General features: G+C 37.8%; 1 protein-coding gene across 5 annotated transcripts; it reads right to left on the bottom strand.

Annotated features, from left to right (window-relative positions):
- Positions 1-36,983: 36,983 nt before the first annotated feature.
- Positions 36,984-71,881, bottom strand: POSTN (periostin). 5 transcript variants are annotated; one of them, XM_065626953.1, is made up of 24 exons: positions 71,689-71,881; positions 70,057-70,155; positions 63,248-63,312; positions 61,984-62,141; positions 61,209-61,373; positions 60,250-60,396; positions 58,841-58,982; positions 57,479-57,691; positions 57,183-57,317; positions 56,436-56,584; positions 55,776-55,912; positions 54,807-54,937; positions 50,817-50,947; positions 50,555-50,657; positions 50,109-50,176; positions 49,496-49,541; positions 47,313-47,360; positions 45,722-45,817; positions 45,023-45,112; positions 43,423-43,500; positions 43,040-43,120; positions 40,911-40,997; positions 38,763-38,804; positions 36,984-38,219 (listed from the first exon to the last, which is right to left on the bottom strand). In XM_065626953.1, the coding sequence occupies exons 1-24, from the start codon at positions 71,808-71,810 to the stop codon at positions 38,179-38,181; spliced, it is 2,574 nt and encodes an 857-aa protein (XP_065483025.1). In that variant the 5' UTR covers positions 71,811-71,881; the 3' UTR covers positions 36,984-38,178. The 5 variants fall into 5 exon arrangements, with proteins under 5 accessions (XP_065483025.1, XP_065483026.1, XP_065483027.1 ...); XM_065626954.1 differs by lacking the exon at positions 40,911-40,997; XM_065626955.1 differs by lacking the exon at positions 45,722-45,817.
- Between the last annotated feature and the right edge of the window lie 208 nt (positions 71,882-72,089).

Below are 72,089 nucleotides of genomic sequence, written 5' to 3'. Positions count from 1 at the left end.
GGATTTGCTGAAGGTGCTCACCACCAAATATAGGGCCTTCGTGGCAGCATTTTTATTCCATTTTACATAAAGCTATCACTGCAATAATAGTGCTGTGCCAATTTCTATTGTTGTATTGGTAATGAGCCCAACATTTTTCAGTTTAGCATATGTGTTCTCACTTGCTCATTTCTTTCCCAAAATGTTACAGCATCAGCTGTACTTTTATGTTCAGATATCTGCCTAACAATTACTTAAGTTCTTTAATGTAAAACAAAATGTTTGTGCTAATACTAAGTTTGAGATTTTCTAATATGACACTGCTGCTCCTATCTTTTTAATGTGTAATTCATATGTTTAATATCATAATTTAAAATAATGATTACATACCAAGTGTTCATTCTTCTTCAGCTTTGCACTTGAAAGCAAGGTTGCTCTTGCCACAAAAATTTGAAGTCAAGGTCCATAGTCTGGAGTTTTGGTAAAAACTTAAGTACTTTAGGTAGGCCTAAATTAGTTTATCCTGCTATCTAAAAGTTATGCATCTAGTTCAAACAAACCAAGCTGGATATCGATATGGTTTATGAGGAGAGGTAGATTACTTTTTGATGACAATGTATCTTCTCTTAAAGTGTTCCTCTGGATTTTGATGTGTTGAATTATGAGACTGACTGATGATTGAAGGAGCTAATGTGACAAGCTTAGCTCAGACAGCTAATTTGCTAACTTTCGGGTACTTAAAATTAGCTGAGTCTTTCCCAATATTATTTAGTTCCAAACCACATTAAGTTTAGGGGGTTGTATTCATTGACATTAGTAGATTTTTTTTTCAATGCGTTTATGCATCTTTATCCTCTCTTCAGCAAGAACAAAAAGCCCTTCCTCACAGAGATCTGAAATCCAAGTCCATAACCAATAAGCACAAATGGAAGATGCTGTACTGCTATCCATACTGGGTATATCTTTGTCCTGCTTCTAATATGAATGTTTATTTTATTTTATTTTATTTTCATATTTTTATCTAATTTTTATTTTATTTCTATTTTATTTCCTCAGTAAAACATTAAAACAAAACACAGATTAGTCGAAAAGACAGTTTACTTGTGAGTTGTGCAGGTGGAGACTCTCAAAATAATGGAGGAACTTTTACCAACAAAATTTCTTTAAAAAGAATTTTTCTTTCACATACCCATTTTGTAACCTGCTGTACAACAGAACAATAGGTGAATTTTGCAAATGTGAAATTTAGTCTAAGGGCTGCAGGCAAATGATTGGACTGCTGACTAGGTCCTGGCCTGAGGTTAAGCAAACTGAGCAGAATGGGGAGAAGTGAGGGGCATGATGTGAGAAATACAACAAATAACAGTGTGAGAAGTGAACAAAAGTTACGGATAGCACCATGAAGGATAGGTAGATCTCACAGGTGGTTAAAGGGGAATTATGTGAGAAACAACCAAACTCCACAGATAATTGGAAAGGCACATTGGGGACCTTCTGCCGAGTAGAGTCTTGCAAGGCCAGCAACACCTAGGTAGTACTTTCCACAACAACATGGAAGGCTGAAATAAGTAGTATCAGAAACATTGAATTTGGGTACAGTTGTAGAAAAAACTGCAGCTGACAAAGTAATTAAAGGCAGGGTTGGTTTTTTTTTCATTTGGGATAAGACTGGGATGGACAAAGAGAGGTAGAGGAATGGCAAAAAGGAAGATTACAAAATGGACAAAAGGGTTGATAAGGTGTACCAACTGAGTGGCCCAGGATGTGGAGGGTACCTGTTGGGAAGCCACACACTTGGTCACCTCCCCGGGGAGGACCTCAAGCCAAACCCACTCTTCTGCCCATTGCCTACAGGTAGGAAGAAATTATGGGTATAGAAAGTATGGGCGGGGGAAGAAATTACACATTCAATAGTTTTTATATCCTTGATTGGGCATGGGAGATATCATTTTGTCTGTATTTCCTGTGTTTCCAGACAAGTTAGATTTTTCTTTCATAATTTAGTGTTAATATGAACTTATTTCTTCTATCGTTTGGAACACTATAAAGGCTCGTCACTACAGTTTTACATCCAAGACTGACTAAAAACCTCTCACTTTCATAAAAAAAATGCTTACTTTAACAGCAATTGCTGATCTTGATGTCTCCAAATACCTTTCAATTCAATTTTCCTTTCAAATGTCCATTCAGTTCACACATTTTCTTAGCTCTAATCTCACTGTCTTAAACTGACAGGCATGAAAAATTACAAATACAAAAATGCTTCAGCAACTCCACAAGCTGGGCGCCATCATCTGATTAAATATTTCTCAGCTGATTATTTGCTAGTTTACTCATCAAGTAAAAATGTCTTCCCTTTTGATTCAAAATTTATTAACATCTGCTGAAAATTCTGTTCTTCGCAAATTTTGTGTGCACAAACAGTGCAATGGTGTATTCATTTTAAAACTACGTTATGGAGAAGACAATAAGTAACTTAAACCATTTTGACTTGTCCAGTGATAAACATAACCTATTAAACTGAACCTGCGTCCTTCCTCTCAAAAAAACAATCTTAAATTTTACAGACCAATGCTCTTGCATTTATGATGGCTTTTATCTACTGAGACTTTCTGAAATTGATTTTTTATGGGTGTTGTCTGTAAATTGATACTAATTATGAAAAATATGTATTTTTTTTTCCCTGTACAGTGAAGGAAAATTTTTCTCCTGAGGGAATGTGTTTGTGCTAAACTTGCCTGTTCTTTCTCCCTTGAAATGTGCTGTTCGATGTCACTGTTTCACAAGGCTTTCTTGATTACATTCTCAGGGCATATCTACTACCCTCTTCAGGAAAAAAAATTGCCCACTGCTAACAGGGCTGTTGCTGGGTAAGTAATACATTGAAAGGCTGTTATTTTGGGGTTTTTTTGTTTTTGTTTTTGTTTTAGGGGGGGAGGGGTTGTTTTGTTTTATTTTCTCATTCGATTAGTTATTCATATGAAACAGGAAAGAAGAATTCCAAGGCTTTCAGTAACATCTTTGAACATAAGTTCACATTTTCCCATAGGGCTGAAATTAAATCAAGGGATAATCCATCTTCCCGAGAACAAAACAATACACTCCAAAGACTGAGAATGCTAGGATTTTAAGACACTTGAACTTGCAGATAAACATGTACTGGAATTTTCCAGAGTGCCTTTCACCTGATCTCTATCCATCAGCGGTGGGGTATCGGCATTCTCCAAATCCCTGTGCACACCTGGCTGCATCTGTGGGTGCTTAGAGAGGACTGCCTGCAAATGCAAACAAAAGCAGGATACTCCGAATTGGCAAAATGAAAGCCAGCCCTCCTCTGAAACCTGTGTGGCGTGCAGGGCTGTGGCTGAGCAAGCACACCCTGCCTCTGATGGGAGAGGTGTCCCAGCCTGGCGGGGCAGATAGGGTGCAGAAAGACACCAGAACAGTTCAGCTTAATCCACACCGAGTCTGCCTTGTATCTAAACAGGCACAACTGTGGATCCTGCAGGCCATTTTTTAATCCCAGTAGACACAGTTTGAAATACTTCTATAAATGGGATTTGGAAATGAAACACGCTGCTGTTAGAAATAAAACCAATCAAAATATGACACCTGAATATGATTCAATATGCAAGGTCATGAGCCATTCCATGCTTCTGCTTAATATAAGCTATCTCTTTAGGTGGTCCTGCTGGTTCCACTCACTTGCTGTAGTCACAGCGAAATCATTCTTCATGATTTCTTCATTTGCTCTTAATAATCTTACGAAGAATATTCTTCTGGAATGTAATTCCTCCCAGAAACTTGCACAGTTTGAGTCTTCTATAAGTTCCATCTTTTATAAAATGGGGTTTTTTTAATTACTGCTGTAGGGCTACTAGGAACACTTTTCTAGTAACAATTAAGTTGAACATTTCTTAGCTTGCCTATATTATATACAAATTTAAATTCTAGATGCCCTCTGATTTCCTACTGGTATGTTGTCCCCAAAGCAATACAGGTCTTCTAATAGAAAACAAAAAAATCCACAGCTTAACCCAAGTACAGCCTGCAATCAGGTTTTGCTTTACACAGCAAATATCATGTTTCATTGCATTTTTATGTCCTTTAGTTCATATATTCCAGTAGTTTATTTGCCTTTAACTGTAACCACATATTAGAATGATGTGTCATGTCATTTTATACAAAAATAGCTATCAGCAAATATACCATTAAATCTACAGAACATTTTTTTTTTCTACAACTGTTTTTCACTTTTTAGAATCAAGTTCTCCAACATGTATTAAAAATGTTCCATAGTATTTCATTACTCTACTTCTTCTTAAGTCCAACATGGTTACCAAGTTATAGGCATTGTTTCAGATGCACTCATCTTTCTCCTCCAGGAGGCCTAAGATGTTAATATTTCAGAGCCTAAACCCAACTGTATGCAGAGATTTACCCTTTTTATATGCACTCTGACAAGTAATAACTTCAAACCTCTAAATATCCATGTACTACATTAACAGATCAGAATTCTAGCAGAAGTGAATTGTGATTCTATTTCATGTTCAAATCAAGCTGGATTTTGTATCAGAGTTCTGCTTATCTCTCATTCTGCTGTGGTGTTGCTGTAGCTAAGAAATGGCAGTGCAGTCTATTTTCTTGTTTGTGATACCTAATTATCTAATTTTATTATTTATTGAATATTGTTAAGGATATTCATAGACCAGATTAGTCAACGAATTGTGACATACGTCTAAAATGCAACATATTTCCTTTTATTTTCTGGAAATCATTGAAGATTCCACAGATTTGTAAAACCAATAACCTTCTAGGGTGTTGTGACATGACCTGGTATCTCTTAGAGGTTGGATAACATAGTAAAAGAAGCAAGGTGACAAAATGTTGACAAGGACATGGAGGATAATTGTCCCTGGCACCTCTGCCTTACAAAGTCATAATGCTGAGGAAAACTACCTACACTGAGTATAGCAACTACTTTTGGTGGCATGGGCTCAGGGGAAGACGACATACCTTTCTGCTTTAATGTATATGGAACAGGTGCTGCTTAACTTCTCAGTAATCTAAGCATGTCTGCTGTAATGGAGCCAGGTGGGCTGCTGAAGAATGGGAAAGCAGCAAGGGCACATTCCTACCACTGAATTTAACACCAATAAAAGGGAAATCCCTGTGGCTGGGTATGAGAAAACCACATGGGATTAATGAAACTATCACGCTATCTGAATTTTGTGTGTGAAATTAACTGATTTTCATGTACTTAATGTTCAAAGTTCATTATGTATGTAACTTACATATGCATATTCTACTACTAGCTTGGGATTTATGCAGCAGATTCCCTTTTCAGTTCATAAACTAACACACTGGACTGAGTCCAAGCAAGGACTTCTGCTGAGCTCAAGCCCAGTGCCTCAGAGAGCACTCATTAGCTTTCTGGCAGGCAGATGCCTGGCCTTGTGCTAACAGCGTTTCCAGGGGTCACCGCTGCAGGGCAGATCACACAAATACACAAACCCATGCTTACTTTTCTAAACAGAGGTCTTAAGACCAGGGTACAGATTATTCTGTGTAATGACTCATGATTCGCCCCCCTCACCCCCTCTTAATATTTGGCAGCAAAATCTTGAGGAACTGCTGTGCTAGATGATTCCGAGGAGGAACAAGGCTGTGCAGATCAGCACCACATTCAGCTGGGAAGGAAAGACCTTTTAGAATCACCCCTTTATTTTTTCCAAGCTTTTCTGAATGTGTATTAAATATGTATAAAATGGTCTTCATAGCAGGGACCCATTTACAGGACTCCTGTCTCCCAGTAGGGTGTTCCTCCCATTGACTGACCCAAAGTATTTTCTCTTGCTTGTTTTTTCTAGTACCCCATGTGCTTTACTCTGCAGTGGTAAAGCATCAAATGGAGAGGTGCTGAGTACCTCACTCTAGTATGGCAAGTCTCGTAGTAGGTAGATACTGATATAACATTCTTCAGACTGAGGCAAAATCCAGGTCTTCTTTCCTTGATGAGGGCAGGTTGCTAGGTAACAGACAGCTGCCACTGCCACAGACTTCCTTCCCTCCTTCTACCATTTTTAAAAGAAAAAAATGTAACTATTCTGCTTTAATATGTTCTAGCCAAAACACATTCAGACTTATCAGACCTAATAGATCAGATCTGTCAGGCAGCTTCGGCAGATGAACATGTGGATTTCAAAAGAATGGTAAGGAAGGTGTCAGTTTACCCAGCGCTGAAGTGTTTCTGTGTATATGAGCCCAGATACCTGAAGAACTTCAAAGTAAAAGAGTAAATTACCTAGAGAAGATGCATGCTTTTAGCTTTAGGTGATCTGACTGTTGAAACGAGGTTTTCTCAGCCAGAGTTTAGTATTTACAAAACTAAATTCCGTTTAAATATCATGTCAGATGCGTAAGCCTTTTCCTGGATTTCAGCCAGCCTCCAGGCTAGGAAGCTGTTTGTCCCAGTGGTTTAATGGGTGTCTTCCTGTGTGAAAGTTATCAGCACCCTGTAAAGCAGAGTAAGTAAGCCAAGTTCTCTCAGTTCCACAGAAAACTTCCATGAACCTCCTGAAGCCCTTTTACATTTACACTGATGTATCTAGGATGAGATTTCTTCCCACAGTTAAGTAATTTCCTTTGACTAGCTTATTTATAACATTTATTTGGTAAATGGTAAGAGAAGAGCTAATTGCTGTGTGTTAATGATGCATACTCATGTTCCAAAAAAATGTTGATAGATCCTGTCTTGTGACTATAAGAAAGCCATAACAGGGAGGGAAAAGGTAGCTTGTTAATATCTAAAGCCAGTTCCAGCATGCTGTGTTTGCACGACTGATGCATGTGTATGTCAGTGATCTGCCAGATACAAACTGTTACCTCTCCGAGTATGCTTTCAGTGATGCACTCCAAGAAATGGTAGCTCTGTGCACAGCTTTGTAAAGAAACTGTATGTAAGTTATTTGATTCCTGAGAAAGCACAGAGCTCCCTTCTATGCAATGGACTGTCTGGAGATTGTTCTAAAAAAGAATGTCAGCAGAAAAAGCTTCTGACCTCATTCTCGTATAGACTTACGATTAGAATATCTGAGGCTTACTAGAATGTAAGTGAAAGAGACCAAAAGTGAAGATGTAGATTCACAATTGGCGAACTTGTCAAATGTGACTGAGAGAATTATGGTGATACCTAGGAAAAAAGTTAAAAAGCTTCCGGTTTCACTAGCCTGCTACTTTACTAGACTTGTTGAAGATTAGCAGTGTATTTGTCTGATGGAACTGCTTTTGTCATCCATTAAGTTATGCAGCAGTTTGCAGTGGACTGGCAATCCTGGTAAGATCACACAGCTCAGTTTGTGACACCTCGAGATACCTGAACTCACTCCAAATGTTCATGTCTTTGTTTCTGAAGTTGTCAGTGTAAGACACCCAGAGTAAACAGGAGCAACCTTCCTTCACAATAGGGAGCCTTCTCCAGGTTGAAGAGTCCCAGCTGTTTCTGCCTTTCCTCATAGGAGAGATGCTTCAGTCCCTCAATCATCTTCACAGCCCATCTCCAGTATGTCCATCTCTCTTTTGTACTGGGGACCCCAGCGCTGCACCCAGTACTTCGGATTTTTCTGACCAGTGCTGAGTAGAGAAGCATCACTTCCCTTGACCTGCTGGTGATGCCTATTGCTAAGTAAAAGCTGCCATTGTGAGGGTATTTTGGGAGGAATTCAGTCTGATGCGTCACATCGTCTCAGATGTGTTTGGCCTTTTGGGTGTTTAGAAGGAACATGTCGTTCCTGTATTGCAGGCAGAGTCAGCTGTGGGATAGTTACCTTGCCAAGATTGAGGCATGGTTTGACCTACTCAGAATTTCACATGCTGGGGGAATTGTCAATTTGTAAAGTGAAAAATTACTGTGCAGTTTAACAATCTTCAGCAGATAGCAGGAGCTTGGAATGGAGTTAAGAATGATAACTGCACATACTTGCCTAATTTCTGCTCAAGTACCATTTTCTGTAAGTGAACACTTACGTGAAAACCTGGTTGTTGATCAGGAATTCAGTGATACTGGCAAACTGTCAGGTAGCATAGAGCCTTCTGAGTTACATGTTTTAGAAAAGGCTGTCAGGCAATGCCAGTAATGCAAATGTTGTTTATTACAGTATCATTAGTTCATTCTCTTTCAATGGTGTTTGGAAAAGGGTAACTGCTATTTTTACTTCTCTTTAAATGGGAAAGGAATTGATTTGTTCTGCAATAAGACATGGGGAATTGATAGTATTTGTAAAAATATTACCGTATTAAAGGTTAGAATATTTGTCTACCCTTGTAACTCTGAATTTTTCTATCCAGACATATATTTTGAATTACGAATCTTGATTTATTAAGTCTTCTGGAAAATTCAAACATGTGATTTTCTTAATCATTAGTTAGACATTTTTTGCAGATCATTTCAAACGAAAAATTATTACGTCCTTCTTTAGTAAAATGACAATGAAATATCATCTTTGCCAACTTCGTAAACTTTGCGAGATTTTTAAATGACCTCTGAAACCTCTGGTGCTGAGCTGAGGCCAGCTTACTTAAAATGTGTTTAAAGAGTTCTGTGTCCAGAAATTGAAAATGCTGAAATAAACATTCCCTTCATTTGAAATCAAAACTATTATATGAGCTTAATACAAATCTATATACAGCGTTAATCAAAATAAAATAATAATAATTTGTTATATATCTGCATACATTTCCCCCCTTCCATTAAACATAATTTTTGCTTCAATAATTTTGGTCCTTTGAGGTTTTAAGATCAAATCAGTAATTAGCTGATGTGGCTACAAAATCATGAAGACAAGTGATCACAAGGTGTGTGAAAAATCCACAGCAGTAGGACAAATGACTCATGAAGCTTTTTATATCTCAACACACTCTTGTATGGAATTAACAAGACAGAGCTATGGATCTGACCATTGAAATGGATCACCTGAGATTTCTGGTTCTTTTTTTAGAAGGCAACCAACTTTGTCTCAGAGTATTTTTTGCATCTTTATTGCACTCCGTGCTCTCTTTATAATCATTACAGTTTCACTTAAGAAAGTTTAGCTTGTGGGGGCCTCACATGAATTAGAAAATGTCCAAATTAGTAGAAAGGAAATGAAAGTTACATATTTATTTCTTTGCTTTCTTGCTTCCATTTCCCTCAACAGCATGAGTTAGGAGTGTATCAATTAAACTTCCTTCTATAAGTTGGACAATGGCTTTTAAACATTTCCCTCCTTTTCATCGAATGAGTTATCAAGTGATTTGAGAAATACATTGGCAGCCAAAACTGGACAAATTGCTCTTGTTTATTTAACCCATGAGAGACCTTACATGTAACTTGTGTTTTGAGCTGGACTCAGGGTTGCTGGGTGCTGGGCCAGAAAGCTACACACTCTGGAAGACCTTGCTAGTCCAGCCTTTGGGTTTGTACCTCCAAAGTTATATGATCCAGTGGGAGAAAGCCCCTGACCACTGGAGGGTGGAGGGAAGACTTTGCTGAAGGATTCACCTGCTGTCTTATTCACCAGGTCTTCTCTGGCTCTGCAAGTGCTACAGCTGAAATCTCCTCCTTGTATTTGAGAAACTCCAGGCTCTTTGAATGATTTATGGGATTATGTGAAGCTATAAATCTTCTGCAACAGCTAAATGCAACAATGATACTGTTTGCATAATAATTTGCGTCAGCTTTGCTCGACCACATCTGTGTCAATGCTGAATTGTTGAAGGGCTGAGTAACGGCTGCACGGAGAGCATGACTGAAATAACACCGGACTCCCTGGCCTCAGAAGGGGACTATCCCAGTTCAGCTGGTCCCCAGGGAACTACCAGGATTCATGTAAACAGAGCCACCAGAGTTTCACTTAACCTCTAACAAAGTGACCTCCTTTGAAAAAGTTGAAATAAATAGAAATGAGATTCACCAGGCAGAAATGTCCGCCAGCAATGTCCAGCTGACATTGACCTTTACAGTGTGGAATACCTTTTCCTCCTGCCCAATGCCTTCAGCATCTGGGCCAGAATGCAGAAAAACATCAAGAACTCATTCTCCTTTTTCAGTGGCAAACTTAAACTGAAAATTCTTCAGTGTTTATGAGGCTTGGATTTTCTTCTTCATCTCTTAATTTTGGATCAGTGCCAAAAGAGAAAATACTTGACTAGCATGGAGTACTCTATGTAGCTTTTTCCCAGCTTTGAAGTAAAAGTGCCAAAAAATGTGTAAGAAATATTGTACTTTGTGAGATTTACAACCTACTTCTGTAAACGAATAGGCACTTGGGTAAATATAACATTTGGATGAGCTTTTGTTTTAGAATAAAATATTTGGCCTCTACTAGGGATGTGTGTGATCTAATGGGTGCATGCTAAGACTAGCCTTTGATAAAAAAACGTATTTTCAAATGGTCCATGAGCTGCCCATATAATACCTAATTGTGGAAGCAAAACAGTAAATCCGAGACTGAATCAGTACAGATTATTTCAAAGGCATGTCAATAAAATCGTTTCCTGTGTAACACACAATGTCACTTTTTTTTTAACTATATATGTGACATAAGCAAATAGTTGTAGGAACATTGAAAGAGCTTACAAGTTACTAGTATAATGCTATTTTTAATGTGGCCTTTTCCTCATGTCCAGAAAGTCTGTTACCTAGGAGAAAACCACATTTTTTTAGCATTATTTGTATTTGACCGTGCTCTCAGTTACTGTTTTCTTTGTTATTTACTACGTGCTAAAAGATTGCTTCCTCCAGAACTTTTCCAGAATTGAATTCCTTTTCCAGGATCAGACTGAATTCTATCCAATCAATAGGACTGAAAATTTACATTTTCTGTTTTCTCCATTTTTAGAAACACTTCTCCCAGTGTTCCAGTACTTCACCCTTCTCCAAAATTTCTTAAAAAAAAATCTTTTTCTTCTGAGGTTATGTCAGTTTCTTTTATCTCCTAGAATGGAATTCATCAGGTCCAACCAATCTGAAGACTTTCAATTCCCAATGTGTTTTTTCATTCCACTCTAGAGAAAGACGTATGCTCTTTGTGACTGTAGTTAATTTTGATAGAAACTACTCTGACCTATCCAGGGAGCACTATTGCAAAGGACTTCAAAAAGCATCAGTTTGGCTGGCAGTTTTCACTTTCAGTGTGACCACAGACCAACAATTCCATCACTCTGTTTGCTGCTTGGGAACTCAGAAATCACATCCCAGTACTCTCAGAGTGTTAATCTCATTTAGTTTTTTGCCTTGGCTTTTCTGATGTTCACTCCACATGGCTGGATTATTTTCTAGTACTTATTAGCAATTTAATCTTGTTTTCACTGTCTGTGTTCACTTCTCGTGCTCAAGGGGAACGAAGAATTTATATGCTAGTCAAGTTACTGTCTTTCTGCATTTTCTATTTCTTTAAGCTTAGGTACAATTTGTACTGTGTTGTTTCCTTTATTTTTGTCTATGGAAGTGCCAGCTCCTTTAGCTTATTTTTCACACTTTTATATCAATATATATCTATTTCGATTTATCAATAGGGTAACTTGTCACTATCGAAATGATGAGAGCAAAGACACTGCTCTCCCATTATTAAACTTAGCCCTGAAGCTCATATGGTCTATTGAAATAAAGCAGTTTTTGTTACAGCTGTATTTGAGAGGAGAATAGAAACCCAAGGGGAAAATAATAATAATAATTAAAAAAAATGATAAGCACTTTAAGAGTAAAAATTGACTTCCAAAACCAGGAAGAATTTCATTGGTATGAAATAACACATGGCAAGAAACACAGAAAATTAAATGAAATGCAAAAAACGGATATAAAAGCAAAATAACATTTCTGATTAAGCAATTGTTATGACTTAGTGAGCTGTAGAACCCAAAACAGGCAGAAAAATGAATACAACAAAGCATTAAATTACACTATTATTATCTGTTATAACATATTCATGCCCTATCTTTAAGCCATCAAACACACACTGTAAACCAAAAACTGCTGAAAACTGCTAGACTTGACCGCTCAAGAAGCTGAAAGATGGTGATGAAGGTATTTCAAGTAATGAGAGATTTTTAAAGACTTGGATGGTATTTCAGCAGCAGCTGGAGGTACCCATCACATTGCACAGCAGAAGCATGTACTGGCAGACATGTGCAGATGTGGTATATCACTTATCCCAGAAGTCACAAATGTAGAGGTAAGCAAACAGTACTGTGAATATCTGGCTTATGAGTCCTGATGGCTGTGACTTTCTCACATGTTCTTTCTATCTGTATAATGAAATATTTGAATTAATTGCAGAGGAATAACAGCAGTTTAGGCCTGCTTGGAGAAGTAAGCTGGGTATTTTTAATCATAAACCTTTATGGTTAAAATAGTTAAGACATGTTCTTCTGTCTCTTTGCATTCCTAGTGATGAGAAGTCTGTCTGAGGAAGACTTCATGATCAATTTAGGTAAAAGTACTAAATAAGAAGCAATGAAGGAAAGGTTTGAAGCACTAAACATCTTTTAGGGCACTGACAGATTTCAGTGTGTTTCCTGGAACTGCATAATTGAATTTCAGGAACTAAAATCCATGTAAATTCATGCTAATAATTTGGAAAACAAAAAGCACACCAGAACAAAAATACAGCTCATAATGACCTGATGAACCTCAAGTTTTGAGCAGAGAAATATTCAACCAGTTTTTAGTCCTGATGTGTTCTTTGATGATATATAAATAATTCCAGAAAGTCTTCAGTGCAGTTCCATGCAGTGGTTTATAAGCTATATTACTGCTTTCAAGTGTGAAACCATTAACTACAAACCATTGTTTTGAAATTATTTTTTGTGGCATGTAAAATTAGAAAACGAGTTATCTGTTTCACAAAAGTCCCCAGAGATAGGAAGGAAATCATTACACAGAGAAGTTCTATTGAAGTGGAAGAGTAAAATTGCAACCTATGTAGTAACAATCTCTTTGTCTAAAATGTAGGGTAAAAATAAAGCTGCACAAATACATTTTCTCATAAGGAGTTTCAATTTTTTTGAGGGGAAAAATGGATTAATTCTGCACAAGCACACAATATGCTGTCTGAGAAACTCCCATGGTGATCTCTCCTGGAAATGCAGTATATGTAACTCATAGAACTGTCCTCCTGAGCCAGCCAGGAACATAGACTCATACCACCCATGAAGCATTGCAGCAAAACTCAAGTTTCCATCAGCAATGTTTGATCACTGCTTGGTGACTCCTTTACTGCACAGTTCACAAAAATGAGGACACTGTGCATAGTCATCTGTAATTAATGATTCTGCCTGCTGCAGGGTTTACTGTTTTCTGTATGGAAAAGGAAAAATAGCCCTGGAGGAGCACCAATTTTTGCACATCTCAGGGACAAGGTAATGGACAGTTGTGGGAAAGCATGGAAATGAGACACTCCTGGGATCCCAGCTGGCGGTCATATTTTCTAAGGTTTCTAATATTACTGAGTTCTATCTTGTGATTTTGTGAATAAATATTAATTTGGTTGCTAAATATTTATAATTTATGCAAAGAAAAAATGGAATTCAAAAGAACTGATCTCTTAATCATTAAAACAATGTTTAAAGAAGGAGGAAAGAATAGCTTGTTTTGATATAAACATGATAAGAACTTTTTTGGATGACAGTAAATTCACATCCTTTTCTATTACCAAACACTATTCATGCATTGCAAAATCTCAGAGAGGACAATTAAGTTTAAAGTTGTATTTTCTCAGGACAGACAGGATGGGTGACTACAAATGAGAAGTATAAAAGTTAAATGCACAATAAAGGTTAAAGAGCATACTATTAATATTAAAATGTAGACAGACTAGTTGTTCAACACAGCTGTCCCGTGTCTTGGAGAAATGACTTCAATGTCAAGCAGGCAATTAATTCAGTTTGCAACAAAGGTTGCACTTCAAAAAAAAAGATTAGAAATCTCAATACACCAGCTTATCTAATACATTTTATTCAAGTTACTTCATCTTTTCTGACCAAAGGTCGTTTTCTCTTGCTCTACTCAGTCCTAGAGGTGTATCAGCTCCTTTAACCTTGCATCAAATTTTAACAAATTTCCATAGCACTCAAGAGAAACTTTACAGGTGCTAGCTAGGTATGACCTAACACATGTAATTTATGCAGAATACCTGGTTGAAGGTGAAAGTATAAGAAATTATTGCCCTTGATTTAAATGAATAAAACACTTAGTAGTAGTATAATTTAAAATGACTGCCTTTATACCAAACTGGAAACTTTCAGCCTTGTTCTATTGACATATTAGTTTTGATATCTTTATACCCAGTTTTAGTCCAAATAAGTCACTATGACTTATTTTACTAGCTTCCTGTTATAACTACTGAGGTTAAAAGCCTGAACAGCTTGTAAAATATGCTAAACAAAATTAAACAATATGTGAATTGAATTGCATCTTTTATAGCGGTGTTTCTTTACAGAGAGATTGGCAGTAGTGGAAACTATTATGATAAAAACACTGCAGGTGTCTGCATTTTTTTTGAAGTTTGTGGATTGGGTATTATCCAATTAATTAGTGCTGTGTTTAAAATCCTCCCTACTAGAAAAACCCATGATGAGTGAAGTGTACTGTCTCCATTGACTATCATTGCAGCTTTTCTGAGATGAATTGTGCTCAAGAAAAAAATTGAATTTATTTTCTCTCACAAAGGATCTGGGTGCTCAGGCTCCACCAGAGTGTCACGGAGGAGTGTTTTAGGGTCCTGTTTCCCACAGACTAGTGTTTAGATCACTTAAAGAAAAGTGTGACTTAACAGAGTTCGATGTCAAGGTTCACTCTGTTACTTACTGCACGAAGGAAATATGCCAAGCAGAATAGGGTGAGAGTTGTTTTGGAGTGATTTCTATGGGGATAGGAGATGCCAAAAGATAGATGGAGACCCTCCCGTTGAGTCACAAGGTTCAGAACAGACCTCCTTGGTTTCTGAACTATTTCTCAGAGGGGAGTCTGTGTGGCTAGATCCAAACTTAGTCCCAGACTCAGTTGACTGCTCATGCATGAGAAACATAGAGGCTAAGGGAAAACAGCTAAGGGATTATATGTTTTTATGGCCGAAGAGTTATAAATGCGCACCCAATTCTTTATATTGCTTGGCTAGGATTTCAAAGTTTCATCATTCTGCAACTCAACTTACTTGCCTTACCTCTGGGGGCCTGGTGTCAGGTCACTCCAAAGTCTGGGTCCTAGGTCTCTCAAAACAAACTCTCAGGTACCAAAGTTCACAGAAATATCTAATTTATGGAGTAGTACAGCAGCAGGGCCAACTCGAGCTGGGTGTCTTCACAGAGGTGCCCTGCTGAGCATTGAAATCCCTCAGTGATAATACCTTTACAGACTATATACCTGCCCCTTAAACCATGATTAAGTACAATAATAATATCTGAGTCTGGGGTCTTCCTGCTTCTCATTGGATTCTTTCACTGACCTCAGACAGGCCTTCGTTTTGTTTAGCTGTGGGCATTGTTTACAGTCCGTAGGCACTTTGTGCTGGCCTTGAAGGTGCTATTTTGTGTGAATGAATCCTATTTTGTTCAGCAAAGTGCAAACCAGGCCTTATTTCACGGGTGTCCTTGATGGTCTGTAGCTGCTTTTGTTTTCATTAAGTACATACAAGTTTGGTGAATATGAGCTTAACTTTACAACACACAGTTTAATATTTCAGCAAATTTAGCTTGCTAAGTAATGTGAAGCAGACATAATATCAAAAGTCACATGACCTTCTAAGTGATTCATTCTATTTAAAATGCATTTACTTAAACTAAATGACTAAATGACTAATACAAAACTTAATTTGGGCTCATCCAGCGATCTGTAAGCAGTAAAAGATCATTGCTATACAGCCAGTTTGTTTAACAGAGAGAGCTCAAAGTAGACTCACGCGGGCTGTCATATTTATAGAACAAGGTGGTTGGCTCATAGTCAAATTGCATACAGTGGGAAAAGTATGCACTAGACTCCTTACACCCACAACTTATCGATGTTCAGTGTGTTGTTCTTCTTCCTTGTGAGTTTTGGCTTTTACCTGCTTTGGAGCCTGTACCGAACTACTGCTGGTTTAGTTGGGGGTGGGGGGGACAGTGCATCTGTCACATGGAGAAAATGGGACATTGTGGTACTTGGGGTGAAGACCAAAGGATGCGAGGATCTGAGAGAGGGGGGAGATGTTCTGGTGAATAGTCAGACATATCTACAGCACATGAATTGACCAGTTGTCAAATATGGGAAAACCCCATCGGAAGGAGCCACATGCTTTTCCTGTCTGCGGATGGCAGAGCTTAGGACTTCCACTGGAAGAAAATTTAATACTGATATTTTTATCTTAACTAAATTTAAGCTTGTGGTTTACAATATTTTTCTTCCTTTACTTATCCCTAAAAGTACAGACAACTCTTCAAGCTTGACTGTCATTTGAAAGTCAGAGATAGATAAGTGCCTAAATCTTCTGCATTCCTTCAAAACATATATCTTGAAATACCAAATATCAGAATCTTCCTTTTATATTGATTGCAATCCTGTGGTCATGAAGACAATTTAAGAATTTTGCTATGCATAGATTTTCCCTCTTTGGAGAATGCCGGTATCCATAAATAATATTGTGAAAAGTACCAGCATAGCGTGTTTCCTAAACGCTTCCATTACAATAACTGCTTTAGACTAAAGTTTCTAGATACAACTTTTTTTTTTTCAAATCTTTTTAGAAATTAACATTCCTTATGGCACAGCTGCCAATTAAAAAAAGCATAATGGAAACGTCCTGTCCTCCAACAGATTTTTCTTTTTTTTTTTTTTGCTTACTCTTTTGCTTACTCTGTGACATATAGACTCTTAGTCAATACAAAGAGCATATATGTTCTGAATGGTTCAGCATTTTATTTAAATAAAAAGGCAAGCAGTACCTTTTGTAGTTTTCCTTTCTAACAATATAGGATGATGCATGAACCAGACATGGTCATAATTTTTGCACATGTAACATATATATAAAGTAGTTACATCAGTGACCTCTAAGTAGTTTTTGAGGCCATGAGGATTTATTATTATTATTACACTGAGGATAATACTTCTTACCAGATACAACAGAAACAATTTTTAAAATTATTATTGTTCGTTATGTGTCTAGGATTGCTGGGTATCTTTTTCATACAATTTCAAATTATAAACAATCCCTCAAATATTTTTACATTTTTACAGTCAGTTAAAAACTGAGACTGCCTAAATGTTTTAGCAATGAAATCTAAATACTAAAGATTAATTCTGACACTGGATACCTTAAAAGGCTTTAATGAAGATAGCTGAATACTGTGCACTCTGCACATCAGACTTACGTTCATTACAGTGTCTCTTCCTTTTTTGGGTGAAGAACACTCACTCAGGCCAAGTGAGACAAAGTGAATTCCTAATTTAGAAACATGAAATATCCCCTGGATAACTCAAGTGGTTTTGTTACTGACTGAAAAGGAGATTGAATTCACTATAGTGAGCTTTACTCTTGCGTAGATTTACGCAAGCAGAAAGCCTTATTACAAAAGGTTGTTTTGCCAAAGGCTTTCTTGTGGTCCAGGCTGCCTGGATCTGCAGTGAGAGTACACACAGGGTGATCACACCAGCAGCTGCACTTCCACTGGCTTGTGGAAATAGTCAGAAAGCATGGGAGAATGTGTACATGAACACGTTCATGCCAGCCTGCAAATCATGCAAAACTGCCGTTTCAGCTAGCACCACATATGGCACATTTTCAGCTGAGACCAGCTTGTGCATTGAGGGTAACCTAACTACCAATACAATAATATAATGGTATAAGCAATCTAACAATTTAAGACTTTATTGATGGGGACATGCATCACATGATACAACCTGCCATGAGAGGTGGGATCAGGACCAATGGTTCCTGTCTCCTTCTCTTTTGCCTCGGTATTGAGAAAATATCCTGGCAAAAAACCATAGGGTAAAATATTATCCCAGAGTTTTCTGTCAGTATGTTGGCACTATCCCTGCATACGAAGAGTGTACTGGATGGTCTGGGAAGTTTAGTCTCATTACTATGTGTCTGACTGAGCATGTTATGGTGTGCTTGAAAGTACCCCTGTAATCAAGCGAATGTCATGTCTTCATCTCTTCTAGTGCAGCCTCGTAGGATTCAGATAACCTTAGACCAGGCCTCAGCCACCTAACTTTCTCAGCTAGGTTTCACCCCAAGACTATTCCTTCCCTGACTTGGTGGGTAGAAATGGATTATGAGTGTAGGTGGGATCTGTGGTCTTCTCAGAGTCCTGGTCCCCTTCTTGTCCACACCAGCACATCATTGTTCTTGTGCACATATGCCTGGGTTTTCTTCTATTGGAAAACCTGGGCTTGTGAAATTATGGTATATATTCAGGTTTTGTCCCAGTTTCAGTGACAGTGTCACAAATGCGGCGTCAAGTCTGGAATCAGAAAACTCTCCCAGGATCCCCTGTTCAAATACGTGTATGATATTCTTCAAATCAAATCATGGCTTTATTTTAACAGCAGAAGGAAGGTCTAGTGTAAGAAAAAAGTGTAAAGTAATAGCCGCACAAACATCTATTGTGCAGAAAGCTGTAGTAGACAGTAATATTTAACCAGGCAGCTCTCCACAGGAAGCTCTCTGTGGTCTTGTGTGGTTACATGAAGAGCCTTGTGCGGCTTTCTTATCAAGTCTGAGCACCTGTGTTTTCTCAGCCTATAGGCTTTCTAACTATGCTGACTCACAGTGAACTATCAGCTGATGACAGCAAAATTTTGTTTTAGAGGGAGCTCTAGCGACATTCTAGGAGTAGACTAACACTTCTATGCAATCAGTGAATTCAGAGAGAGCTCCTGAGATAAGCTTTTGATTGCATAGACATATAAAACAATCAGACCATAGTGTGCTTACCAGTGGCTCTTGAGTTGTCCTGTGATGATCCTGGTATGTTTGATTGAGGGTGCTTTATCTTAAAGTGAAGTTTGCTTTCTTTCTGTTTTCCGTAACACCATTCAAATTCCCATAACAACATTGCATTTGTAAATTGCTACAGTTCTAGGTCTGTTACCTGACCAAAATCTAATATGTTTGCTTTCACAGAATCACACAATATTAGGGATTGGAAGAGACCTCAAAAGATCATCTACTCCAATCCTCCTACAGGAGAAGGAACACCTAGATGAGGCTATACAGGAATGTGTCCAGGTGGGTTTTGAATGTCTCCAGAGAAGGAGACTCCACAACCTCCCTGGGCAGCCTGTTCCAGCGTTCTGTTACCCTCACTGAGAAGAAGTTTCTTCTCATATTTAAGTGGAACCTCTTGTGTTCCAGTTTGAACCCATTACCCCTTGTCTTATCATTGGTTGTCACCGAGAAGAGCCTGGCTCCATCCTTGTGACACTCACCCTTTATATATTTGTAAACATTAATGAGGTCACCCCTCAGTCTCCTCTTCTCCAAGCTAAAGAGACCCAGCTCCCTCAGCCTTTCCTCATAAGGGAGATGCTCCCCTCCCTTAATCATCTTTGTGGCCCTGCGCTGGACTCTCTCCAGCAGTTCCCTATCCTTCTTGAACTGAGGGGCCCAGAACTGGACACAATATTCCAGATGCGGTCTCACCAGGGCAGAGTAGAGGGGAAGGAGAACCTCTCTCAACTTACTAACCACCCCTCTTCTAACACACCCCAGGATGCCATTGGCCTTCTTGGCCGCAAGGGCACAATGCTGGCTCATGGTCATCCTGCTGTCCATCAGGACCCCCAGGTCCCTTTCCCCTACACTGCTCTCTAGTAGGTCATTCCCCAACCTGTACTGGAACCTGGGGTTGTTCCTACCCAGATGCAAGACTCTACATTTTCCCTTGTTATATTTCATTAATTTCTCCCCACCCAACTCTCCAGTCTGTCCAGGTCTCACTGAATGGCAGCACAGCTCTCTGGCATGTCAGCCACTCCTCCCAGTTTGGTGTCATCAGCAAACTTGCTGATAGTACACTCAATTCCCTCATCCAAGTCATCGATGAATATATTGAACAATACTGGCCCCAGTACTGACCCTTGAGGCACTCCACTAGATACAGGCCTCCAACTAGACTCCGCCCCATTGACCACGACTCTCTGGCTTCTCTCCTTCAGCCAGTTTGCAGTCCACCTCACTACCCGATCATCCAGTCCACACTTCCTCAGTTTAGCTGTGAGGATGCTGTGGGAGACGGTGTCAAATGCTTTACTGAAGTCAAAGTAGGCCACATCCACTGCTCTGCCATCATGTCTCCACCCCGTTATGTCCTCATAAAAGGCTATGAGGTTGGTCAAGCATGACTTCCCCTTGGTGAAGCCATGTTGGCTGCCCCTAATGACCCTCTTATCTTTGACATGCCTTGAGATGGCACCAAGGATAAGTTGTTCCATCACTTTTCCAGGGATGGAGGTGAGGCTGACTGGTCTATAGTTGCCCGGGTCCTCCTTCTTGCCCTTTTTGAAGACTGGAGTGACATTTGCTTTCCTCCAGTCCTCAGGCACCTCTCCCGTTTCCCAAGACTTGGTAAAGATGATGGAGAGTGGCCTAGCAATGACTTCAGTCAGCTCTGCCTTCTCTGTATCTTCTGTCACCAGGGCACCCACCCAATTCATCAGTGGGCCTACATTGCCTCTGGTGTTAGTTTTATCTGCCATATATTTGAAAAAGCTCTTTCTATTGTCCTTGACCCCTCTTGCCAGGTTTAACTCTAAGGAGGCCTTAGCTTTCCTAGTTGCCTCCCTACATTCTTTAACAACAGCCTTATATTCTTCCCAAGTGGCCAGCCCCTCCTTCCATGATTTGTAAACTCTCCTCTTCCACTTGAGTTTGCCCAGCAGTTCCCTGTTTAACTACACAGGTCTCCTGGCTCCCTTCCTTGACTTCCTACGTGTCGGGATGCTCTGATCTTGAGCTTGGTAGAAGCAGTCCCTGAATGTTAACCAACTATCTTGGGCCCCTTTACCTTCAAGCAGCCTTGCCCACGGGATTTCCCCCAGCAATTGTATGAAAAGGCCCAAGTTGGCCCTGCTGAAGTCCAGGGTTGCAATTCTGCTTGATATTCTGCTCCTGCCACACGAGATCCTGAACTCCACCATTTCATGGTCGCTGCAACCAAGGCAGCCCTCCACCTTTACTGCTTCAACCAGACCCTCCTTGTTAGCGAGGACGAGATCCAGCAGCGCACCTCTCCTAGTCGGCCCCTCCACCATTCGCATCAGAAAGTTGTCATCAGTGCACTGGAGGAACCTCCTAGACTGAGGCTGGCTGGCTGAGTAGTCCTTCCAGCAAACATCAGGGTAGTTAAAATCCCCCATAACAACCAGAGCCTGTGACTGTGAGGCCACGCTCAGCTGCCCGTAGAAGGCCTCATCAACTTCCTCACCCTGATCTGGTGGCCTGTAATAGACTCCCACAACAGTGTCACCCCTGCCAGCCTGCCCCTTAATTCTCACCCACAGATTCTCAACTTGCTCCTCAACTGCACCTGGACAGTACTCAATAAATTGTAGTTGCTCTCTCACATAAAGAGCAACTCCACCACCACGCCTGGCTGGCCTGTCTTTCCTGAGAAGGGCATAGCCATCCATGACCGCATTCCAGTCATGTGAGCTGTCCCACCATGTCTCTGTAATTGCCAACAGATCATAATCTCCTGACCGAACACAGATTTCTAACTCTTCCTGCTTATTCCCCATGCTGCGCGCATTGGTGTACAGGCACTTCAAGGAGCGAGCTGAGCACACCGATTTCACCCTAGGGGTATGAGAGGCCTCCCGGTCTTCTTCAATTCTAGAGTGCTGCCCCACTGATGCAAGCCCAGCTACAACACTTTAACCTCTTACAAATATTTTTGAAAACATAGAAGTGACATACTGCCAAGCTGCTAAGGATATCTGATGTGATGAAAAGGATGATTTGGTTAGGAGGAAAAATACCCCTCAGAGGGAATTAGCTGGGCCTTTTTCTAGGAGCTCTGGAAAGCTACTATATAAAACAGAGACTCTTTCTTCATTAAAAGAATCATTAGTAAATCAGATTCCCCAGTTACACCACTCTTTCAGTAAGTCATTCCCTGGAAAAAAGACTTTGAACATAAGTAATTTACATCAAGCTGTATTTTGACTAGCTGCATCTTAGACTATAACCCAAATGTTCTACTTCTCACACTGGTATTTGAATGCCAGTCATGTCTGCAGCTTTGTATAGGTAATAGTCATAAGTACAGACCTTTCTTTTTCTCAGATCCTGTAAAGACCAAGAGTCATAATCTGTTTCTTTACCGTAGAGCAGATGACAGACCTAGCTAGGCATTTACCTGGTTTCTAACTCCAAGAGGAGAGTGATAGAGATCCAAACCACGCATCCTTCAGGACCTTCCACCCACGGCTCTCTTTGTTGTAGCTACTAAGTGCAGGAAGCAAGACTGTCTGATATTTCAACCTACTGACACCATGTGTTTAAAAGTTTTATTCAGATTCAGTCACAGCTAATGAGGATTTCCTCCTCTTTAGGCAACATAATAAATAAAGGTTGGAGATATGGTACAAAAAGAAAGCAAAAGGATTTTGATGTAATCTTGTCTCCACTAAAATTAATGACAAAACTCCCATGGATGTCTTGCAGGGGTAGGATGTCCCCTCCCAGAAAACATCCACCTGCTATCTCTAATCAAACAGCTGGTAAAATCTTTGTTCCAGCCATATCTTTTGCATCTCCTAAATTAAGTTTTTGAAATGAGCTATCCTTCTGGTACTGGGTGGCTCACTTAATGAATGCTTTCACTTCAGCCCTGATGAAGGGTTTCTGTACCTGAAAGCTTGTCTGTTACTTGCAGCTGTAGAGATTGCCCAAAAAACCCTCTTGCTTTCTTGTTGATTGTCAAAAGTACCAAAGAGAATATAAAAGCAATAATGGTATCAAAGAGGGAAAACTAAATAACTAAATTACAGAAATAAAGGTTTACCATATTGAATAGTGCGGAGAAACGAGCATAGGAGAATCTCTGCCATGTATTAGGGAGGAGGATAGTTAACCTGATCATGATGGTTTTTTGTGGCCTGAGAGTATTTCTATGGTGCTGGGCTTCTGTATATCATGCCATCATCCCCATGTTGAGGTGATCCTGGATCACACAGGGATTTCCTCCCCAGAGTCTAGTTTCCCTGAAGGGGACGTGGGAGCAAGGGGGAAAGAAAAGCCAGATCAGCTTCTGATAGTGCTTCATCACCCATGAATGAATAAAATAGAATTCAGGAATAGAAGAGATACAAAAAACCTGGTTTGTGTCTTCAACATTTGTTACGCTTTATGTGATGATTTTCCACTGCAAAAATATTTTTAATAGCATTCACACAGAAACCACAAAGAGTTAGATCATAACCTGACAATTTGACTAGATGGCAGTGTATCAGTAGCACTAGTCAGTCATTAATGTCACCAGCTGAGCCCTGTCATGATCCTTCTTATTGACCTGGAATTTTGGATAGGGAGAAAATGAAGTGTCCAAAAGAACTGTTTACCACCGTGTCCGGAATTTTAGTGCTGAAGGTACCATCACTGTCAATGAAGTGCATTTTAACAGCTAAAACAGAGTCTGCCATCAAACTATCCTTGAACAGAAAGAGGACAGTCCATGATTAATGACTTCGTTGGGATCTTCAATATTTCTAAGCCACAGGCACATTGGTAACATCTGACTTTGACTGCTTATATAAAATCTACAGGGTGTTTTTTGGGGTTTTTGTTTGTTTGTTTGGTTTTTACTTAGCACTTCAGAGTGTCTGGTTGCTGCCCTAAGCTCATTTGGATCACATTATAAAGCTGGGCTGCAAATTTTGACATTTGCATTTGAGTGCACAGTTAGAAAATGCACAAAACTATCTACATGATAAATTCATTGTGAGTGTGTACATGGTCTTTATGGATAGATGAGGCAGACTCAGTTTAAAGATTGAACACACCGGAGATGCATATACTTTACACATATGGCTTATTGTCTCTCTATGATCAACTGTCGTGGTTTTGTTAAAAACAAGTTTCTCTTTTAGTGAATTTCCCTGTCAGCTAAAGTCTTCTTACTAACTGCAGTTTTCCTGAAAGTTAGACACATGTTTTGGTAGACATAGCAATGGAATGCAAGGTCATAGATAATGATGCATCCCGCAAGATGTGCAGGCAGGAGGTGAACTGTAAATTGACCAACTAAAGTATTCCATCCTATTCACGTCATACTTCATATAAAAGTGGGGGATCATAAGGATCTTGTTCCCTTTTTTTTATGGCCGACATTGGGAGAGGACCTTGTGAGTTGTCCCTGCGAACTGAGGCCTAGTGACAGACTGAATCCAGCTCCGGTTGGCTGCAGAGTCCAGTCCAGGACTTCGGGTGCCGGCCCTACATCTGCCGGAGCAGTTGCCAGGACTTTCAAGATTGGTTTTGTATATTTTGTATTATTTTCTCTATTTTTATTAGTAGCATTAGTAAAACATTTTAAATTTTTCTAGCTGTCTTCTCTCTGTCCTTCTTCCCCTCCCAATCACCTGTCCTTAGTGGGAAGTGGGGAGAGGGAGGGACTAAAGGGGAAAGGTGGGGGGAGAGGAGGTTAACAATATATCTGCCATGGTTTTATTGTCACCCTGCAACCAAACCACGACATAAACTAATATGTCCTGATTTTCTCTTGTTATTTCAGCCAGCTGTGCTCCTACTCACAGGCAATTCTGTCTGTGAAACCAGAAGCCTGGATGCTTTCTGAATTTTGAATATCAGGGTCTAGATCCCAAGAGCCAAATGACTTTGAAATGGCTTTTTGCTGCCTGATTCTTGGGGGAAGTCCTGGTATCCTGGCTGCCAGGAGATGAAGACTTTCAGACCAGTAAGGTTTTCAATGATGAAACTGCTGCATTTCTACTGACAGCTCTACTTGATTCATGAGGAGTGCCAACAATTACATGAAATAGTTACTCATTGCACTACTGTTTGAAAACACTGTTGATATCAGGACAAGGAGGGAAATACATAGGGGCATTACCAGCTCATAAGAAATTTTTCACAAATGCAACTGAGCCTTTAAGTATTTTTTAGGATTCTAGTTGATCTTACTGGAGTAAGGGGTTTGGACCAGATGACCTCCAGATGTCCCTTCAAACCTTAAACATTCTGTGATTGTGTGATCATGAATCACACAATCCTGAACTGTTATGGCATTATTAAGAAGGAGAAGAAAAAAAAAAAAAAGTGGCAGACTTATGAGGCCATCTACAAACTAAATAAAAGTCAATAGTTTGTTCAACACTAAAATAGTTCTCCAATTGTACAGATGTTTCAGGAAAATATGAGCAAGTTCATTACTGTCACATTAACAGGGATGTACATCCTTGTTATGGCTAAAACAGCTGTCTTTTCTGCTGGAGAAGTACTTGATAGGATATGTCTGCCCAGATGGCAGCTGGACCAGAAAGGGGAGCAAAGTATGGGAAAGTGGCTCTAAGGAGGGTACAATAGAATCACTGTGGGAAGCCATCACTCACCTGGGCAAAGCATTACAGACTGTAACAGTAGGGAACAGTCCAGCCTTGGCAAGGAGATCCATAACATGATCTAATACGACTTTTCCATCTGTAATATCTCTGATTTGAAGCTGGAGAAATAAGAAATTGATATTTGATGTACATCTGTTTTGTTCCAGACTCACTCCTCTTTGCATTGTAGCATGATGTCTCCCCTGCTCATGTTTTCAGAATCCTTTCTGAGGACTGAAGATGAAGGAGAGTACACATTCAGGTATTGTCCCATTTGGGACACGCATGAAGATCTGCTGTCTTGGAAATCCTCTCGGGGCTTCTGCAGACACATAGAATCATAGAATAGTTTGGGTTGGAAGGAATCTTTCAGGGTCATCTAGGGGACATCTTCAACTAGGTCAGGTTGCTCAGAGCCCTGTCCACCCTGGTCTTTAATGTTTCCAGGGATGGGGCATCTACCACTTCTCTAGGCAACCTGTTCCAGTGTTTTACCACCTTCATTGTAAAAAGTTTCATCCTTATATCTAGTCTGAATCTCCCCTGTTTTAGTTTTAAACCCTTACCCCTTGTCCTCTCACTACAGGCCCCACTAAAAAGTTTGTGCCCATCTTTCTTATAAGCTCCCTTTAAGTACTGGAAGGTTGTAATAAGATCTCCCTGGAGCCTTCTCTTCTTCAGGTTGAACAATCCCAATTCTCTCAGCCTTTCCTCACACGAGAGCTGTTCCATCCCTCTGATCATTTTTGTGGACTCCTCTGGATCCTCTCCAACAGGTCTGTGTCTTTCCTGTACTGAGGGCTCCAGAGCTGGACGCAGGACTCCAGGTGGGGTATCACCAGAGCAGAGTAGAGGGGCAGAATCACCTCCCTTGACCAGCTGGCCATGCTCCTTTTGATGCAACCCAAGATATGGACTGCAAGTGCACATTGCCAATTCATGTCCTCTCCATCGCGCTGCTCTCAATTCTTTCATCCCACGCCCTGTATTGATATGGGGGGTCGCCCTGACCCAGGTGCAGGACCTTGCACTTGACCTTGTTGAACTACATGAGGTGCACATGGGCCCACTTCTCAAACTTGTATAGGTCCTTCTGAATGGCATCCCACTCCTCAGGTGTGCAACCCCACCACTCAGCTTGGTGTCGTCTGCAAACCTGCTGAGGCTGCATGCAGTCCTATAGTCTGTATCTTTAATGAAGATCTTAAACAGTATTGGTCCCACTACGGACCCCTGAGGGTCACCACTTGTCACCAGTCTCCAACTGGACATCAAGCCTTTGATCACTACCCTCTGGATGTGACCCTCCAACCAGGACTCGCACAGGAGGTGTGTGCCTTGCAGTGGTCCCATGCACTTTTCCCAATGTCTTGGCACTGCAGAAAAAGCCTTAACCATATAACCTCATCCATACCCAATTTCTTATGAAAATACAAAAGAAAAAAAGTACAGCCATATGCATCTTATTTTAGAAAGCTCTTAGCCAGGATTCCTCTTTAAAAATTGTACTTACTGTATTTCCTATCTCTGACCAGCCTGGATTCAGAAATGAGTTATCCTACTGTCCTCCCTGGAAAGAACAATCCTTCCCAATTAAATCATAGCTGTTTTTTTCTAGAAATGAAACAAGAAGGCTCAGCAGTCTCACTCACTACTCCATCTATATCTTCCACTACCATATGGGCACTTCGTAATGAAGGTCTTCATAAAAGACAGAAACAACTCCTACTAAGTCCTCCAGACAAATGGATCTAAGTGCCTTCAGACAGGTGGATCTGTACTTGTCATTGAGAACTACATGGTCTGGATTTGCTAGAAATCATGGTGCCAGACTGACAGTGACAGGTAAGCACTTGAGCTCTGGGGGATTGCAGGGATACTAATGACATTAAGAGGTTCCTTAGATCTTGTTTGCATTAAAGTCAACAGTCTGAAGAGCCTGGGGTAAACTTCTGTAAATCATATGTCAAGTCACTCCTGCATGTACCCCTGAAAATGTCCCTGTCTCTTGCCAGTAGTTTTTGCATTGATGTGTTTTTCTCAACTAATAAACATGCTGTTTTAATTCTGTTTAGTGTCACATTCACATCACATGGCTTCAATGTGGTCCTGATTTAGGCCACATGTTCCAGTGTGGGAAATACAGCTGTTGAAAAAGCCTGTTAAACATTTTTGATGAGAAAAAAAATAATTGGACTAGCAATTAGAGGACTAAATTCCTGCGGTTCAATCCAGACACTATTAAAACAACACTAAAATGTATCAGCAGGAGTTATCATGAAATGCATATTTATAAAGCAGGCACGCAGTAAGCAGAATTCCTCATAACTTAAACATCCAACGCACCATGACCAGCAGCATCTTTCAGTTCGTAGTGGTATTAATACATACCTGGAGTCAGAACTGGGCTCTATTTTTGTTTAACATCTACGTTAATGACTTTGACAATTGGACAGAGCATACTCTTAGTAAGTTTGCAGAGGCTAAAAAACAAGGAATGATTGATGTACCAGATGGCTGTTCTGCCATTCAGAAGACAGGCTGGAGAAATTGGCCAAAAGGGATCTCATGAAGCACAACAAAGGAAAAAGACAAGTCCTGGCCCTGGGGAGGAATAACCCCAGTTACCAGTACAGTTTTCAGGCTAACTGACTGGAAGGCATTTCTGCAGAGTAAGACATTAGGTCCTGTTGGACAACACATCGACCATGGGTCAGTAATATGCTGTCATGGAGAAGCAGGCAAACAGCCTCCTGAACTGCATTAAAAAAAGCACGGTCAGCATGTGAGGGGAGCTGATTCTTCCCCTCTAATCAGCACTGATAATGCCATACCTGGAGTACTGTGTCCAGTTTTGTAGTCCCCAGTACAGAAGTGAGTACAGCAAATGGCCACTAAGATGATGAAGAGGCTTGACCATCTCATATATGAGAAGCTAAGAGAGCCTGGACTGCTCAGCTTGGAGAAGAGAGGGCTCAGAGGGATCTCAGCAACGTTCATAAACACATGGGAAGTGAAGGGAGGGTGTAACAAAGACAGAGCCAGGCTCTTCTTAGAGGTTAGCAATGACAGGACAAAAGGCAATGGGCCAAAATCAAAATACAAGAAATTATATTTAAGCATAAGAAAAAATACTTCTATTGTGAAAGTGGTCAGTCATTGGCAGAGGTTGGCCATTAGAATAGAATAGAATAAACCAGACCAGACCAGACCAGACTATGTCAGTTATATGGGACCTACAACAATCATCTAGTTCAACTGCCTAACAAACTCAGGGCTGACCAAAAGATAACACGTTATCAACGGCATTGTTCAAATGTCTCTTAAGCACTGACAAGGTTGGGGCATCAACTACCTCTCTAGGAAGGTTGTTCCAGTGTTTGACCACTCTCTTGGTAAAGAAATGTTTCCTAATGGAACCTTTTAAAGTTTGGGGCTCCAAACCTTCATATAGCATAGCATAGCATAGAATAGCATAGCATAGCATAGAATAGCATAGAATAGCATAGAATAGCATAGCATAAAATAGAATAGAATAGAATAGAATAGAATAGAATAGAATAGAATAGAAATAGAATAGAATATTTCACTTGTAAAGGACCTACACAATCATCTAGTTCAACTGGTTGACCAATTCAAGACTGACCAAAAGTCAAAGCATGTTGTTAAGGGCATTGTCCAAATGCCTCTTAAACACTGACAGACTTGAGGCACCAACCACCTCTCTGAGGAAGCCTGTTCCAGTGTTTGACCACTGTCTTGGTGAAGAAATGCTTCCTAATGTCCCATCTAAACCTCCCCTGGAGCAGCTTTGAACCATTCCCACGCATCCTGTCACTCAGTCCCAGGGAGAAGAGATCAGCATCTCCCTCTCCACTTCCCCTCCTCAGAAAGCTGTAGAGAGCAATGAGGTCACCCCTCAGCCTCCTTTTCTCCAAATTAGACAAGCCCAAAGTCCTTAGCTGTTCCTCGGAGGACATGCCTTCCAGCCCTTTCACCAGCTTGGTTGCCCTCCTCTGGATGCATTCAAGGACATTCACAACCTTCTTAAATTGTGGGGCCCAGAACGGCACCCAGTACTCAAGGTGAGGCTGCACCAATGCTGAACACAGTGGGACAATCACCTGTGTTGACCAGCTGGTTGTGCTGTGTGCGATGCTCCCCAGGATGCAGTTTGTCTTCCTGGCTTCCAGGGCACACACCGCTGACTCATGTTGAGCTGCTGTCGACCAACATCCCCAGATTTCTTTCTGCAGGGCTGCTCTCCAGCTACTACTCTCCCAGTTTGTACTTCTGCCCAGCATTACTCTGCCTTACGTGCAGAATCTGGTATTTGGAGTTTTTAAATTTCATCCCATTAACCATTGCCCAATGCTCCAATCTATCTAGAATCCCTCTGCAAGGCCTCTTATCCCTCAAGAGAGTCAACAGTACCTCCCAGTTTAGTATGGTCAACAAACTTGCTAATGATGTATTCAGCTTTTGCATCCATATCATTGATAAATATATCAAACAGAACTGGCCCTAGAATTAAATCCTGAGGAATACTTCTGGTGACCAGTCACCAGCCAGATGTAGTCCCATTCACTACAACCCTTTGAGCCTTGCTGTCCAGCTCGTTCACATAGTGCAGTATGAACCTGTTTATCCCTCAGTTGGTCAACTTTTCCAGAACAATACTGTGAGGCACAGTATCAAATGCCTTACTGAAATCCAGAAAAACTACATCTACCACCTTCCCTTCATCCACTATGTGGGTGATGTTATCATAGAAGGATATTAAATTAGTTAAACAGGACTTTTCTTTTGTAAGGGAAAGGGAACTCCAGAGAAATTGTGGAGTCTCCATCCTTGATACTCAACACTTGACAGGACACAAGCCCAAACAACTTGCTCTACCTGCACTTGATTAGGCAGGGAGGTTGAATCAGATGATCTCCAGGGATTCCTCCCAGCTTCAACCAATCTGGGATTCTGTGATGTCCAGAGGAAATGCAAAATTAACGTATTTTCAACAAATAACCTAGACAATGTTGTTTGTAGATAAAAGTGATCACCTCTTACACAGGTTAATCTCACATATATGTTACCAGAAATTAGTTAATTATTAGAAATTAAAAAGAAAACTGACAGGGCAGTTGATAAAAAGATGGCTAAAACTAGTAATTTTTTCTTTTGCGTATGTCAGACCTATACAAATATTACAGCAGCAAATTTACTCCAGCTCAGATGAAGTTAAGCAGCAGGTACAGTATATAAAAAGATGGAATTCCAACTACCCTAGTCCATAGCTACATCTATACTATAAATACTATATGGGAACGAGAAGCACTGGACACAATAATCTGCTTAGAGAGCACTCCATAGCATGGTTTTGGCCCACGTCAACTTGCAATTTTGAGCCATTCCCATGCATTAATCTGTGAATAACAGATTCCAGGAAATGGCCCAACAGACAGCAGAGAAAAGGCCGCACAGATTTTGCTTTCTCTCTTCCTCCAGCCTTGCACCAGCAGGCTTTGGACTCCTAGTAAGCTTCTGCATACTTTACCACTGTGCGTACAATGCAAAACTTCTGCCGCATGTTAAAAACAGCATCCTCAAAAGCACTATGTTGTTTCACACACTCTAAAGTGTGTGTGTGGGGGAAGATATTCCTCCCCAGCCCTTGCAAGAGTATTAAACCACAGGGGCATCAGCTGGTAAAAGAAGAGAACAAAGTGCCATGTAGTGTGGACACAAACTGCATGCACCAGTGGATCTAAATACAAAGTCTGTAGTTCTGTTTGTATTCAGCAGTATGGATATGGAAATTAAAATTATAAGTCAAGAAATCTGAGCAGGCAAGAGATGCATCAGATCAGAAAGTGTAGCAAGAATGCAAAACCCAACAAATGAGGATGGGTGAACTTTATGATTCAAAGTGAAAGTGCTGATGCCGTTCCTCTGAGTTGCATGTTCTATCACAGGGGGTACTTCTGTTCAAAAAAGAAGAAATCCATAAAAGAAAGCTTGAGCTCTGTTGTATTTTAAAAATATCAGCTGAAGCAGCAACAAAATAAGCATTTTAGCCTAGCACGACATTAGGAATAAATTACTATTGAGAAGCCTCTTGAGTAAAAATTACTGCTACCTTTCAATCAATAATGTGCTGGGCTCCTAATGATATACAGTCATCTTGGTGATCTTGTACTAATTGCTTGTTCCATGATAAGTTATTCTCCTCCTCATGTAGATGCTGTAGGTAATATTTTTTCTTCTGTGCTAGCAGTTAAACACGAAAGTCATATATCACTGAATTTTTGAATAGTACTGGTTAAAAAAAAAAAGGTGATTTTTTTTAATATGTGAAAACAGATTATCGCTATACTGGAAAAACAACCCTTGGCAAATGTTGGCAACCTTTTATACTTTCATACTTGCATTTTCTTGAAATGCTATAAAATCATACATTTGGAGAAAGGTGACATAATAGAGAAGGTGAGCTTTTAAATCTTCACAGTTGCGATCTACAGACAAGAGAAGCAGAGGCAAACCTTCCTTTAATATTTTAACACGAAACCCTCATGAATTTCAAAAAGACTTTCTACATCACATACAGTCAAATTACAAAGAGGAGTCCCTGCACATCTCATGCTACCACCAGGAATTTCTGCAGCTCACTACTCAAAGAAATCAGGGTTTTTTTTGAACTGTGCTTAGACTTTGGTATCCCTACTGAGACCCTCTGTCTGGGATTGGTATTTAGCAATTCTGCGCTTCAGATAGTAAAATAATTAATTACAATACAGGTTTATCTCTCAAGACTGCTGCCTCCACCAATTATCTTACTAAAATACTTTGTGGACAAAATGTGGACACACTGTTATACTAACCAGTAGAAAAGATGAAGGCCTGTTTACTGACTGTAGGGAAAAATGGCACTATATAGGTATCTGTGGGGCTCAGTACTTCCCCCCTTAAAGCAAGATGGCCTTGTCTAGACTTCTTATTGGGCACAGTCTCTTCTCTTCACTGTCCCCAGGACTACGTCCAGGCACTGCCTGGTTGTCATAGGTAAAAACAAGTCTAAGGAACATACTACCAGCTAAACCATATGGATCAGCAGATGTCTTGATCCATCCGGTTTCCAGCCTCTGTTTAGTTTCCTAGCATAGACACAACTGTAGCTATTAGTCTGGCATCCTCCCCTTTGCATTCAATAGTATTGCACACATTTACCTTTCTGACGCTACCATAGTATCTTCCTTCTCCACTTTATAGATATGAATGTATTTCACTTTGAGTGACATATGGAGATACCTAATATTTATTTGGCATCCACTGGTAAAAACTTGAGGAAATTGATATTTGAGAGGATTGAAGTCTGCTTGGGACCACTCTGAAGGCTACATGTAAGACTAAAACATCTGAGTCTCCAAATTCTGCCTGCAGCAGGAGGAGGCCCCCTTGAGAACATGATATCTGATAGGATAGAATCTTCGGCCAAGCACACCAGGACAGGCAGTCTGCACAGGGCCCATGGAGCACTCAGGTGGACCAGAGACAGAAGATCAGGGGGCATGTCACCTCTAGGAATTGTCCTATTAGTATAGCTGCTCTCAGAAAACCACACAAACTACTACAATCAGAGTAAAAAAAAAAGTCATTTTTTTTAATGGCCTTTGGATGTCAAATGTTAGCTAATGATGAGGAAACCAGAGAAATGTGATCTGGAAAACAGCAAAATGAACTGGAACTCAGAAGAGAGGATTTTATATTTTCTGTGACTAAGTGCATCTACCTGTAAAACTGAAATGGCACTGATTTTCTTTGTAAGATGCTTGGAGATCTATTGACTAGGAAAAGTAACTAATTTTCTTGTATTTTCCAAGAAAGAGAACAGGTATTTAATTTCTGTTTAATACTCTTGCTAGAAATTAGGCTCAAAACACATGTACTAAAGTGGAAAGAATGCTTTTGAATTTTTATTATTTATTTCCAGTTTTATTAAGTTATTAGGCAAATGGATTTTGCTGTATTTTAACCAATTTTATTGCTACATTGTTTGGCAAATAGTAGCAATGTTAAAGGTACAACTTTTTGTCAGTTTGACCAATACTAGTTGTTAACTACTCTGAGAGAATCTACAAGAAGAATGTGACTATTACAAGAAGTGGTTTATTTTGTTCATTCTTACAGATAATATATGACCCCAAAACATTCTGTCTAGCATTCTTAAAAACTACTGCAATGTTTTGGAGTATAGCTAATTTCAAAAGCCACCATGTTAGACAAACAGCATTTAATTGAAACACGAAGTCCATGAGATAATGCAAAACACATTTCTTTATAAAAAGTCAGTTTAGTCTTTTTAAAAGTAGTATTTTCAAAAATTGTTCCGAGTAAAAATATTGGGAAATTTGTGTGAGACATCATGCTGGTCTTTCAAAAAAAAAAAAAAAAACAATGTTGAATGTGCATGGCTGAGTTAGGCATTTAAAATGCACTGATGAAAAGAGCTACTCCATTTTCCATATAGAATCACAGATGGCATTTTTCCCAGTCCCTTTTTAAAAAATTTCAATGTTGTTTTGAGATTTTCTGATTTTACAACAATTTTGGTTATATTTCTTAGATGCAAAGTTAAAGTTTTGTTCTGTTCAGCTTTTTACAGATATCACATGTTACTATACTACTAGAAGTCCTAGAGTTGTGTCAAGAGTCTGCTGTGAGTGGACCATGGTGAGAGCACTGAGGAGCCACCAGAGGTGATTGTAAAGATCTTTGAAGGAATAAGAAAAGGGCAAGACAGGAAGAAAAAACCAAAAGACCAGTGCCAACAGAAATATCAAAATTTACTCTCCTCTCACAGTACCAAGGTTACCAGAATGTTATTTAAGCCTAAAAATGTGGACCCTGACAGGAGAAGATACTGTAGGCAGTTTGAGTCTGACACAGATGTGATGCAGAAATTAGGCTGTACAATACAGTGCTCGTGTTCAAACTAGAGAGGGAGAAATAGGGCTGGGTGAAACTTTTTGCTGTGTCATGTAAAGAAAGAATCAGACACTATTAAGAAAAAACAATCTCTCCTGTTTCAGGCCTTGTTTCATGAGTCTTGTGGTAATGCTCTGAATGGGTGAGGATACATAGACTGGAACGTGTATGGGAGTATGGGAAGATTTGTACATGGATGTCAGTCATCTGTTAAATTTTGGACCTCTTAGCCAATTTCAGATCAATTTGGCAAAAGAGTATTGAACATAGAAGACAGAAATCTATATGAAACGGCTTATCATTTGTGGTGCTGTTTTTTAAGGGTAGCTTAAGGGTGTGTGTGTGTGTGAAGATATTCCTCCCCAGCCCCTGCTAGAGTATTAAACCACAGGGGCATCAGCTGGTAAAAGAAGAGAACAAAGTGCCATGTAGTGTGGACACAAACTGTGTCTTTCATGTTTAAGGGGAAGAATAAACAATGTTTTGTTTTGGAGAAGTCAGTTTTTAGTTATTTTGTCTTGTTCTTTATCACAGGCAAGTTTGGGAAGCGGGTTTTGTATGTATTAGAAACTAAGCAGGGTTAGTGTGACTGCAAATCTCACTGTGACTGCACAGATCCATGAAAAAGAAGGGTTCAGGCATCTTTGCTGGTCACTTTGCAGGGGAGATCAGAGAGAGAGAAAGAAAGGACAGAAGTGAGCATTTTATATTAAGATGAAGAATTATTTATATGGTGATATTTAAATGCTAAGTATTGTTAATTCCAGGGCAGTTTTGTTATGCATCTCTGCATTGTAGATTCTACTTTTTTATCTTATACGATATATGAAAAACATTCACCATGGTGTCCTCTGTTCAATATTTGTCAAATTACAAATATATGTGAATATCACCTCTCCTACATCACAAAGAAAAGCACATAGATATCAATCCCAGTTTCCAGAATATCATGAGGCTAGAATTAAATATGTAATTCTCAAATTTCATTATTTTTAAAACAGGCATGAGTATTTAGTGATCTTATAAATCACTTATGTGCATCTACTGTTGGCAAAACTGACTGATTTGGGATGATTGCCAGTTATTAATTCTTTGACATCAGTTTTTCATACAGGATACAACAGGAAGCAGATAAAGCCCTTCGAGAATTCAATCACCAACTCAGCTGGGTACTCCTCCTTATAAATCCCTGAGAGATTATAAGGAAACACCAAAGAAAAGAATTAATTCTCTGTTGCTAGTAAACATTCTGACTTGATAGTATGCTGATCCCTTTTTAAGTCACATTACATTAGTTTAAATGACTATAAGGTGAGGAGAAACGGATAACAGGGTGTGGGTGGTGGGTTCATATTCACAATAGTTCTCCAGATTTGCTCTTTGGTAAAAGCCTGTGCTGAGCCAGAAGTTACTAACTATATGAAAAGCAAGTAAAAGAATACGTTGATTTTTTTCTGCATTGCATTGTGGAAGGATTCTTGTTCAGATAAATAGAAAAAGACACTCCACCAGAAGAGATGTCGGTGTACAGTGCAGCTGTGGTCAAGCAAGTACTCAGAGTGATGGAATGTATCAGGGAAATAAGTGTTCATAGAAGAGTGCCCTTTTGTATATTGTTGTATTTCACTGGGATTATATTAGTGAATGTTGAAGTACAGAAAGGTATTTCAGTGTCTACCAGAGGCTTTAAAATGTTATCAAAGCAGAAAATATGACAAAATTAGTATGTTGCAAATTTATTCCCACTTGAAAAGGTAAAAATGTTCTATCACAGCATAGGTTTTAATTCATTTTCTTGCCTCCTGCTTCCTCCCCAGTTGCTGTACATTCTTTATCTGTCAGTTCATGACCAATTCTATTTTCTTCACTTCTTCCTTCTCTTTTTTGGGGAGAGGAGAGCACAGGCACATTCTTCCCCCAACATAATTATTGTCCTTTAAAATCTTACTTGACTAACCAGCTCATGGTGGCACAAAGGCGAAGAAAGTTAATGATTCAATGATGGTCAAAGACCCCAGGAAAAGTGACAGCTTCAGTTCACCATCCAGGTAGTCCTAAGAGCTCTCATTCGCATTCTTATCTAAAAGCTATCTAGCTTTTACCAGGGTTAAAAGCTGTCCTTTCTCCAAAGCACTATGATTGTAGATACTGAGGTCATCTTATTGAGACACCCCAGTAAGGCTAAACAACATATCAATCCAACATTCAGATAGCTCTGCCTTTTGGGGAGTAGTGCTCGTGGTATGTGGTCATGGAATTGGTGAAGGTATTTGATTGCATTTAAGGAGAGTGATGAAGTCTAAGTGCATTAGCATGTGCTAAGAGAGAAAAGGAAGCATCATCTTGCTTCCACAAAAATATATTTTTTCCTAAAAACTACAATAAACCTTAAGACATTTAGAATTTGCTATTTTAATACAAAAATATTTACAAATGAAAGCAAGCACAGTTCCGCCAAATTCTTTATTGAGTACTTGTTTCAAATCAAGTATAAAAGCACATTAGGTAACTCCTCTAAAACTTTGGTCTGCAGAATTAAGGCACTTCGTACACATTTTTTCTTACTCCGTGAATAATTGCTTTCCAACTTTTGTTAATAAAGGCAAACAACTTTTATGAGTATAAAACTAGAGTTATAAAATTGACATAATTTACAGATAAATCCATATTAGCACCATGTATTAGCAAAGCATGTTTTGATATAAAAGCTTTCAGACCTAGACTTATTTTTGTAAAACCTTTTTCCATGCTGAGTTAATTGTTGGCATGCATTTTATTTATCCCTTTTATAATCCACTTTCATAATCAAAAGACACAATTAGGGAAAACTGTGAAAACACTTTGGAATCTCAGTATATGTGTTGGTATAGGATTCCTTTCATGGGAATGATTTTTCTTATAAATAAAGAAGTCAACATGATCTCAAATACATATCAAGAAGCTCATAACGTTTGCTTTTTTCTTTTTAAGAGCTTCTATTAGCTGTGTTACCAGAAGATATTTGGATACGCAATGTAGAACAAAAACAACAACAACAAGAAAAGATATGTTTAATATAAAGCATATTCATTTGTTTAGAAAAGGTAATGTTATTGGTGTTATGACATTAAAAATATGGGGAAGTTTGACTTATAAAAAGCATACAAATACTACTGAACCAAAAGTGCTATGTTAACATCTTGTATTTCCTTAGATTAGTCTAAAAGTCACCTGATTTTTTTTCTAGAAATGATCAAATTTCATTTATATTTCCTATTTAGTGGAAAATAATAATAAAAAAATACGCTCTGTATTTTTCCCTGCTCTTTTTTAATCCAGCCCTGCCAACACTTACTAGCCAGCATAAGAAGGAATCCTGGTTCTACAGAAGTTGATGGTCTTCAACAGCTCCAGGATCCCACCTTGCATAATGCTTACTATCAAGAGCTGTTAAAGCACCTCCAATGGACTAGTCCTAGTGAGCACCGTGCTAGCAGTGAGTATCTGCAGCTTCACATCTTTTTATGGATTCATGGTTCAGTTTAGATTATGCTATCAAAACAATGTTGTTTTCTAATGTTCTCAGTTTTTAAAAAAATATTTTCTATTCTTCTCAAAGTCTGTGCTGTTATTTTTAATTCTGTGGATCCTGTCATGGAAAGCTTTTAAGAATTAGCCAGTCTTGTCCTCCTTCTTCCTGTTCCCCCTGGGAAAAATGTGAAAAAAACCCACAATTACTACCTATAATTATATACAAACCAGTCACACAGTATACTATATTTCCTTGTGAAACAGAAATTTATAGAGAAAAGATGAAGTCTGATGTTGAATCTTTCACTGCTGTGCTGGCAGCTAGGCAACTACAATGTTATCTCAGCTTCTTAATTGATCAAAATAATGTAGAATCAATGAGTTACAAATACCACAGTGGGGAATTGCACAGTGCCATTTTCACAGTGTTCAACTCCAGAGTCAGATCTCACTTTGATGCTTCATCCTAATTTGAAATATTGTTTGACCAAAGCATATAATCAAAGTTCTTTTCAGACAGAAATATATATAAGTAAAAAATATAGACCCAGTAATTAACGATACTAAGCTTTTTTAAAATTTATTTTTTTAAGCATAAATGTAACTCATTCCTTTCAAACTCCATTTTCTTAAGTGTGTTTTTTTTTTCTTTGCTGACTTTATCTGAGACTAATATTTGATTAATTTTAAAATGTTTAAATATACGTTTTGCTTTTACCTTGTGTCCTCCTAGTTGGTTGTACTTTCCGTACAGGCGCTTCTAGAAAACAGAAATGTTGCAGTCAGAAGTTATCTGTAAGATCTTTTGACTTAAAACTCATTAGAAATGTTGGAAACCCATTGCTGACTCGTGAAGTCTGTTCTTTAAGGTTTTTAGTAAATTAAGGATTTTGTTTCATTAGCATGTTGACTTAATCACCTGAAACATGAATGCTTATAATATAATACAATTCACACATTTCTGTCATGTGCAGTCATCCATCAAATCTTATGAACATTTCAAAAGTATTTTTACAATTTAACAGTATGAACTAACCCATTATTCACACTTATCTCCTACTGATGGTTACATGATGTAGGCATGTGCCAGGATGTTTTGCTCATGCTCTTCACTCAGCAAACACCATCTTACACTGTCAGTGATGTACAAAGTCAGGTTAATGTACAGCCCAGGACTCAGACTCAGCTTTTGGCAGAGGATGCCCATGTCTGCTGTATAGACATTACTTCAGGAGTTATTTATAAGTGATATGCTTGAAACTCAACCATCAAAAGATGTCGGCCTCATTTCCAGCTGCTTGGGACTTGATGTGTAACTACACTGTGAGTCCACAGTATTTTTCCACATCTAGAGTTCAGTTAATTTTCTCAGAGACTTCTGTTTTAAAGGGTAGAGCAAGGGCTATTGAGCAGGTACCACCCTCATTAGCAGATATATCTGTTTCCAAAATACTGACTGAGCGAAACTACTGACACTTTTTCCTCTTTCTCATCAAACTTTGAGCCATTTTTTTAAATCAAATTTCTCCTCATTGAGAGGAAAAACATTTCACAAGCATAAGAGAGAATTTTTTCTGTTACTGTCACAGACATGTTACTGTTGTGTTTTTCCTTGTTTATAACCATTAAGTACTTGCATTTTCACTTAACCAGCCATAGTCAGTTGTCTTTTTATCCTGAGGTACAGGGTACATAATTGCATGGTACAGGGTACATAATTGCATAGCTCTGAGATACAATTTTCACCTCATTATAGCTGAGGCTAAACACTGGATATCTGCAGCAACATAATAGAAAATGTCCAGATCTGCACCACCCTGAAAGGGACAGAACATGGTCCATCCAAAGTGTGCTTTCCATACTTATACGCTGTCCATACAATTATACTTTCAGGCAAAGCCCATGGTGAAAGATCACACCTGTCTGTAATTTTCAGGTAACAGATGACTTCCCTGCATGCCTTGTACTACTCAACATTGAAGTTATACAAACACTATGGAATATCTTCAGTATTTAGCATAAACTTCAAAATTTTAAAAGTATAAACATATTTATTTAACTTCATTCTCCACAAGCCATAATATTTTTTCCTATTTATTTAGTTCAAAGTCTGACAGAATAATTTATTCTGCATTATTACAATTATAATTGGAAAAGGGCATACAAACTCAAACACAAAAGAAACCCTAAACAAGCTACTTCTTAACTTTGAATGAAGAACATTAAAAAACAATTGTTAAACTTGAAGAACAAATTCCTATTATAAAGCCAAGCTGAGTTGTATTTGGCTCCTTTAAGAGAGATTCGTTTTGGACCTCAATTCCATTCAGCTTTTTCAAGCCCAAGAGCTTCTCCCATTTAACAACAGGGTAGGAACAGAGAAATTCCAAGATCCCATGAGATATTTACTTAACCCCAGAGGTTATATTCCTTCCACCCTGCCCCTCCCTCTTCACCAAGCTGAGAACCCCTCACATCAACAGATCACGTTAACACTGACAAGAAATAACTCAAGTTAAAAACAACTCACGTGGTCTTCTTCTGGGTCTGTTGCTTAGAGAAAAGGCAATTCTTATGCTGCGTGTTCCTTCAAATGTTTTACCTAAGCTTTGTGGTTCGACATTTCCTCTTGTCTACTATGCCTGCCAAATCTTTTAGTTACTTTTAGCCACAAGATAAGCCCCAACATTTGTCTCTGCATGTCAGCAAAAGAATTCTTGTCCAAAACAATTATAAAACTCTTCTTGCTAAAATACTGGCTTCAGACCTGAGTAATTTCTGTGAATAGCTACTATAAAACCCCACCTGGAATGATCACTTCAGACAAAGCAGGTCTTAGTGATACTGGATTTTTAGACAAACTAACCTTCCAGATGGACTTTCTTGATTTCTCTCTCGATAAACTGTGGCTCTCCCTCAATTACTTTAGTAACCTTGGTGTACTCAGTTCCAGCTACGATAATCATCAAAAACAAATGAGTTAAATGAGCCTTCAGTGGTCACAATGTCATTTTGGGAGTGTAAGTGTATGCAGGCTGCCACGTCATTGATGCTGTAAGGTCCTCTGACAATTCCTTCTCTAGGGCTGAGAGTCATTAATGGAAATGTTGGCTTGAAGCTTTGTTTCAGCAAAGACTGCCAATTATAATGAGCAGCACTGGATATTGTATGAGTAAACTTACAGCCCATATGAAATCATGCTTTTACTTTAGACAGTGGGAATATATCCATTTGTGACCAAACTTGCATTTAAATGCTTAGGAAATTTTCAGTAAAACAGAAGTAACTTGATGTAGACAAGACGACCATAAAGCATTATCACCATCATCAACAGCAGCCATAAAGCAGCATGTAGATCTGCTTGTATTGGCTAAATGTATGGTAAGGTATTATCATGGCAGCCAAGGGTAGCTGACTGGACAAATCATAGAAAAGATAAATAAAAATCAAATTAAAACAAGAGACAAATCTGTCTATTTCATCCATTCTGTAAAGCTGGATGCTTATGCAAACTAACATATAATAGCAAGGAAAAATAACAAGAATTCAAGAGAATTGTCTTTTCCAAATTTACTACAGAGAAAATATCTCTTTTTCATACACCTGTAGTATCACTGTAAGATGTATCTCTACAGATTATGTCTGTTTAATTGCATACCTCTGTAACTGAAGATGATTACAATTACAATCGTAACTGTTAGATTCTGGAATCTGAACTGTCACCAGAATTTTGAGCAGTTCTACAGATAAAGTTTGCTCCTGCTCTTTATTGCCTGGTTGACACCAGTAGAACATAGTTCAGTATATGGAGAGATTTTCTTTCTAAAATTTATTTCATTTTCAACTTTCTTTTTAAATATTCAACATGGAAGTCCTGCCTTAGATCTGTAAAGCTAAGATTTAGATGTTTAAAACAGAAGAGAGAAATATACTCAACAGTATTCATAACCATATGAGCATTCATAACTTGTCTCTAACACTAGCTGTATTATTAACTAGCATGGTTTTGTCTGGTGGAAATCTTTGTATGTTGTTCAGCCATCACTCAGTTTTAAAATTAAATTTAAGTCACATCCACAGGACAGTGCTTTTGAAGGACTACAAGATTTACTTCAGTGAACACATGGCTGGCTATGAGCTACCTCGCTAGTATTCAAGTTTGTAACTTACTGAGAAGTGAAGACAAAATTAAGTGGATTCAGCTAATATATATCAAGAGAAATATCCACACCTTTTTGAGCTCCTGACTCAGGTTTACACTAATATTTACTAAAATCACAGCACCTGAATTCTCTTTTTTAATTCTCCATTGCTATTATAGATAGTTTTTCTAATCTACATTAAGCAGAGAACATTCCAAATTCATAGAAAAAGATTAACTGCATAAGCACAAGTTCTTTTCCAGTTTTCTACAGCTACTGGTTATATATTGCCGAAACTGTTAGAATTAAGAGAGCAAGAAGGAAAGAAAACCATTCCTTGGAGTGCTATATTTGAAGAGAATTAAAGTTAATGCATTGATATCCATCACCTGTAAGCATTGAAAGAAGGATACTAAACATGCCTTTATTATTATCTTGAGGGCAATGAATATTCATTTCTGATGAACCGATAATTACGATGAATTTGGCCTATTACAGTACTTTCTACTTCATAAGTGTTTTTCAGATTTAAATTTGCTTAAGAGTTCACAGCTAATAGAATAAATCTTCATTGCTCCCCTGAGTTTTAATTAGATAACTTTTTAAAGACTGAAAAAAACTCCCAATTTTTTTTTTCATAATCAATATCATAACAAAATTGATTAATCAAAATTTGGTAATTATTTCTGTTTCACAGACATCTGGCTCTTCACATACAGAATTCCATTATTTTTCCCATTAAAATTACACCTCCACTAGGTCAGTCTTTAAAATGTTGAGATCAATGTATCTGACAGGGATTTCAGTTATCATAACCTGTTGCAAAAAGGTTAGTTATAATACACTGAATTACCTCCCTGCAGAAGTCTTTTGATTTCTTCATCTTCAAGTAAATGACCATCACCTTCAATAAATTTGGTCACCTTGGTAACCTCTGATAGGATACAGGTTATGGCACAACATTGATTCACAGAAAACATTTGACAATGCAATGACAGCATATTACTGAATTGATCCTATTATAGCATTTTGCTGAATTACAAAATTCATCTGTTATGATATTAAATTCCATGTAAGCACTGAAAATACCATATTGCATGACAAACATAGCATACTGTGTATGAGACCCAGGCAGCCTCAACTGTGAAGCTGACTGAAATGTGAAGATCAAAGACTCAAACCAGAACACTAGATTTCAACATATATATTTTAAAGGAAAAGAACAAGGACACTAACCTTCTTCAAGCAGTTTCTTTAACTTTTCTTCATTATCTGAACCACCTGCAGTAATTCTGGTATATTTTATTTCAGGACCTGGAAAAAACGTGTAAGACAGTGACTTTAATCAGATATAACAGGATTGCCTTTTAAGTTATTTTTTCCTATTTAACAGTTGGGATTGTTCCATGGTTAACATGCTTTGATCTACTTTTACCACCATTTTATCTTTCACTATGTCCCAAATTGGACTGAAAGAGGGTTACAAAGACCATTTATAGCTATTCAGGAAAGTACTTAGAAAAATATAACATAGTTATAGTAAATATCTGCTCACATTCTTGAAGTAAGACACGGTTTTAAACACTAAGTGCAAAAAGAGTCTGGCTCTACTGTTGTAAATAGATGTTGTTATTTTTATTGCTGCTATGAATCATTTAAGAGCTTAACATTTGGAATTCTTTATCAGTTTCTTTATCAGACGAGGAGATATCAGGTCTGAAACACTGGCATTTTACATCATAGTAACAATTTTATGTGGGTATTAATTAAACTTGAATTTGAGAAATAAGAAAGTGGGGGTTTTTAATTGTCTCCCCCAGAAATTCTGTGTTGAAAAATAGTCCCAAGTTTCTTCAGAATTCACTAGTATTTTTTATTCAGATTTTTTTCATTATAGTAAATAGTTGTATGAGAATAACTTAAGTCTGGTTCTTTCTCTCTTGCTTGAATGACTTCTTAAATTGAATTTTAAGATTTCCTAAATAAACTGAATACTAAGACTTTCTGCTAAGTCAAGATGTTCCTACAACACTGTCTTTCCCATACAACTGCTCTGAGTTTTAATGGCAGCATTCAAACTGTTATTTAACCAAGAGGATCAAAATGTATTAGCAGAGAATTTGTGGCTGCCTAAATACTCTACTTTTCAATTTCTATGAAGTTTCTAGGATACTTAAAGAAATAGCTCTGTAGTAGGTCAAATATAACTGAAATTTGTCGAAGAGTTTTAAAGTTACTGTGGAAGAAGATCAAGGGGCACAGATGCATATTAATTTTATCTTACATTAGCTGAATAAAAAAGTCTAACTTGTGGATGCCAGATCAGTCTAGGCCCCCTCCGTCCAGAGAAACAGAGAAGTCCTTTTTTTTCTGAAATTACTGTCAAGGGAACCTGGGATGACATGTAAAAGCAGGTATCTACACACTGAAGGTCTAACTTTTGTCAAATGAAGCCTACCTGGAGATATACAATGCAAAAGTTCACAAAAAAAGCACCTTCTTTCTAAAGCAAGCCAGACTGAAAAAGGCAATAAAAGCAGTCTAATTCTGAAATGGTAGCAAGAAACTTGAAAAAGCACACACTTTGCAAATACATGAAAAAAAAAAATACAAGTTTTCATTGTTTTGCATGCTGTTAAAATATTGTTGCCATTTCTGTATATGTGTATGCAGCACACACAGCCAGAATTTCAGACATACATAGACAGTGGGAAGCATTAGGGAAGATTTATCTCTCCAGGAAATACAGTTTAGGCATTAGGAAAGAAATTAAGATGTGTTACTTCTGTATGTAATGGTGATCTTCACTAAGTATTAATATCTCAACATAATTTACCTTGAATAATCCTTTCTTCTGTTACTTTTTTCTCCGTCACTTCCACAGGTCGCCCATCAATGATTTTGGTGTATGTTTTAATAATTGGTTCTACAAGGATTTTTTTAATTGAAGACATTAATCAAGTGATGAACAGTGTTACAAGTACTGTTTTCGAGATACTGAAACTTGCTGGAGCACACAAAGAAATACCATAGCATCTTTAACGAAGAAGAAAAATGTTCGGAGCAGACCAGGAGCTAAGTTTCCTCCAAATTTTGGATGGCCACATGGTGTTTTACCTTTAAAAGCAACCTAGATTCTCAATGTCCCTATCAAAGCAGGAGGCAAAGTTTACCTCTCTGATAAAACTGCATTTCTATCACAGAATTACGTACTGAATTTTTGATTGCAGGACAAAAACCAGCAAATAATTCTTAACTGAGATAGATGGTATGTCAGCATGCAGAGCATTTCTAATACTGTCTTGACTGTAGCTATAGGACACAACTGGGAAAAAAACCCACGTTTTTTTGAAATGCGTGAGAAATGAGAATGAAATGCTGCAATAAAATTATAACGCTTCCAGAAGGTCTTGTTAAAAACTGAACACTTGTCTAACATATCAGAGGAATCACCTACATAATGGAGAAACTGACTGGGAATAGTGAATATTTCAAATTTTAACTAAAGAAACTGAGTTGCTGAAAGCATACTAACCTCCATGAATCACTTTAGTTATTGTCTCCCCTTCCCTGACTATTTTGAATTCAGGTTCCCCTTCAATTAATTTAGTGAGCTGTGTGACAGATGGGTCTGTGACATAGGAAAAAAACAACAGATTACAAATAGTCATAAAAATATTTATGGTATTCCATGGGGATCAGATGAAGTTCATGTTATCCCCCCTACCCTAGATAAACCACATGACTGTAATGGAGTATTTTTAAAATCTGAGAAGACACTTGCAACAATGCTGTAAAATCTTGAACTTTCTCCCATGCTGTCTTAAATTTAGATCTTATTGCACACTTACTATTTGCATTTACATACTTTACTTTTGTTTATCTGATATTTTAAACATCTGTTGAGAAGTCTCAGGCAAAAACCAGATCCTCAGTTGCTGAAAGGAAGTCTTTCTCTACATATATTGGTCAGAAGCCTACTTTCTGGCATTTCTGGAATCTTAAAGCTATTGCTCTTATATTTTTTTTCTCTCTTTGGTGAATAACAGCTGCACATTTGACTATAGAAGTCAAGAGGAGTTTGTTTCACTTAACTTTCAACTTGTAAACATCACGTAAATCACCCTGTCTCTGGATTTAACCTAGAAGAACAGGTACTTTCAGAGAGCGATCCACCTTCATCATAGGAAGATTTCTAGAATATCTTGGGTGAATTACTATACAGAATCATCTATCCATTTATATTGCTCTGTGATCTGGTTTAATGATGGACACTAGGCAACCAAGATCAGCATATATGGTAGATGGTGTCTATAATCTTAGGTGGGATGAAACACAGACAAGATGTCGAAAAAACAAGCTCATGTCACTTCTGTTGGGAAAAAGTCCTCCCAGAAACAATGATTAAACAGTCTGGATAAAATTTTTTGCAAGACACTTTTAGCTGCCTTTCTCCTCAGTTGAGCTTGGCCAGATTTTTATTTCACCGAGGAACCGGATCTCACTAGCGGCGTATCTGGTCTAGTGAAACCAATGGGTGTTTTAGTTAATTTCTGAATCACAAGTGATCTTGACAATCCCAGTCCCACTTTTTGATCTCTTTGGTCCCACCATTAGACTTTAGGTCATGCAATTCCTCAAGAAATTGAAAAGTAAATTTTGGCTAACCATCCTTTCCAGGCATCTGACAGATATTGGTGTTTAGAACTGATTGAAACCTATAGAAAAATGAACTGATTTTTTTTTTTCTTCACAGTTCAAGAAACAAATGTACTTATTTTTTTAATAAATGTTTTAATTAAAAGTAAATGTTTTTATTGAAAGTATAGTGATATTTGTGGCACGTAAAAGAAATTGTTTGAAAAAATATTATTTTAAAATATTTTTTAAATGCCTGTAGAAAAATGAGAAAATCCATTTGGGGAGAACAACTGTGAGAAATCTTTTTATACAAAATATTTCAGCCAGTTCTAATTGCAATATTTGTATCTTTGCGTTTCCAGCAAAGTGCAGAACATCCTGGAGTTATGTACAAAACACATCCTGTTAAAGAAATATTTACAATATATATTCTGTATATGTATGTGAACATATACAGAAATATATATACTCAGGGCCTCATTTACCTTCCTTTCTGATGATGGGCTGGACGTTGCTTTCAATTATGTTAATTTCTGAAAGTATAGAAAATGGAACATAAAGCACATTCCATTCTTATAGTTTCTTTGTGGCAATGATCACTTAGATTTGGTCTGGTCATAAAGATGTGGATAAAATCATAGATATTAATTTATGGAAAAGTAGCTCAAAAGGATCTAGAGTATGGATCTCAGTTCTAGTTACTAAATGGTGGTGTATACAAGTCACCTGCAAACAGAGTCTTTTGGTGTGTTATTTGGCTTTTTTGCACCTTATGAAGCCCACTGGTCATGAAACCCATGATAATGTAAGATAGATAATAATAATGGCTCACGCAGTTCCCTGCGTAAAGATTTGCACAATTCCCTGGCATACATCAAATTCAAATCTTGTCCTTTTCATTAGGGAGCTGACCTGTTAAACAGATGAAAGCATATGACATTCAAAACTATTCTTACACTTGATAGATCATCACAGAGAGCTTTACTGTGGCACCCTTGGGAGAACAAGTTTTCCCTCTGCACCTGAGATAGACTCAAGTATTCATTGAACACCTCTGATAGATGACTCTCATCCATTCACTGGTACAAAAGCCTTCACTGGTTGAGGTCCCAGGCTTCCTTTTTCCACATTCAACTAAATCAACAGTTACAACTTTCTTGATGTCTGACATTCACTTTCCTTGCTTCAGTTTACAGGAATTCCTCCTAGTGCTACTCTCGCTGGTGTGGGAGATAGAGTCATAGACCATCTTGAGTTGGAAAGAACCCAGAAAAAGTCATCAAGTCCAACTCCCTGCTCCTTGCAGGACTGCCTAAATCTAAACCATATGACAAAGAGTGTCATCCAGACCCTCCTTGAACTCTGACAGGTTTGGTACTGTGACCACTTCCCTCAGGACCCTGTTCCAGTGATTGACCACCCTTCAAGGAAGAATTTTTTTCCTAAAGTCCAATCTGAACTTCCCATGATGCAGCTTCATTCCATTTCCTCATGTCCTGTCACTGGTCACCAGAGAGAGCAGATCAACACCTCCCACTTCACTGCCTCCCTTGAGGAATTTGTAGACTATGATGAGGTCACTACTCAGCCTTTTCTTCTCCAGACTGAAAAAACAAAGTGACCTCAGGTGCTCCTCATCAGTCTTGCCCTTAAGGCCTTTCACCATCTTGGTCACACTCCTCTGGGCATGCTGTGATAGTCTGATGTCCTTCTTACAGTGAGGTGCCCAAAACTGTACACATTGCATGGAGTGGGGCCACAGTAGTGCAGTGGGACAATCACCTCCCTTGCCTGGCTGGCAATGCTGTGCTTGATGCACCCAGGACATTGTTGGCCCTCTTGGCTGCCAGGTCACATGGTTGATTCGTATTCAACTTGCCATCAAGACAGATTATTCAATTTTTTTGTTCCAAGAGTCTTTTAACACCTGTATCCATTCTCAGTTTTCTACTGACAAATGTGGGTAGAATCCTGCAGAAATGTAATAATCTGCAAAAATTCATATTCCTTCACAAGCCAAAGCTTCAGTATTATTAGTAATAATAATAATAATATATTCTAACATTTTTCTTCAATGAGTTCTACTTTATATGCAGAATCTAAATGCAAACCCTGAGAAAGGCTGCCAGAGAGAAAAAAAGAAAAAAAAATATTCCTTTTTTACGTTTAATCCCTAAAGAGAAAATACTCAGAACAACTGCCTCCTATATAAGCCTCATGTTTGCACATATGAGAAACAGGTGGAATACACTCTGTCCCTCTGGAAGCATTTATGAAAAATAAATTCTCAGTGCAGAGTTTTGTCAATGCTACATCTTGGAGAGAGAGGCAGTACAACTCTGCTGTGCACCAAGCACTGAACCTTGGATAAAAACTGAAAAACTATCTTTTCCATATGTATCTTGCCTATCCCAAAGAGTTTAAACAGCTTACTTCAGGGTTCTTTTCCTGTCACACATCTGGAAAGGGAAAAAAATACATACAGTAGCACAACAGCCAGAAACATTCTACTTTGAGTCTTTCTTTTCCTGTGCTTCCTTGGCACATCTTACTTTCCCAGAAATTGCTTTCTTTTTTATTGAAAAAATGATCTACAATTCAAGATTGGAATTGGCAATATTTAAAAAGCAATCACAAACCCATCTGGAAGTATTTAAAATTAACTTACTGTAAAACGTCAGTGGAATCTCTTTGAAGGTGCTGTCACGAACGAACTATAAAAACAGCAAAATAATTTAAGTATTCAAAAGAAAGAGCACTTGTCTTCTAGTTCACTATCGATAGTGGGTAGGGTTTACTGCTTCATTGATCTAAAAGTTAGGCTATGATATTTGCCTAGGTCTGTGTTGAAGAGGTAGGGAGAAAATTCATTGTTAAGGGAGAAAGTAATTTCAAGGGGATAGCTGAGAAAGATAATGATGCCTATTTTCTTCCACAGGCTATTGAGGCTGGTGGGTTTAATGACACAGCAATTTAGCCACTCAATATTTCTTTCAAAGAAGGATTGTCTCAAGGATTTAGAAGTGAATTATTTTGCTGGAGTGATAAAGTGTACCGGAACCAGAGAGCGGATTTGGGACAGTTCACATTAGAGTTATCCAAATATAAATATTCTATAATTCTTTGGTGTTGAGAAACACAAATTCCAACTATTGAGTACTGTCATTCATGGTTAGATTTTGGTAAGTAGGAGACACTGAATGTGTTGTTTGCAGACCAGAGAATCACTTATGAATTGGAATGAACATCCTGTCAAAGAGACAAAGATATTTAAAGAGTACCTTAATTTGAATATACTTAATCAACTTCTTCAGGATTGTGAGCAACTGATCATTTCCAACAGGCAGATCTGAAAAAAGAAATGACCATATAAGAGAAAACATACATGTGTGTTCATTTTACATTCATTTACAGTGATCAGGAGAAGTAATCACTCTCAAACATGCACACAAGCATGTACTTGTACATATACATTCTTCCATATTAGTGGAAAAAATAGCCTAGGGCATCTTGTCTTCCATATGCTTGACTTTAATAAAATTTGAAAGAGTCGCCATGGTTTCAAGCGAGGGCGTTCCACAAAATGAGTAACAAGGAAAAATTTCTGTTTCTTATTCCACATAGGAATTGCCTCTTTAAAGGAAATAACTTTTAAAAGTTATTGCATCTACATAACATGTAAACAGATTCAGAAGAGTGTGTATAAATTACATTAACTAATACTCACCTGCTGGATACAGAAGCTTATCAATAACATGAATGACACCATTGGTTGCCATGAGATCAGGCTCTCTTGATTTCAGTTCATTAACCAGAAGAGTATCATTCACCTGATAAAGGATGAAAAGAGAACACAAGTTATCATTAAAAACCAAACCCCAAACCCTAATACAACGTTCAGAGAAATCCGTCCCATTCTGTAACGTGGATAGACACAGAATGTCAAATCCCTGTTACAAGGCTGTATCAGGGACACTTCAACACTTAACTGTTTTCAAGTAAAGTTTCCCTCCTTGGATAGTTTTAAGAATGTTTGTCACACCAGGCTCAAAGCCACTTCCAATGAAAACTCCTTGTATCAAGTGGTAAAGGAGGATGTTCCTGAGAGCATTTTTGTCTCCTATTTAAAAAGAAAAGAAAAGTAGGAGTAAAAATTAAATTATAATGAATAGGTTTTTTCTGGAATTCTAAGGATTCACACAGGCTTGAGCCTGTATTAAGCATGGTATGAATGAAACTACCGTGTACACATATAATTTGAATCTGTCAAAATTACGATAAAGTGAAAAAACCCCCAACCATATGACAAAAAGGGACTCAGAAAATAATCATAAAGATGCTAGGAGAACTCCTATACAAAAGAACGGAAAAGCTGACAGCATTTTCCTATTTTTCTGTATTGTTTTCTCTTATTTGTTTGTGCCTCTAATCGTAATTTTTTGCCTTTTCCTAAAGATGCTTCACAAATCATTCTTTACACAATAATTTCAGGACCACTAAGCAGTCAGCAATATCAAATTTCACCAAGCTGTTAGATAAACTCCAGGCCTAAGACTGTTGCAATTAAAGGGAACCATAGCTAACAATATAATTATGCTCTTCTGGCAACATCCTTATGAGATGACTGGGAATAACTCAACTCTTTATATACACATATCTTTTCCTACTTAGGGCAGGAGAAAGTTGCTGTTTTAGGCAGAAAAGTAGAAGTCATTTGGAGTGCTGGTTTTGTCTGTTCTTACAGAGAACAGACACAGCTTGGAGAAGCTGCGAAGGGGGAAAAAACTACTATTCTAGGGATGATTTCCATATTTCAAAGTTTGACATTGCTATTTGGAAGGAAAAATAAAAGCCAACATTTTCAAGACTGTCTGAAGTAAATGGATTCTGGAGCCCAGGTTAGTGTCCTGACAAGGTTCTCTGGTGCTTTGGGTCCATGCAGGTTCAGAGTCATCAGATGGGCTATAGGAATACCCACAACATCCCCAGGAGACAGGGTACCAAGCAGAGCAGTTTTAAAACACATTTGCTTGCCATTACATGGAATATTGATCATTCTATTACAAGTTTCATATTAGCATTACATGCTGATATTGGTTGTTACTAGGAGTTTCAGCCTTGATGAAACTGCAATGGAAATACTCTCTGGTTATAATTTTTTCTGGGTGTATCTTTAAGTTAACATTTTAAATTTTCTGCTTTTTGCTTTGATCACTGATATTACTGCAATTAATTTCACTACTGAAAGGCAATTAAATTTTCTTTTTCTTCCTACTAAAACTGGCACAGAGATTTTGTGACCTTAACATCAAGTTAAATACAAAGCCTAAACTTGGCCATTGAAGAGCTATTTTCACAAACTATCAGATTACTTTTGTTCTATGCCCCAGTGGTTACTGGTTAAAATAATCTTTGTTTATCTGCAAGAAATACACAAAACAAAGTATTTATTTATAGTCCTTAAAAAAAACCAACAAAAAACCACCGTATTTTAAGGTTTCACAGAATCGCAGAATGTTAGGAATTGGAATGGACCTCAAAGGATCATCTAGCCCAATCCCCCTGCTGGAGCAGGAACATCTACACAGGAGGGCGTCCAGGTGGGTTTTGAATGTCTCCAGAGAAGGAGACTCCACAATCTCCCCGGGCAGCCTGTTCCAGTGTTCTGTTATCCTCACTGAGAAGTTTCTTCTCAAATTTCAGTGGAATCTCTTGTGTTCCAGTTTGAACGCATTACCCCTTGTCCTATCATTGGTTGTCACCGAGAAGAGCCTGGCTCCATCCTAGTGACACTCACCCTTTATATATTTATAAACATTAGTGAGGTCACCCCTCAGTCTCCTCTTCTCCAAACTAAAGAGACCCAGCTCCCTCAGCCTTTCCTCATAAGGAAGATGCTCCACTCCCTTCGTCATCTTTGTGGCCCTGCGCTGGACTCTCTCCAGCAGTTCCCTGTCCTTCTTGAACTGAGGGGCCCAGAACTGGACACAATATTCCAGATGAGCTCTCACCAGGGCAGAGTAGAGGGGAAGGAGAACCTCTCTCGACCTAACTAACTACCCCTCTTCTAACACACCCCAGGATGCCATTGGCCTTCTTGGCCACAAGGGCACAGTGCTGGCTCATGGCCATCCTGCTGTCCATCAGGACCCCCAGGTCCCTTTCCCCTACACTGCTCTCTAATAGGTCATTCCCCAACCTATACTGGAACCTGGGGTTATTCCTTCCCAGCTGCAAGACTCTGCACTTTCTCTTGTTATATTTCATTAAATATTTCCCCACCCAACTCTTCAGCCTGTCCAAGTCTCGCTGCATGGTGGCACAGTCCTCTGGTGTGTCAGCCACCTTTCCCAGCTTGGTGTCATCAGCAAACTTGCTGATAGCACACTCTGTTCCCTCATCCAAGATATTGATGAATATATTGAACAATACTGCTCCCAGTACTGACCCTTGAGGCACTCCACTAGATACAGGCCTCCAACCAGACTCTGCCCCATTGACCACGAGACTCTGGCTTCTTTCCTTCAGCCAGTTCGCAGTCCACCTCACTAACCAGTTTTATGGAGAAAGCAACATAATGTCTTTAAAGAAAGCCAAGACAGAATTCCAGAAAGTAATCTGACACAAAAATTGCAATGCAAAAAAAGTAATAGGGTAAATTAAAATCCTGTCTGCCAAGAAAATAAGTAGAAACTGAGTGACAATGATAGGAGAAGACAGTACATAAGGCCCCTTGAAAAGCAGAAGGGCAAATATAATTGGATTCTTAATTATAAAAATAATACAAAATGACACTGACCTTGAGTACAATGTAAATTTGTGAATTGAAGAGAAAAATAATGGGCCTGATAAGCTCAGTCTTAGTTAATGAAATAACTATATAGTCCAACAAAAACAGAACAATGGCATTTATCCAGTTACTTCAGTTCACAGCCTTGAGACAAGCTTAATTTCATTTTATAGCTATCTAATGTTAGCTATTTAGGCTATTGTTAATTTACTGGTAGGGACTAGAGACACACCACACTAAGAGGTAATTTAGAACACTATCATAATTTTAAATTGCTTAAGAGAGAATTCAAATTCACAGTGCCTCATTAGTGAGCTGAAGTCTATAGAGCTGAGATTGCTGCTTATCAATGCTCTGAGCTGGGCTCTTCAAACTCATTAAGGATACATGGGATTCAACTTCATATTGTCAAACTTTGATCTGAGAAGTACTGGAATGGAAAATGTGACTGACCTTCTGGATACAGGACTCAATGCAACCACTGCTCCAGTACTTGTGCACAGGCCAGATTCACATTAGCATCAAGTAAACCAAAAATATTTATAGTGCTGTGGCCACAGTCTACCTCTCTACTGAGAAATTCTGTAGGATAGTTTGAAGTATTCTCTGTGCATTTCTTCTCTCACAGAAATAAAACATGGCATTAAATAAACTATTTTTAAACCTTGCAAAAAATGTATATAATTCCAGAGTTTAAAAGTATAAGATAGAAAGAAAATACACAAAGTGACTTTTAACATATATTCAATATCTAACTTGTACAGTACAGGTGATATCAGAGATCACTGGGTATATACCGAGAAGATAAAGGAAAGACAGGAAAGTCAGTACCACAATTCTTTTAATGAAATGCTCATAACTAGAAAAGAAACATGATACAAGAAATTTTTCTGTTTAAAAAAAATCTGTAGCAAGGTTGAATGATGAAAAGTTGAAGCTATTTAAATGAATGCATATTCTAAGTTGGAAGATAATTACACCTTGGAATAATATATCAAGGACTGAAAATTAAATTCATGTTGGATGCTTTTTTCCAAAAAAGATATTTTCTCTAACCCTCAAGAATGAACTTATTTAGGGAAGTACTATGAGCTGCTCTATGCAAAAGGTAAACTCTTTTATCAGACATCTTTTGTGTAAGAAATGCACTAGCCACCTTTCCCTTTTTTTTTTTTTTTTTGTTACTTACTTATCAATATGTCCTTATCGTCATCAGTCAAACCTTTAAAGGCATCATTAGTTGGAACAAATAGAGTCCATTCTCCAGGCCGTGACAGAACATCATCTAAATCTGCAGCTTTCACCAGACTGAGGAAAACGCTGTTTATAACAAACAGACAAAACAAATTCATTTTGCTGAACTGTAGTAACTACACTTGGGTCCAGGCATTTAGTTGCCTTGTTTTTTCAGATAGCACATCAATCTTCACAAACTCTTGTTATTTCCCAGAAATAAAGACAGTGGAGGAAAAAAAAAATTACAAAAAAATACACAGTCTTAAGAGTAGCAGACTGAGGAAAAAGAATTTGAGGAAAACAAAACAAAACAAAAACAACAACAACAAACACCACACAAAAAAACCCTCAAAAAACCACTGTTGACATCCTGGATCAGAACAGAATTAATTGAATAAAAACCCTACAGGTCAAAGAGATGGAGAATGCCAAGGGTAGTTGCTCTCTCTAGGAATACTGAGATACTTGCAGGCAGGGGACAGAAATAGGTACCAGAAGTGTACTCAATCATGCTGAACCCATATGGAACTGTACTACTTGTTAATTAAACCTCCAGAATCCACTGCATTTATAGCCTTGGATGTATCATCCAATCCCTTTTGTCTTCTTATTCCTCTCATTCTGCTCATTCTGGTGTCTTACTGACTCTTATATGATGTAGACAACCATTCTAGCATAAAGTCTAGGAGCTTTTCCACTGTACATCTGGAGGAGAATGCTTTTTCTTTTTCCTCCACACCACCCCCCCTCCACAGCCCCGGCCTTTTTTTCTTTTTTTTTTTTTTGAGAAGGTAATAACCCCTTCCCTACCTTCCCTGCCCCCCAAAATCCAACAACCCACAGTTGACAACTTTTTCTCAGACCAGTTGTGCTGAGTTATTCTCTGTAGGAAAATCTCAGTGCTGTCAAAACTGCTACTCACCTAAACCGCTTATCATTTCTTAGCATTTCATGCAATGTTTTTTCTGCTGGATTGATGATCTGTCTGAAGATGTGAATAAAACCATTCCTTCCTTCTTTACTTCCTCTGACCATGCATGAATTTTCAATACATACAGCCTGATTAAAAGATAAAGTAGTGTAGCTATTCACACAATGATATATATTTAAATGTAGATAGTAAAATGAGATGGATGCATACTTCTCAACAGGCTCCTAAATTTAAAAATAATATTCATATGTATTTCAAAGTGTGTGTTCTTGCCAGCAAATCTGGTATTGCTTGAGAAAGCAAAAGTAGCAAAATCTGGAGTAAGTTAATATGGTGTAAATATTTCCAAACTCAACTCTTTTGTTTTCTTGAGAGTGTTCTTAATTAAATCTAAAAACTAGCTTTAAAAAATTGTAATTAATGGAGTGCCAAATCTGGAATCCTTTTTGTTTTCCCAGAGAGTCTTCCATGCAAAGTTGTCATTGATAAAGATCAGATTTTCACTGTTTCCTAGCTTAAAAGCTTAAAGATTTTTGCTGGATAGCTGTAATGGTAAATGTTGGAGGTTTTATTTTGCTTTGTCTTTTATTCTTCATGATTCTTCATTTTTATAGTTGTGATACATATTGTTAGAAAGCCCCATTCACTTACTGTGCGATACACAAAGACTCTAAGCAGTTTTCCTCCAATTGTCTCCAGCTCTTGTCCGTTGTATAGTTCATTGAGCCCAACTTTCACTTTTATAATGTGATTCTGCAGGATTGTTTTAAGTAGGCGTTGATCCATCCTTAAGGTGTCATCTACAAAGCCATTTAGATATGAATATATAGCGATTTATATACTTTATATCCTTTCTACATGTGCCCCATAAAACCATTCAGAATTTGCCTCTGTGGTGGTGAGTTAACACTCAAATTCTCGGGGGAACAGCAGGATGCCTATGTGGCCACCTCTACAGATATGCAAACACCTGTTTTCTTATATATTTGGGTTAGTTTCTCTCTGCTCTAATGTGAGAAAATACCAACCTTGTATAATTTTTTGAGAATAAATATATTGTGAATCTAATGCAACTAATGCAAAGATTAAGGGAAAGGGCAATTCATTAATACCTCTCCTTTCTCACAATCTATCTGTGCATATTTTATATCTTATTTAGTGATACTGTTTCCGTTAACAAATGATACCAATACAAACAAGCCGTGCGGCCTGATGATTAGGCTTATTTTGACTTTCTGCATGGTATGCATTTTGAAAGGGTGAGGTATGTCTATTTCCCTATGGTTCTCTTTCCTTGAGACTTAGAAAAAGTACAGGGGCTTATTTGGAAAACTGTCAAGGTAGCATATATTCTTGTTTATTTTGGCATTCAGAGCATAATCTCTTAAGGCTACTAACCTGAGAAAGCACCATTCAGAGGTGCCAGGAGAGTGTATTGGCCTTCTGGTCTTAGAGAAGATGCCAGTCCTAACTGTGCCACCAGGTCTGTGAAAGTAGTCTGCTGGGCGCCCGCAAGCTCAATGACTTGTTTGGCTGCAAAAAAAGGAATCAAAAAAAGGTATTTTAACACACAATTTATTCCTTTTCCTGATTTTGATTCTCCATGCTTATCCATAACAATATGTCTGAGGGAATCTAGATAAGACTGTAGAAAATATCTTCACTGTAAGAAGTTTTTCATACACATCACTGACCAGAATCAGGAATTAGCACTTGATCAATGAGGTGGATAACACCATTGCTTGTCACAATATCTTTGCGTTTCACCATCTTCACTCCATTCACAGTCAGACTGTCACCATCACAACCAACTTCAACTGTGTTTCCTTCCAAGGTTTCATAAACAGCTCCACCTGTGATGGCTTCAGAGCACTGGAGAGTATTTAAAATATGAAACTTCACAAGAGCTGTGGAAAAAAGAGAAGGAAGTTCATATAGAAGTGTTTGGACACGTATATTCACATATAATATAGTTACATCTACGCTATTTTTAATAGTTTACTAGCTTATCTATCATATTTGCCTATTTGCACTCAAAGATTATTGAAAGTTACTATATGAGGATTGACACTATAGACCTCTAAACAACATCTATGGTCAAAAATCTTTGGCATCCTCTATATTTCAAAACCAATACTGATTATGCTGCGATCTGCATATAACAAAGTATTATATATAGTTCAGTGAGTGGAGATGATATGCTCCAAATGGACCTCCGAGTACAAAACTCTATAGGCTATACAAAGTCAGCCCCAGATTTATATTTTATCATGCCTTACTGAATAAGTGACATTCAGTGTACTGTCTTCTGTGGGTACCAAAAGAATTAGGCAAAAAATTCCTAGAAGCAAACTGAAAAAAATCATTAAAAAAACCCAGAACAAAACTATCATGTTATTTCAAGATCTCATTTTTAGTCATCGTCTCACATTAAAACTAGCCCAGACCCCTCTTTTCACCATTCTACATTGGGATACTGCACAGTGACTTAATCAGGCTATAATAAAATGATGGAGAATTTGCTTAGTGCAGCGGAGCCCAAAAATTTAGCCTTCAGTTTCTTAGTGATCCATTGTATTGCTGTTCACATAACAGATTGAATCAGTTATTGTTCATTTTTATTGTAGTTCTCAGAAGAATGTGTGCTGACTGTCAGTTTGTCAGAATACACAGTGTAAATTCAGTTCAACTTGCAGGGCAGCACTTGCCTTTTACAAGAATATGTCCTTTTTGTATGAAAAAGCTGTTCATGAAAAAGCTGAGAGTCATATAGACAGTCCTGCATTTCTGGAGTCAGGAATCTCTATCAAAACTATATAGCTAAACTATTAGAAGCATCTATATGCCTATATTTTCACAGTTTCATTTACACTGTTTTGGAAACAAAGTTTTCAGTGAACTGAAATCCTTAGGTAACTGGAAAAATGACAGACAGAAGAAATAACCCCTATGTGTATAAAAGTACAGGCGCTGGATTTCAGAGCCATTAGAATAATGTAGTTTCTTCCTCCTGATCTACCCACCTGTATTTCTCACTTCAAAGAAAGGTTACATACCCTCAGAAGCCACCTTGTCACCCATGATCCTTTCTAAGACTCCCCTTGGAAGTCTCTCAAAAGCTTCATTAGTAGGAGCAAAGAGTGTGTAATGACCAGGCTTTCCAAGAAGATCCAAGACATCTGATGTGATGGCAGCAGCCTAGAAAATAAATTGGTTTTAATGCTTGTTATTTAAAATATTACCAAAATGTATTATCTGTCTAGTTTTGCCTAGTGCCCACAGGTACTTTAATGCTAGACTGAAATCAGTGTTGCAATGTGATGCATCTGAAAGAAAAACAAGCATGTATCCTGGCAACCAGTAAGTTCTTTTCAAGCAGGGTTATGGAGGCATGAAAGTTAATATAAGAGGAATAGGTAAGACCTCATCTAGGATTAGATGAAAATGTCTGCTCAGACTCTACAAAAGTTAAACCCAAATAGAAGAGATATAAAAAGGAACACACAGGAAAAATAAAATACAGAAAGCTTATTTTTCAACAGGAGACTAGAAAGAGTTGGCTCTTATATTCATTTTTTTAAAGGGATTAAAGGATGTGGTTTCTTCTCAGTGTCATGGACTGGATTTGGGGTATTCTGAGGGTCTTTGCCAACTTTATGCCTCTGCATTTAAAATATTTTTTGTATTTATCGAGGAGGTGGAGGAGGGAAGAGGACAATAGCTATTTGCAAAACTGTGGCATATTTTTTTAAATATGTGCAGCATGAAAAGCCTTCACACTAAGCAGACACATCTTCTAAAAGAAAGGGAAATTAAAAACTTGGAGACAGAAAATTCTACTTCCTCTCTGCAAGAAAAGTCTTTCTTACGTATCTCTAATGGTGTTCTGTCACTTGCTATGAGTCAAGTTCTGAAATTCATTTGGGGGTTTTACAATTTTCTGTTGTCCATTTTGAAATTATTTATCTAGCATAAGACATAAGACACTGTAACTTAAATCATAGAATCTTACAATAGTTCAGGTTGAAAGGGATCTTTAAACGTCATTTAGTTCAACACCATCTGCAATGAACATGTATGTCTTCAACCAGATCAGGTTACTTCGAGCCCTGTCCAACCTGACCTTGAATATTTCCAGTAATGGGGTATCAACTGTCTGTGCTCACACATTTAATTACCTCCGTGCTTGAAAAGATGACACATTTTTTTAATGCACAGGGACACATTCTGTCTTATCAATGTGGTCCTATTTAATCCACAAAACAGCAGAAGCGGACTCTTTCTGTAAAATATGTTTTGTCTTTTTATATAGCTAGTTTGCAACATTAGTTGGAGTTCTTAGTTTGCTTTATTTCTGTCTCTTACTGAATTAATATTTCTTAGTTCCAAGTATCATACACAAATAGAAAAGAAAGAAGGAACAACTTGGTTGGTTGGTTGGTTTGGTTTGGTTTTGTCCACTTACTCTAAGAGATGAAAGCTCATCCTCAACTTCAATGAAATCTTGAATGGTATTTCCAACAGCGGTCAGGACACGGTCAATGACATGAACAACACCATTGGTAGCAATCTGGTTGCCATGGATGATCCTGGCGCAGTTAACAGTAACAACCTATATTCGAAGAATCAAGAAGTATAAGATTAAGCATTAATTTGACCAAACACTTGGAATCTGATTCTTACAGATTGGAAATTTATGTGCTGTATATTTTCTATTCACTGTAGTTCTTTCACTTTTTATTTTAACTTTTAAGTAAAATCTTGTAAGATTTGAAAGTCTGACTAAACTTCTGGAAAGCTATCAGCAGATATGTTTTGTTATTGAAATTATTCAGATTTGTTTTCCATATCTGGTTAATATGGTGATTGCATTTTTGTTACTGATATAAGCTGTAGTTCAACATAAACATTTCCATGCATTTAAGGCAGCAAAGATGAGTAACTTGACTGGGAGATTTCTAGCATTTATAAAAGTTATTTTTTTCCAGCCAAATAATGGATGTGTGTCCCCCAAAGTCTTAAATGCTTTAACCATGCACATCAATTAAAAAAAAAATCTAATAATTTAATATTATTTAGTAAACACATGAAAATTAGTAGTAAATTTTCTTCTCAGATTTATTATGATCATTTATTCTGGCCACAAAAGTCTTTGTCTTTTAGAAAGAAAGTTCATTCTTGTTTGAACTTTGATTTCTAAATAGGAAACAGTGTATGTTTGTTAATTCTTTCTTAGTGATTAGTCTACACAACAGGTGAAATTGCTTCAAAGATAAAATTTATTTACTTTTGTCAGTGGCAACTGGCTTGCTAGATGTTAAACTTTCTATAACCTATTTTCTTAGCTATAGAAGGAAATAAAGGAAAGAGTAATGGCTATAAATGAATAATTATATTAGGAAAAAAAAAAGAGAAAATACTTACCCCATTAGGATAATGGTTAATAAGCAATTTCTGGTTATTGTACATGGACACCAGAGTCATGCCATTCTTGAGATCTTTTGTCAACATGCGTTTGTTTACCATGTGGTGGTGGAGAGCATTATATAGTTCAATATTTACATTGTCAACCAAATTCCTATGAATTTCCTGAAAAAGAAAGGAATTTAATTAATTACAAACTTCAAAACATTCTTCCTGTCAGAAAGATGTACATATTGCTTTACCTTAATACATGCTTTCAATAAATTCAACAATGGATGTTTCCTGTTAGGAGACAAGACTTTGATAGCTATCAGTCTGGCTCTGCTTAAATGGTGTTCTAGTCTGATTTTTTCACAAGTGGAAGACAAGAAGTCTCATCACAGACAATCACTGGAGGGGCTTTGATTCAATATTTATTTAACATTACTGAAAGACAGACACCTAAATCACTGACAAAGTACAATTATACTCTACATCATGCAATTGCTGGAATTCCTCTCAGTTTCCCCCAAACTATGCTAATAGCACTAAGAATATTAATATTTGTCATGCAAGTGTTTAAAAAAGCAACACAGTTGCTTGTTACTTCTGAAAATGCATTCAGACTCTCTAGCTTCAGCCATGCATGTTAAACATGCAAACTCTTTTGTTATAACTTGTGTAATGGTAATATTCTTTTATATGTAAAATATCAATATTGCTTCTAGTCTGCCTTATAGATTAGCTGAAAGAGAAACTCCCTTTAATATATGCATGCATGCATGCACACACTTACTGAATTTAGTTGCTCCCAGGCTTCATTGCTTGGTGCAAAGAAAGTGAATGATCCTCGTCCCTCAATCTCTTCTCTCAGCTTTGATATGTCAGAATACTGCTGTGTGGAGGTAGCTCCCACAATACCAAGTGTACCATATACATGATCAATAGGAGCAACTAAAATAAACATGAGATAAGAATACTGTAAACTTTTCAGTCATCCAGTTTCTCACAAACTACTTTGTTTCTTTTTGTTGGGCAATAGTGTTGCTTTTCTGAAATTGTTTAAGTCAATATTAAAACAATGTGCTTGTATTAAAATTCCATTGTCAATGTACTCAAAAACCATCCAAACACATCTGCTTGTTGTTTGTTTTTTGCTTTGCTTTACAAAAAATGAGATCAAACAAAACTGAGTATGGTAGTGCTTTCTTTAGAAGAGTTGGCTTGTTTTGTGAAATGGAAGGCTATTCATTGAAAGCAGGAGAAAATTCCATCTACAATCACAAAAATATCAATGGAGTGGGTCTCATTTGGTCACAGTGGACAAGAATTCTTCTTGTGAAGCATCTTGCTCTTCTTCCAGTGTGTGGTTTGTGCACATACTGATTCATTCGGAGAGTAAGAATGGCCATAGTCTCATAGTTAAAACTGTGCTGCATGGGAACAGGATTCATCTCTCCTAATTCTAGGCATTGATTGTAAAAGGATTAGTTCAGACATTGGGATGTAAAGTTATGAAATATATTCCTTCTCAAATTACTCTTCCCTGCTGCAATTAATTTTATTTAAGCAAAACAGAATATCACAAATAGGAGGAATCAAGAATTTCTGTCTTCATTTTCACTCCTTCTCATTAATATTTTATTTAAAGCCTATAACATTCTTTTATTAAATAAGATTCAAGTCTTCTCCGGAAAAGGAATAAACAGAATTTCAATATGCCATACCACATATCCTAGGTTTCTGACCTCACTGGTATGCTATAGGTTATTCTGGAGTGTGATGAGAATAGGAATAAAAGTTCTTTGGCAGCTTTGCGAATTGAATACACTATTATTCATCTACAAGCCAGTAAATGGAAGGAGTTCTGAAATTCAGCTGCAAGATTAAATTTAGTGCTGGCTGATAAAAAACTGTGTTGGCTGTATGCAAATGAAGCTATGTGTTCTCAGGCAGTAATTCTGAAAACGTGCCAGTCACTTCTCAAGATGACCACCTGTGAAAGTCTCCCCTGTTGTAATGCTTTCCATATACTCATCCATATGAAAATAAGCTTGTACCTGCAGGACATCCTCTTGTACCATCCATCTTCATATAGCCAGGACAGCACTCATATAAGACAGTTCTATGGGATATAGACAAAATAACAATTAAATAATATACAAGAAAACGGTACATTAATTTTAGCTGAGTCTATTTTTTTTTAATTATTAAGTTTTTATTCATTCATTCAAAGTTGCTAAGTACATGCTCTCCAGATATCTTCATCCATTTTTTGTCATTCAATCTTTTCTGTATAGACTATAAACTGGTTGAATTTTACTGAATTTTGAATTTACAGAATAACTGCCATCATTAAGTCTTAGTGCTAGGAAGAAACATGGGAGGAAATGTGGAACTCGTAAAGTTATTAAAAGAAAATGTGACTACAACTGCAGCTGAAGAAAATTAGTTTATTTGGTCTATTTTGAAAAAATCAGATGGGATTGAAGAAGGGGGAAAATATAAAGTGAGGACATTGAAAGAAACTGGTGGCAGCAGGGTTGTAAAAGAAAAAAAACTAAAGTGACAAAACTACATGAGGTCACCTTCATACTGGATAGAGGAACTAAACAAATATTTAGGTGAAGGTCCTGTGGATTGTATGGTGATAGAAAGTGGGGTGGCAGAGCCTCAGTTTTTCAAGGAAGACTGAAGAAGCTTCAGGAATGTATGAGAGAACTAACTAAAAACTGACATAAAGCAGGCTATAGAGAAGGAAGTCACTAAAAACTAGATGGGTAGACACAAGGGAAAGTTCATTGGTAAATGTAGTGAGAATGAAAACCAGACTGCAACAAATCAAAAATAGAGTTCAAAGAGTATGTCAGCAGAGCATGCATAGAATTTAGCAATACTGGGGACTAGGAACTGTTATATAATGATGTCAACAAAATATTCTCATTCTTCAATATGTATAAGCTACACAAAACAGCAAGCCAGGGCTAACTGATAATTTAGCATTGATGGTAGTATAAAATAGAATGTCTTCTTGATTAATATAATAGAAATAAAAGCTGTACCATACATCTGCTTGACAAATTCTCCTCTCTTACACAGAAGTGTAAATTCACTAAAGTTATCACTGAGTCGATTTTGGTTCCTTAGGAGAGGGAAAGCCAACAAATTCTACAATGTTACCAAAGTCTAAAATATTAAGGCATTAGACTTCAGATATTACTTTTCAAATTATGGTACACTGGGACTGACAAGGAAAAATTGCCATCACTGTTTTACATAATATTTTTATAGGTATGGCCGATGTTGGTAGTGACAGAGTTCTGAATGCTAAATCCTTGAAGGTTGTTGCTGAGTCTTTATCACTACATTCCAGATTTTTAATTTGTAGACTCTTTGATGGCAGCTGAGTACACTTCTCTCATTTTCCATAAACTAAAGCTGACAAAGCATTAACCACAAAAATTTAAAATGAACCACTTATTCAAATGAAAAGTTAGACTTAAGACCTTCAATATCCAAACTACCAGAAGAGATTAAAAAATGAAAGTAGACAGGAAAAGCAATAGCATTACAAAGTATGATTTTAGAAGTGAGGATTATAATTCCATAATTGACAGAAATCTGATAGAGATGCTGAAGAATAAAGATTTTTTTAAAGACACATAGTCTTTCATTTTTCTGTGCTATGAAAATATTTTGTTTCCATGCCCTCATGTACATATACACACAACACATTCACCTTTCTGCTGTGTTCATCTGTTCAACTGAGAAGCCATATATTGAAAGTATTTCCATAGTTCTTTTTAATACATCTCTTTCTTTAAAGCAATTAACTGAATGACTATTTCTTGGGAATGCAAGAAGAGCATACACTTTATGCTACAGATTTTCCAAATAACAAGGAAATTAATATTATACTCTTCCTCCTTGTTCCTACCAGAAGCTAATTAAAATAATAAAAAAAAAAATCTGATTAAAGAAAACTGTATAGCAGAATAGGATTCAGAATGTTCTACCAGCTGTGTGAACTGCTTTGTCATGAGAGAATATTTTTTCCTTCCATGGAATAGAAAATATCTCACCCTCACCTCATGAGCAACTATGAAAGATTGCAGTTTTAATCAGCTTCTGGATAAAGGAAAGAGAAAGCTGAGTTATAAGGATAGAATAAGACATGGCAAGTTTGGGCTTCTTACCATACCCAACAATGACACAATTAATGAAAGACAGAAAATTGGCTGAAGAACATATCTAAGAAAGAAAAAGCCTCTTCAGCGAAGGATTACAAGATCAGTGTCTTTTTTACCATGAAACTTGTTACGTACAGCCCCGGCTTTTTTTCAGTCATCGAGGTTTACTGTAAGTTCTTACATTACATTCACATTCCCTTACAGCTGACTGCAGTTAGAAGGTCCATGTATCAGCTGTGCTCAGAATGTTGTGAGAAAGATGGGAGAAATGTGGTCTATATGGAGGATCCCATGATAAGGTTAGAATCAGATATAAATCTGTTCAAGATACAGCTCTTCAGCACCACACACGTATGGACACAGTGCACAAGTGAAGTATCATCTGACACCACATGTCATCCTCATCTGTATCTCCCTACTAGTTCAATATAAGATGGTGCCCAAGTGAAGAAAGTAGTTATTCAGATAACAAGCAATCCTGCATTCTCGAGTTTTATTTGTTTGATCTTGGGGTGGTTTGGTTGGTTGGTTGTTGTTTTTTTTTTTTTTTTTAGCAAAAAGTTGTTCTGACTTTATCCAAAAGAGTATATTCCAAAGGAAAAAGGGGCAGAGCTACACTACCTTATGTCCTTGTTATTCTTGGCTAACAGATCTGGATTCCAGTTTATTCAAATCAGCTCTGTGACTCATCTGTTTCTACTCCTTGCTGGCATAGAAACATTGGAAAGACTTTTGGTTTAATACTCTTTGATTTTAGTAAAACTTTAAGTTGCATCCCAATTGGAAATTTACAGCAGTAGATAGGAAGTGTAAATAATAAAAGTATTCTCTAAATTAACATTTACGTCATACATACAAGTTAGGGAGGACTTTTTAACATGGAGATATTAACATGAGAAGAGCCATTGTCCTTTGTATTAGTATTCTTTTTAAAGTAACTGCTTTAGTCATGTCTGCATTTCTGTTCTGAGTGCACAGAGTATAAGACTCCCATTAACAGCTATGACTAAGTTATAACAGATGCTCTATTACAGCCACAAAAAACCCACAGTAGTTCTATGACTTAACTTATTCTCATACATACTTTTCCTTTCTAGCCTCGCTCTGTGAGTGCTTGTAAAACAGTAGGAGCGTTAAAAGGGGACGGAGAAGGTAGGTAACAGTTTTGCGTAGACTCTCATGCTCAAATCCACCCAGCCCCACAGCTCAGGGACTTCTGGGTCTGCGAAATGTTTTACAGCTTACAATCCTGTAAATTTGAGTCAGTGAAAAGAACGAAGGCACCACCTGACTTCAATTCGATAAGTCCAAATTGCCTGTTGCTTCAGACTATTTTTCCTGACACATGAACATATCTATCACTGTTTAATTCATTTTACTTCTGGAGCTCAGCAAAGTAATGAATTCCCTGTCAGATTTGTGCTGAGGTCAGATTTTCTGTCATGGGAAGACATGATATGTATCTAGGAACAAAACCACAGGAGTAGGTTGTTTTCCAAAACTGGCTTTGAGAATATCCAAGTTTCAGCCTAAGTCATTTTCAGGAAATAGCCTCCTTCCCAATGTGTTTGTAGTGGAATAAAATGTAGTGCCAAAGAAGTCAGTGGTGTGGCAGACTTTACTCAAAAGGTGAAGTATTTTGGATGACTTGCAGCATGTCCACTGAAGGAAAAGGGAAGTCAGTATTATAATGCCACCTGGAGGAGAAGGCAAGATTCTGATAAAAAATATGAACCTATGGGTCTGAAAAAACTGAAGGTAACGGCAGGGCAAATGGCCACACACAGTTTAGTTTGACTAGAAATTTGTCGTTGTCATCATCATCAAATGGATACAAGTCTGCAATTTGTGTGAAAAAATGGGTTCTAACCTGTCTGGATTTGCTTATAAAAACAAGGCCAAAATCAAAATAGGAGAGACTGGTTAGGATTTCAGACAGTCAGTTACATTCCAAAGAAACTTCTGGGGATTTAGAATACAGAGATTGCCTGTCTGGGTAGGATGGTCATTATGATCTGTGCTACAATCACTCTAACTTACTGTTGTTACTTTCTTCCACCTTCTTAAGGAAGTAAGTAATTACTAACCAATACAGTTTACAATGGCAGAAAGGTTAGAGTGACAGCCTGGCCCACGAAAATCCAGCCTTTTCCTCAGTGCTGCTGAGGCCATATCATTCTTCACGTGTAGACAGACCTTACAGTTGAGACTTCAAAGCCATGGCAGTGCTTGAAAGGCAAGACCGTGTGTTGAAATCAGTATCTCATGGTATCATAAGTATAACTTGCTCCATTAATTTATGGTACACTGGCAAAGTGCTGAAAACATTTTCTCAGAAAGAAAATGAAAGAAAACTTCCTCCTCCTACATCTTCCTTCAGTCTTTTCCCTAAGGCCCTTGCTTGACTACTGAATACATGTCTGATTTTAAGAGTGCAAAAATCATTACTGGAGGCATTTTTTTCTCACATAAACAATAATTTGGGAGTCTTAATCAGTTTTACATTTGGGAAGCATTTCTTTACCAAGAGGGTGGTCAAACAATGGAACAAGCTTCCTAGAGAGGTGGTCGATGTTCCAAACCTGTCAGTGTATAAGAGGCATTTAGACAATCCCCTTAATGCTTTAACTTTTGGTCAGTCCTGAGTTGGTCAGGCAGTTGGACTAGATGATCATTGTAAGTCCCTTCCAAATGAAATAGTCTGTTCTATTCTGTTCTAAATTAGTAAGTATATGGATCATGCTCAAGAAGAACTATGAATATAATTTTTTGTCAGCCAGGACAGCTGAACCAGCCAAAAAAATGAAACAAAATGTCAAGCTGGTTTTGAAGAAAAATAAAAAGAATAAATAGGAAAATGATACTTTTTTAATTATGAAAGTGTCATTATGTAGATGCACTAAAGAATGCATGAGAGGCTGTAGCCATATTAGTACTGCTAGTGATGTATGTACACTCTGCATAGTTGTTTTCTTTTTGTCCCTCCCATTTCCCAGCACAAACTCAGATTTCATCTGTGTCTAATTCTTTGTCAACATAGAATTCTATCTGAAAAGAACAATTCAATGGATTTCATATATGTTTACAAAGTCTTATAGTTTCAGTTTTCACTTACATGTAATCGGTGTGAGCTATGTATAATTGTTTAAAGTTAAATATATTTTTTTTCCCAGAATCTTTAATTATTTCTATATTTAGAAACACTTTTTTAAACTTGAAGAATGGACTGGAAAATGTGTATCCTATTTATTCATGACTTTGACAATCAGGAGAAAAAAAATATGACGCTAACTAAATGCAAATTATCAGTCACTTCTTGTTTAAGCCCTTCTTTATAGTTTATTTAGTGGATAACTGTTGATCATAAAACATTTCCAAGACACTTTAAGAGCTTGTTTACAAAGAGAGTCATCTTCAACTGGCTTATGTGGCTAACATTGTGAATATTTTTCTTCCATGTTAACCTCTGTTAATGAAGCCTTCGGCACAGAAACAAAAAATCTGTATTCCACATTACATTAACATCTCAAACAGTGGTTGAGCTTCATTAGGAAATTTTTAAATACAAATCTTACTTTAAATGGAGTTAAGTCCCTCATATATATATAGTTTGCACCTTATACGAATATAACTTAATATCTTTATGTCTTAGGGCATACAATCTCTCAGTGACTATCCAAATTTTGTATTTTAAATATTACTTAGGCATGTGAAAGAGTTTTATGGGCTTTCACTAAGATACTCCTAATAGCCTAAGACAGAGCTACAATTGAAGCCCAGACTCTCTCTTCACTCAAGCCTTTCCGAAAATGTCACCTGAGACCTATTTGGACTCGGTAAGAGAATAATGGGGAAATAAAAACAATTATTTCCTGTGACAACTGCTGAGAAATTTATCCAAGTAATTGCACAATAGCATGAGAAAATGTAGTACACTAGAAAAACATTATTTTATTGGGTAAACAACGTCAGTCTGTTAAATTATGAATTCTAAGTGAGAGAAGTGGGGCAGACCAAGTTCAGGACTCAGGGTTTTGTATGTGTTCACACTCTGATGCGACTCTATGGCTAACAAAGCAATAGTGACTCTGACACTACTGACTTTTTGTCACAGAGATGGCAATGACTTGTGTTCTGAGAAGAACTGACAATTGAAACATACTCACAGATTCCAAAAGAGTGACAAACTCATCCAGACTTAATCTATATCCACAACCATAATTTGAGGTTTTATTTTTCCTTTGTGGAGAGGTGTGGTCTGAGCACACAGCTCTGCTGGATATTGCTGAGTTCTTTTCACAACTCACTTCTTAGGTCCCTCTGTGGTTTTGGGTAGATCGCTTAACCTCATATCTCTTTGTGTTTAAAATAGAGCTATGAATACTTAACTCAGAGATGTATTGCTGAAACTAATACTTTCAAGACTCTTGAACTTAAAAAAAGGACTACGTATTATGCTGTCATTTTCAGACTTTCCACTCCTTTTGTAATTATTATTAGCAACAATTACTGGATCAGTTATCCAGATGGTTTTAGAAGCAGCTAAATAGAAGCTGTAACCCTGTAAATTCTTCCTGTCTCTGCATTCGAAATAGTTAGTTTGCCTCTGAGAAAAGGAGTTTTCTAATAGAACATTATATCTCAATGCATGGGAAATAGCTTTGAAACAGGATACTTACGCTTTCTTTCCACAGATGGCTCCCTGGTACCAATTTCTGCAGGTACTGAAGTATTTCTTTTTTGTTCCCATAACTTGCTGAAGGGCACAAACATTTGGTCTATGGGTGAGAATGAGAAACATTTTAAAAATCAGTTTCCATACATATTTGGAAAAGTTTTACACAAAATAGCAGCAAATACAGTTTCTGTTGAGCAAGAGTAAGAAATGAACATTTGGCTTCAGTTATCAGGGCAGGTGTGTTTTTAAGCAGCCGCAGTGCAAGCTCCTGGGACTGCCCAGCTGGGCTCCTTGGCAAGCCCACCCTCCTAGGGAGACAGGAGATTTGCCTCTGTTCTGTTTTGACCCTCTGTCTCTCATGGGCAGTGATCACCCACTGTGCCTAGTCAAGTCTCAATATGCCTTTCATTTCTCCCTCCCTCCTGTGAAATGAATTAATTCCCAGCCACCAGGGACTGAAATGTGAATACCATCGGGCTCTTTTCATTAAAGTTTTTGTCTTGTACACATCTGTGCAGCTGAAGGTCATGGGGAGATGGGAAAGAAAAGTGCCTTGTTCTTTATGTAGAAGGAAGCCCTGTCTTCTGTAAATCAATCAGCTATTTTGATTACCAGCCGTTTGGAGTACCACAGGCACCTAAGTAAACATTCTGGGAATTACTGGGGACCAAAGGGTAAATTGGCATGTAAATAAAAGGAGTCACAGATTTCAAAGGAGGAATAGTTTTTCCTTAGCATGGTAGTGTACAGAAGAGGAATTTCTTAAGGGCAAATTCCATGGAGCAAAAGCATTTTGTCACTAATTCTTATACTTCTACAATTAAAATAATTCATCAGTTCAAAAGTTAGAATGTGTATTTCGTAACAGCGGGAAGCCAGTGAACTCTTTTCTGTTAAAAAGCTCAGGGAGTGTGTGTGTGTGTGTGTGTGTGTGTGTCTGTGTGCAGTAGGAAGAGGGAATTCAACAAAGGAAGACTGGAGGGTAAAAAATTCTTAGTCACAGAATGTTTTTTACTTAAGAAGACTGAAGTAAAATACATTGAGACACATGTGTCTCCCTGACACCAGCTGTTCAAATTATTTCCATGTCTCTGAGCAGCCTGGCTTGTAAGCATTGTCTTTTGGGTACCCTGCTGAGCAGCATGCCACAATGCTCTAGTGGGAACAGAAGTTTTATGATGGGTTCCTAGTATATATTACCACGTCAGAAAGCATTTAAATAGATGGAATGGAATAAAGATGGATGGAATAAAGGGAGTAAATGCCTTAAAATAGGTGTCAACTTTATTCAAAGATTTCAAAACATATATTAAACATATCTGATGTCCCATCACATTAATTACAATCCATAATTATCTTCAGTGATTTTAAAACACACATATTTTGTTCTTTAAGAAATCATTATTTTAGATCTATCCACATTTTATGAAGTTTGACAGTATTCTGTCTCCTTTTGAAACTCCTCAGAAAGCTTTTTATTTAGGAAAAAATCCTGTAAAATTAATTGAGACAAGTTCTACTTGAATAATACTAAGAATTCATAGTGAAAAATCACATTTAATATAATGCAAGAAGAGAGGGGAGAATAAAGATTAATAAGCACCCTTCTAAAATAGAAATAAAGCCCACTTACCCTTGGTCGCGTGCCCTTATTCGACTATGAGTTAAAATCTTGTCATAGTGAGCAGAAGCAGCTGCTTGTTCAAAAGCAGATAAAAACAAAGTGGAAAAGGTGAATAAGAACAAGATCTTCATCTTTAGTCCTCTGTTGCTTCTGGCAAGTCTAGAAGAGAGAACTGGCAGAGGGTTTGGAGAGCTGACAATTTATATACATGCTGGAAGGGGGTGGGAGGGAACCACACGATCAACCTGAAACTTGGTACCACCCTCCTTAAAACAGCAGCTTTCCCTGCCAGCTTCAGGACCTAAATTAGTACCATACATTAACCATACAAACCATTTCTCATAAACCCCGATTGACTAATTTCTTCCTCATTACAGAAGGCTTAGCATTTTATTCTGCTGACACAACAG

The sequence above is a fragment of the Caloenas nicobarica genome, chromosome 1 (genome assembly GCF_036013445.1).
Source record: "Caloenas nicobarica isolate bCalNic1 chromosome 1, bCalNic1.hap1, whole genome shotgun sequence".
In the NCBI taxonomy this organism is placed as follows: Eukaryota; Metazoa; Chordata; class Aves; order Columbiformes; family Columbidae; genus Caloenas; species Caloenas nicobarica.
This window is presented reverse-complemented; position numbering and strand designations above follow the sequence as displayed.

What these genes read in the sequence shown, in the direction of transcription:
- POSTN (XM_065626953.1), bottom strand. Translation starts at nt 71,810, where the DNA reads ATGAAGATCTTGTTCTTATTCACCTTTTCCACTTTGTTTTTATCTGCT. An exon ending in TGACAAGGTGGCTTCTGAGG is followed by an intron (nt 57,692 to 58,840) that starts GTATGTAACCTT and finishes TTTTTTCCACAG; the next exon opens with CTCTTGTGAAGTTTCATATT. An exon ending in AGAAGAAAGGATTATTCAAG is followed by an intron (nt 43,501 to 45,022) that starts GTAAATTATGTT and finishes CGTTTTTTCCAG; the next exon opens with GTCCTGAAATAAAATATACC.